Source organism: Sus scrofa, chromosome 10 (genome assembly GCF_054392235.1).
Source record: "Sus scrofa isolate SSC_HxYL_T2T_F1_AM1 chromosome 10, Sscrofa_HxYL_maternal_Yorkshire_Landrace_v2.0, whole genome shotgun sequence".
Classification (NCBI taxonomy): domain Eukaryota; kingdom Metazoa; phylum Chordata; class Mammalia; order Artiodactyla; family Suidae; genus Sus; species Sus scrofa.
In genome coordinates this window covers 46,883,963-46,955,209 of record NC_139392.1, presented here as the reverse complement: position 1 = coordinate 46,955,209, position 71,247 = coordinate 46,883,963, and positions in this window count along the sequence as shown.

Sequence of the window (71,247 nt, the reverse complement as noted above, 5' to 3'; positions counted from 1 at the left end):
TGAATTGTGGTCTCTTGGCCTGGCTTCCCAACAACAGGTATGGGGATACACCCCAGTGGGTTTACTCCTCTCTTTCTTTCTCTTTACGTCTTGGGGAAGGTTTCCTTTGGAGTCTTGGGGATGTTGGGAGCATTTTGACCCCAGGTCATCTGGAGTCGACAGCACGTTCCTGCTAGCTGTTCTCCAAAGGTCAGGCCTTACTGCATGTCCGAACTCGGTGCACGCCTGGCCTTTGTATAACCCAGGGACGTCAAGGAATCTTGATGACAGGACGGAGGGAAACATGGGGAGCTTATATCTCTCTTTCAAGGGTTTCAAGCTCCCTTGGAGTTTCCCCACACATAATCCCTACTCCAATTCTCTCTCCGTCTCTCAGTCCCTCCGTCTCTCTCTCAGTCTCTCTCTTTCTCAGTCTCTCTCTCTCTCAGTCTCTCTCTCTCTCTCTATGTCTATCTCTCTCTCTCCATTTCTCTGCTGGGACCCTGTTGGTCTCACTTTCTATAACTCCTTGGTTCACTCCCAACTCAGCATTACGGTCTCAATTCCTTCTCCGCTTTGGCCACTTACGCCTACGTGGATGGAACCGTAGACTTTGCACACTGGCCTTGACAGTGTAATATGCAGACTTGTGGTTGGTGTTGAAGTCGTCATCACTGCATGTGCTGAGGTCCGTCCTGATGGACACTTGCCCAGTTGCGTTGGATATTCACGTCGATCTGCTGGATGTCACTTTGTGCTGATGTATCATAAATATCCGGGACTTGGAAGCTCACCTGAAGCGAAGTTGGCTTTGCTTGTATCGGAAGCAAATGCTGCGAGACACAGCACCCTGGAACACAGGAAGTGGTCTTCGACGGCCTTTGCTTTGGGGGCTGTGGGGTAAGCGCTTCGGAAGAAGACCCGCGATGGGGCAGTCAGTTGCATGCGAATCACCAAGGACGTATTCCTGGGTGCCGGCCGGACAGAAGGGAGACCGATCCAGGGGGATTCCTCTGCTTCTGTGTGCTTTGACAGGTCTTGACTAGGAGAGCCCACACTGAGGCCATGTGGCTGAGAAGAGGCAACGTGTTGCTAGTGGGCCTTTCGGGAGGAGAGGCTCCTGGTGGCCTAGAGCGTGGCATAACTCAGGAAGCTATGGATTTCGTGGATGCAACGATGTGCTGGAATCCACACGTCCGCTGGCCCTCACAGACGTTTCCCTTGGGGTGGTGTGAACCCGCGGCCCTTTCTTCCATTCTTGTCCACCACCACTAGGGCCTGAACCCAGATCGGCCCGGGGACCTTTGTGTGCAGGCAGGCCCCCCTGGGACTCACTGTGGCCCAGCCACAGCACGAGGCAGCATAATCAGGGTGTCTCGAGCTGGTGAGCCATTTTGGGAGGAGTCCCGGCAGGGCTTCCTTCCAAACGGGTGCTGTGCTGTTCGCACGGCCGACACACTTTCCTTCTCTACCCCCCAGAAGCGCAGTCAGTGCTTGGTGGTGGTTTGCATGGTTCTATTTGTCTTTGGGTTCCTGCCACTCATAGGCCGAGGCTTTGAGCTGATATGCCCTGTACATAGGGAGAGAGGCTGATGTGATTTGCCGAAAGGCCACACTCAGAGACATCCTGCAGAAACCCATTAGTACACTCGGCAGCACTTGTAGGCAGAAGGCGTGTTTGTCCCAAGACTCTGATGTCCCTTCACACTAGGGTCTTCCATCCATTTCCTTTGCCAGCGTGGCCTTGGTATGTGGGGGGATTTGGTCACCAGGAGATGGACTTCATGTGCCCTCTCATAGGCATCCTTGGTGCCCCAACGTTCCCCATGCTGCTGGGCTTCCGATTGTACAGATGTCTTGGCACCCACTTTTGCGCAGAGAGAGCCCTTGCCTCGGGGAACTTCTCCATGGTTGAAGCAGCCCAGGAGGGCCCTGAGGGCACCAGGGATCTACATCCCTGATGACACATCCCTGAGCTCTCCCTCATAGGTCCTTGGGAATCCTGGTGGTCCTTGACCTGGGGTACCATGTCAGGGTGCACCATCGGCTGCAGGCCACTAGGTTCCTCTGCCACGTTGCAATGCTTTTCTCAAAATGCAGATATCCCTGGGTGTCCGGAGTCTCAATGTCGATGTAGCCTCCTGAAAAGTCAGACGTGGTGTGTGAAGAGAGCCATGCTTCAACCCCTTGGTTTGCCTCTCTGCCTTCCTTCCCACCTTCTGTCTTCCATTCGCCTTAACACTTTTCTCCATCCCTAATTTCCTCCCAAGAAATTCCTCCTCCACAATGCGAGCCTTGCTTCTCACCTCCTGCCTTTCTTCCACATCCGTATAGCTTTCTCACTATCTAGCTCTTATCATCAATGTCGTCTTCCTCCTCATCAATTGAGAATTCTCTCTCCAGGGCTTATCTTTGGGAAGATAGTCAAGAAAAGCCGGGACGTATTGGCGACTTCTGGAGACTCAGCAGGAATCATGGACCGTGGTTTTATCCGGCGTGGAAAATGCGATTTGGGGTCCTCTCTCAGGAACTGCGCAGGGTTTTTGGCTATTTTTTTACCGGGTGTCCTCCTAGATCCATGGTCCTATTCCATCGGAAACACGAGCACGTGTGTTTACAATGGGGTAAAGTCTTTGGGCACCCGTTGTCCAGGGGCGCAGGAGAGCCTGAAGAATCGTCGTGCCCCCCATCCTGAAGCTGTCTTGGAACGGTTCAAAGGAATGCAGGGTGATCCGTAGCCACCCAAAGCCACCCAAAGCAATCCAAGCCCAAAGAATGGTTAAAGAAACTTGAGAAAACCACACCCCTGGAAGGAATGTAAAGCAGAGCAGAGGAATGTGTGGAATGCAGACAGGGGTGAAACAATTAGGGTCCCATATGGAAAACGGGGAAAACAACAGGTTGGCATGTGGAAATGAAGGAATCTGACAGAGCCGGGCAGAAAAGTTCTGGAATGCGGCAAGGTCTGAACCAGATGTTCAGTCTTCCATGGCTTGCTGTGAAGACCATATGGCCTGCACTCCAAAGGCCTGGGAGACTCGGGGCTAGGCTGCCATTTGAAAGGGCCTTAGGTTGTCCTCCTTCCTCCCAGGTCCTCAAACTGGAGGGGAATTCTCAATGACTGTTAGATCTCCGACTTTGGGTGAAGTGCGGTCCGTGGTACGGCCCAGCCCTCCAGGTGAAGGGCAACACTATAGGCAGGCTCTACACGTACTTGAGGTGTGCCCTGGAGTTTTGGGGGGTGGGGAATTTCCAGCAGCTCCGCTGATTTCCATACATCAGGGCGTGGCCACCTCAGCCTCTACAAGACCCCTGTCTCCAGGGAGAGCTCAGTGGGCCAGCATTCTCCCGGCCAGCTGCTCGCTTCTTCTCGCTTCTCGGACCTCGAAGCATGGATTCCTCCAGCACGTCCTGCACATCCAGCGGTAGCTTGACCTCTGCTTCTGGGCTGGGGGTTGCAACTCCCAGAGGCTGGGAGCCCTTCCCACCTGTGCATCCTGCATCGATAGGGCCATGCCCTTCATTAGGGCATGTTCCGAGATTGGGCTGGCCTTTGGCCCGCGCTCCGTGGGCCTCAGTGAAGCAGACTCGCCTCAGAATGACCCCCTTGCTCCATACCCATGGTAATTTCGCTCTGGGATGGAAGTGGATGTTGCCTCTTCCTAGAGAGGTGCCCACGCAGATCACGCATCACCGGGCAAAAGGTCCTAACAGGATTTCTCAGGGCCCATCCTCTCCTTTGTTGCTGGCCAACCTTTCCATTCAACCCAATGTATGTTCATGATGTCAGTGGTCACATTTGGGGATTTGGAGTCGGAGTAGCCTTTGAATTGTGGTCTCTTGGCCTGGCTTCCCAACAACAGGTATGGGGATACACCCCAGTGGGTTTACTCCTCTCTTTCTTTCTCTTTACGTCTTGGGGAAGGTTTCCTTTGGAGTCTTGGGGATGTTGGGAGCATTTTGACCCCAGGTCATCTGGAGTCGACAGCACGTTCCTGCTAGCTGTTCTCCAAAGGTCAGGCCTTACTGCATGTCCGAACTCGGTGCACGCCTGGCCTTTGTATAACCCAGGGACGTCAAGGAATCTTGATGACAGGACGGAGGGAAACATGGGGAGCTTATATCTCTCTTTCAAGGGTTTCAAGCTCCCTTGGAGTTTCCCCACACATAATCCCTACTCCAATTCTCTCTCCGTCTCTCAGTCCCTCCGTCTCTCTCTCAGTCTCTCTCTTTCTCAGTCTCTCTCTCTCTCAGTCTCTCTCTCTCTCTCTATGTCTATCTCTCTCTCTCCATTTCTCTGCTGGGACCCTGTGGGTCTCACTTTCTATAACTCCTTGGTTCACTCCCAACTCAGCATTACGGTCTCAATTCCTTCTCCGCTTTGGCCACTTACGCCTACGTGGATGGAACCGTAGACTTTGCACACTGGCCTTGACAGTGTAATATGCAGACTTGTGGTTGGTGTTGAAGTCGTCATCACTGCATGTGCTGAGGTCCGTCCTGATGGACACTTGCCCAGTTGCGTTGGATATTCACGTCGATCTGCTGGATGTCACTTTGTGCTGATGTATCATAAATATCCGGGACTTGGAAGCTCACCTGAAGCGAAGTTGGCTTTGCTTGTATCGGAAGCAAATGCTGCGAGACACAGCACCCTGGAACACAGGAAGTGGTCTTCGACGGCCTTTGCTTTGGGGGCTGTGGGGTAAGCGCTTCGGAAGAAGACCCGCGATGGGGCAGTCAGTTGCATGCGAATCACCAAGGACGTATTCCTGGGTGCCGGCCGGACAGAAGGGAGACCGATCCAGGGGGATTCCTCTGCTTCTGTGTGCTTTGACAGGTCTTGACTAGGAGAGCCCACACTGAGGCCATGTGGCTGAGAAGAGGCAACGTGTTGCTAGTGGGCCTTTCGGGAGGAGAGGCTCCTGGTGGCCTAGAGCGTGGCATAACTCAGGAAGCTCTGGATTTCGTGGATGCAACGATGTGCTGGAATCCACACGTCCGCTGGCCCTCACAGACGTTTCCCTTGGGGTGGTGTGAACCCGCGGCCCTTTCTTCCATTCTTGTCCACCACCACTAGGGCCTGAACCCAGATCGGCCCGGGGACCTTTGTGTGCAGGCAGGCCCCCCTGGGACTCACTGTGGCCCAGCCACAGCACGAGGCAGCATAATCAGGGTGTCTCGAGCTGGTGAGCCATTTTGGGAGGAGTCCCGGCAGGGCTTCCTTCCAAACGGGTGCTGTGCTGTTCGCACGGCCGACACACTTTCCTTCTCTACCCCCCAGAAGCGCAGTCAGTGCTTGGTGGTGGTTTGCATGGTTCTATTTGTCTTTGGGTTCCTGCCACTCATAGGCCGAGGCTTTGAGCTGATATGCCCTGTACATAGGGAGAGAGGCTGATGTGATTTGCCGAAAGGCCACACTCAGAGACATCCTGCAGAAACCCATTAGTACACTCGGCAGCACTTGTAGGCAGAAGGCGTGTTTGTCCCAAGACTCTGATGTCCCTTCACACTAGGGTCTTCCATCCATTTCCTTTGCCAGCGTGGCCTTGGTATGTGGGGGGATTTGGTCACCAGGAGATGGACTTCATGTGCCCTCTCATAGGCATCCTTGGTGCCCCAACGTTCCCCATGCTGCTGGGCTTCCGATTGTACAGATGTCTTGGCACCCACTTTTGCGCAGAGAGAGCCCTTGCCTCGGGGAACTTCTCCATGGTTGAAGCAGCCCAGGAGGGCCCTGAGGGCACCAGGGATCTACATCCCTGATGACACATCCCTGAGCTCTCCCTCATAGGTCCTTGGGAATCCTGGTGGTCCTTGACCTGGGGTACCATGTCAGGGTGCACCATCGGCTGCAGGCCACTAGGTTCCTCTGCCACGTTGCAATGCTTTTCTCAAAATGCAGATATCCCTGGGTGTCCGGAGTCTCAATGTCGATGTAGCCTCCTGAAAAGTCAGACGTGGTGTGTGAAGAGAGCCATGCTTCAACCCCTTGGTTTGCCTCTCTGCCTTCCTTCCCACCTTCTGTCTTCCATTCGCCTTAACACTTTTCTCCATCCCTAATTTCCTCCCAAGAAATTCCTCCTCCACAATGCGAGCCTTGCTTCTCACCTCCTGCCTTTCTTCCACATCCGTATAGCTTTCTCACTATCTAGCTCTTATCATCAATGTCGTCTTCCTCCTCATCAATTGAGAATTCTCTCTCCAGGGCTTATCTTTGGGAAGATAGTCAAGAAAAGCCGGGACGTATTGGCGACTTCTGGAGACTCAGCAGGAATCATGGACCGTGGTTTTATCCGGCGTGGAAAATGCGATTTGGGGTCCTCTCTCAGGAACTGCGCAGGGTTTTTGGCTATTTTTTTACCGGGTGTCCTCCTAGATCCATGGTCCTATTCCATCGGAAACACGAGCACGTGTGTTTACAATGGGGTAAAGTCTTTGGGCACCCGTTGTCCAGGGGCGCAGGAGAGCCTGAAGAATCGTCGTGCCCCCCATCCTGAAGCTGTCTTGGAACGGTTCAAAGGAATGCAGGGTGATCCGTAGCCACCCAAAGCCACCCAAAGCAATCCAAGCCCAAAGAATGGTTAAAGAAACTTGAGAAAACCACACCCCTGGAAGGAATGTAAAGCAGAGCAGAGGAATGTGTGGAATGCAGACAGGGGTGAAACAATTAGGGTCCCATATGGAAAACGGGGAAAACAACAGGTTGGCATGTGGAAATGAAGGAATCTGACAGAGCCGGGCAGAAAAGTTCTGGAATGCGGCAAGGTCTGAACCAGATGTTCAGTCTTCCATGGCTTGCTGTGAAGACCATATGGCCTGCACTCCAAAGGCCTGGGAGACTCGGGGCTAGGCTGCCATTTGAAAGGGCCTTAGGTTGTCCTCCTTCCTCCCAGGTCCTCAAACTGGAGGGGAATTCTCAATGACTGTTAGATCTCCGACTTTGGGTGAAGTGCGGTCCGTGGTACGGCCCAGCCCTCCAGGTGAAGGGCAACACTATAGGCAGGCTCTACACGTACTTGAGGTGTGCCCTGGAGTTTTGGGGGGTGGGGAATTTCCAGCAGCTCCGCTGATTTCCATACATCAGGGCGTGGCCACCTCAGCCTCTACAAGACCCCTGTCTCCAGGGAGAGCTCAGTGGGCCAGCATTCTCCCGGCCAGCTGCTCGCTTCTTCTCGCTTCTCGGACCTCGAAGCATGGATTCCTCCAGCACGTCCTGCACATCCAGCGGTAGCTTGACCTCTGCTTCTGGGCTGGGGGTTGCAACTCCCAGAGGCTGGGAGCCCTTCCCGCCTGTGCATCCTGCATCGATAGGGCCATGCCCTTCATTAGGGCATGTTCCGAGATTGGGCTGGCCTTTGGCCAGCGCTCCGTGGGCCTCAGCGAAGCAGACTCGCCTCAGAATGACCCCCTTGCTCCATACCCATGGTAATTTCGCTCTGGGATGGAAGTGGATGTTGCCTCTTCCTAGAGAGGTGCCCACGCAGATCACGCATCACCGGGCAAAAGGTCCTAACAGGATTTCTCAGGGCCCATCCTCTCCTTTGTTGCTGGCCAACCTTTCCATTCAACCCAATGTATGTTCATGATGTCAGTGGTCACATTTGGGGATTTGGAGTCGGAGTAGCCTTTGAATTGTGGTCTCTTGGCCTGGCTTCCCAACAACAGGTATGGGGATACACCCCAGTGGGTTTACTCCTCTCTTTCTTTCTCTTTACGTCTTGGGGAAGGTTTCCTTTGGAGTCTTGGGGATGTTGGGAGCATTTTGACCCCAGGTCATCTGGAGTCGACAGCACGTTCCTGCTAGCTGTTCTCCAAAGGTCAGGCCTTACTGCATGTCCGAACTCGGTGCACGCCTGGCCTTTGTATAACCCAGGGACGTCAAGGAATCTTGATGACAGGACGGAGGGAAACATGGGGAGCTTATATCTCTCTTTCAAGGGTTTCAAGCTCCCTTGGAGTTTCCCCACACATAATCCCTACTCCAATTCTCTCTCCGTCTCTCAGTCCCTCCGTCTCTCTCTCAGTCTCTCTCTTTCTCAGTCTCTCTCTCTCTCAGTCTCTCTCTCTCTCTCTATGTCTATCTCTCTCTCTCCATTTCTCTGCTGGGACCCTGTTGGTCTCACTTTCTATAACTCCTTGGTTCACTCCCAACTCAGCATTACGGTCTCAATTCCTTCTCCGCTTTGGCCACTTACGCCTACGTGGATGGAACCGTAGACTTTGCACACTGGCCTTGACAGTGTAATATGCAGACTTGTGGTTGGTGTTGAAGTCGTCATCACTGCATGTGCTGAGGTCCGTCCTGATGGACACTTGCCCAGTTGCGTTGGATATTCACGTCGATCTGCTGGATGTCACTTTGTGCTGATGTATCATAAATATCCGGGACTTGGAAGCTCACCTGAAGCGAAGTTGGCTTTGCTTGTATCGGAAGCAAATGCTGCGAGACACAGCACCCTGGAACACAGGAAGTGGTCTTCGACGGCCTTTGCTTTGGGGGCTGTGGGGTAAGCGCTTCGGAAGAAGACCCGCGATGGGGCAGTCAGTTGCATGCGAATCACCAAGGACGTATTCCTGGGTGCCGGCCGGACAGAAGGGAGACCGATCCAGGGGGATTCCTCTGCTTCTGTGTGCTTTGACAGGTCTTGACTAGGAGAGCCCACACTGAGGACATGTGGCTGAGAAGAGGCAACGTGTTGCTAGTGGGCCTTTCGGGAGGAGAGGCTCCTGGTGGCCTAGAGCGTGGCATAACTCAGGAAGCTATGGATTTCGTGGATGCAACGATGTGCTGGAATCCACACGTCCGCTGGCCCTCACAGACGTTTCCCTTGGGGTGGTGTGAACCCGCGGCCCTTTCTTCCATTCTTGTCCACCACCACTAGGGCCTGAACCCAGATCGGCCCGGGGACCTTTGTGTGCAGGCAGGCCCCCCTGGGACTCACTGTGGCCCAGCCACAGCACGAGGCAGCATAATCAGGGTGTCTCGAGCTGGTGAGCCATTTTGGGAGGAGTCCCGGCAGGGCTTCCTTCCAAACGGGTGCTGTGCTGTTCCCACGGCCGACACACTTTCCTTCTCTACCCCCCAGAAGCGCAGTCAGTGTTTGTTGGTGGTTTGCATGGTTCTATTTGTCTTTGGGTTCCTGCCACTCATAGGCCGAGGCTTTGAGCTGATATGCCCTGTACATAGGGAGAGAGGCTGATGTGATTTGCCGAAAGGCCACACTCAGAGACATCCTGCAGAAACCCATTAGTACACTCGGCAGCACTTGTAGGCAGAAGGCGTGTTTGTCCCAAGACTCTGATGTCCCTTCACACTAGGGTCTTCCATCCATTTCCTTTGCCAGCGTGGCCTTGGTATGTGGGGGGATTTGGTCACCAGGAGATGGACTTCATGTGCCCTCTCATAGGCATCCTTGGTGCCCCAACGTTCCCCATGCTGCTGGGCTTCCGATTGTACAGATGTCTTGGCACCCACTTTTGCGCAGAGAGAGCCCTTGCCTCGGGGAACTTCTCCATGGTTGAAGCAGCCCAGGAGGGCCCTGAGGGCACCAGGGATCTACATCCCTGATGACACATCCCTGAGCTCTCCCTCATAGGTCCTTGGGAATCCTGGTGGTCCTTGACCTGGGGTACCATGTCAGGGTGCACCATCGGCTGCAGGCCACTAGGTTCCTCTGCCACGTTGCAATGCTTTTCTCAAAATGCAGATATCCCTGGGTGTCCGGAGTCTCAATGTCGATGTAGCCTCCTGAAAAGTCAGACGTGGTGTGTGAAGAGAGCCATGCTTCAACCCCTTGGTTTGCCTCTCTGCCTTCCTTCCCACCTTCTGTCTTCCATTCGCCTTAACACTTTTCTCCATCCCTAATTTCCTCCCAAGAAATTCCTCCTCCACAATGCGAGCCTTGCTTCTCACCTCCTGCCTTTCTTCCACATCCGTATAGCTTTCTCACTATCTAGCTCTTATCATCAATGTCGTCTTCCTCCTCATCAATTGAGAATTCTCTCTCCAGGGCTTATCTTTGGGAAGATAGTCAAGAAAAGCCGGGACGTATTGGCGACTTCTGGAGACTCAGCAGGAATCATGGACCGTGGTTTTATCCGGCGTGGAAAATGCGATTTGGGGTCCTCTCTCAGGAACTGCGCAGGGTTTTTGGCTATTTTTTTACCGGGTGTCCTCCTAGATCCATGGTCCTATTCCATCGGAAACACGAGCACGTGTGTTTACAATGGGGTAAAGTCTTTGGGCACCCGTTGTCCAGGGGCGCAGGAGAGCCTGAAGAATCGTCGTGCCCCCCATCCTGAAGCTGTCTTGGAACGGTTCAAAGGAATGCAGGGTGATCCGTAGCCACCCAAAGCCACCCAAAGCAATCCAAGCCCAAAGAATGGTTAAAGAAACTTGAGAAAACCACACCCCTGGAAGGAATGTAAAGCAGAGCAGAGGAATGTGTGGAATGCAGACAGGGGTGAAACAATTAGGGTCCCATATGGAAAACGGGGAAAACAACAGGTTGGCATGTGGAAATGAAGGAATCTGACAGAGCCGGGCAGAAAAGTTCTGGAATGCGGCAAGGTCTGAACCAGATGTTCAGTCTTCCATGGCTTGCTGTGAAGACCATATGGCCTGCACTCCAAAGGCCTGGGAGACTCGGGGCTAGGCTGCCATTTGAAAGGGCCTTAGGTTGTCCTCCTTCCTCCCAGGTCCTCAAACTGGAGGGGAATTCTCAATGACTGTTAGATCTCCGACTTTGGGTGAAGTGCGGTCCGTGGTACGGCCCAGCCCTCCAGGTGAAGGGCAATACTACAGGCAGGCTCTACACGTACTTGAGGTGTGCCCTGGTGTTTTGGGGGGTGGGGAATTTCCAGCAGCTCCGCTGATTTCCATACATCAGGGCGTGGCCACCTCAGCCTCTACAAGACCCCTGTCTCCAGGGAGAGCTCAGTGGGCCAGCATTCTCCCGGCCAGCTGCTCGCTTCTTCTCGCTTCTCGGACCTCGAAGCATGGATTCCTCCAGCACGTCCTGCACATCCAGCGGTAGCTTGACCTCTGCTTCTGGGCTGGGGGTTGCAACTCCCAGAGGCTGGGAGCCCTTCCCGCCTGTGCATCCTGCATCGATAGGGCCATGCCCTTCATTAGGGCATGTTCCGAGATTGGGCTGGCCTTTGGCCCGCGCTCCGTGGGCCTCAGCGAAGCAGACTCGCCTCAGAATGACCCCCTTGCTCCATACCCATGGTAATTTCGCTCTGGGATGGAAGTGGATGTTGCCTCTTCCTAGAGAGGTGCCCACGCAGATCACGCATCACCGGGCAAAAGGTCCTAACAGGATTTCTCAGGGCCCATCCTCTCCTTTGTTGCTGGCCAACCTTTCCATTCAACCCAATGTATGTTCATGATGTCAGTGGTCACATTTGGGGATTTGGAGTCGGAGTAGCCTTTGAATTGTGGTCTCTTGGCCTGGCTTCCCAACAACAGGTATGGGGATACACCCCAGTGGGTTTACTCCTCTCTTTCTTTCTCTTTACGTCTTGGGGAAGGTTTCCTTTGGAGTCTTGGGGATGTTGGGAGCATTTTGACCCCAGGTCATCTGGAGTCGACAGCACGTTCCTGCTAGCTGTTCTCCAAAGGTCAGGCCTTACTGCATGTCCGAACTCGGTGCACGCCTGGCCTTTGTATAACCCAGGGACGTCAAGGAATCTTGATGACAGGACGGAGGGAAACATGGGGAGCTTATATCTCTCTTTCAAGGGTTTCAAGCTCCCTTGGAGTTTCCCCACACATAATCCCTACTCCAATTCTCTCTCCGTCTCTCAGTCCCTCCGTCTCTCTCTCAGTCTCTCTCTTTCTCAGTCTCTCTCTCTCTCAGTCTCTCTCTCTCTCTCTATGTCTATCTCTCTCTCTCCATTTCTCTGCTGGGACCCTGTTGGTCTCACTTTCTATAACTCCTTGGTTCACTCCCAACTCAGCATTACGGTCTCAATTCCTTCTCCGCTTTGGCCACTTACGCCTACGTGGATGGAACCGTAGACTTTGCACACTGGCCTTGACAGTGTAATATGCAGACTTGTGGTTGGTGTTGAAGTCGTCATCACTGCATGTGCTGAGGTCCGTCCTGATGGACACTTGCCCAGTTGCGTTGGATATTCACGTCGATCTGCTGGATGTCACTTTGTGCTGATGTATCATAAATATCCGGGACTTGGAAGCTCACCTGAAGCGAAGTTGGCTTTGCTTGTATCGGAAGCAAATGCTGCGAGACACAGCACCCTGGAACACAGGAAGTGGTCTTCGACGGCCTTTGCTTTGGGGGCTGTGGGGTAAGCGCTTCGGAAGAAGACCCGCGATGGGGCAGTCAGTTGCATGCGAATCACCAAGGACGTATTCCTGGGTGCCGGCCGGACAGAAGGGAGACCGATCCAGGGGGATTCCTCTGCTTCTGTGTGCTTTGACAGGTCTTGACTAGGAGAGCCCACACTGAGGCCATGTGGCTGAGAAGAGGCAACGTGTTGCTAGTGGGCCTTTCGGGAGGAGAGGCTCCTGGTGGCCTAGAGCGTGGCATAACTCAGGAAGCTCTGGATTTCGTGGATGCAACGATGTGCTGGAATCCACACGTCCGCTGGCCCTCACAGACGTTTCCCTTGGGGTGGTGTGAACCCGCGGCCCTTTCTTCCATTCTTGTCCACCACCACTAGGGCCTGAACCCAGATCGGCCCGGGGACCTTTGTGTGCAGGCAGGCCCCCCTGGGACTCACTGTGGCCCAGCCACAGCACGAGGCAGCATAATCAGGGTGTCTCGAGCTGGTGAGCCATTTTGGGAGGAGTCCCGGCAGGGCTTCCTTCCAAACGGGTGCTGTGCTGTTCGCACGGCCGACACACTTTCCTTCTCTACCCCCCAGAAGCGCAGTCAGTGCTTGGTGGTGGTTTGCATGGTTCTATTTGTCTTTGGGTTCCTGCCACTCATAGGCCGAGGCTTTGAGCTGATATGCCCTGTACATAGGGAGAGAGGCTGATGTGATTTGCCGAAAGGCCACACTCAGAGACATCCTGCAGAAACCCATTAGTACACTCGGCAGCACTTGTAGGCAGAAGGCGTGTTTGTCCCAAGACTCTGATGTCCCTTCACACTAGGGTCTTCCATCCATTTCCTTTGCCAGCGTGGCCTTGGTATGTGGGGGGATTTGGTCACCAGGAGATGGACTTCATGTGCCCTCTCATAGGCATCCTTGGTGCCCCAACGTTCCCCATGCTGCTGGGCTTCCGATTGTACAGATGTCTTGGCACCCACTTTTGCGCAGAGAGAGCCCTTGCCTCGGGGAACTTCTCCATGGTTGAAGCAGCCCAGGAGGGCCCTGAGGGCACCAGGGATCTACATCCCTGATGACACATCCCTGAGCTCTCCCTCATAGGTCCTTGGGAATCCTGGTGGTCCTTGACCTGGGGTACCATGTCAGGGTGCACCATCGGCTGCAGGCCACTAGGTTCCTCTGCCACGTTGCAATGCTTTTCTCAAAATGCAGATATCCCTGGGTGTCCGGAGTCTCAATGTCGATGTAGCCTCCTGAAAAGTCAGACGTGGTGTGTGAAGAGAGCCATGCTTCAACCCCTTGGTTTGCCTCTCTGCCTTCCTTCCCACCTTCTGTCTTCCATTCGCCTTAACACTTTTCTCCATCCCTAATTTCCTCCCAAGAAATTCCTCCTCCACAATGCGAGCCTTGCTTCTCACCTCCTGCCTTTCTTCCACATCCGTATAGCTTTCTCACTATCTAGCTCTTATCATCAATGTCGTCTTCCTCCTCATCAATTGAGAATTCTCTCTCCAGGGCTTATCTTTGGGAAGATAGTCAAGAAAAGCCGGGACGTATTGGCGACTTCTGGAGACTCAGCAGGAATCATGGACCGTGGTTTTATCCGGCGTGGAAAATGCGATTTGGGGTCCTCTCTCAGGAACTGCGCAGGGTTTTTGGCTATTTTTTTACCGGGTGTCCTCCTAGATCCATGGTCCTATTCCATCGGAAACACGAGCACGTGTGTTTACAATGGGGTAAAGTCTTTGGGCACCCGTTGTCCAGGGGCGCAGGAGAGCCTGAAGAATCGTCGTGCCCCCCATCCTGAAGCTGTCTTGGAACGGTTCAAAGGAATGCAGGGTGATCCGTAGCCACCCAAAGCCACCCAAAGCAATCCAAGCCCAAAGAATGGTTAAAGAAACTTGAGAAAACCACACCCCTGGAAGGAATGTAAAGCAGAGCAGAGGAATGTGTGGAATGCAGACAGGGGTGAAACAATTAGGGTCCCATATGGAAAACGGGGAAAACAACAGGTTGGCATGTGGAAATGAAGGAATCTGACAGAGCCGGGCAGAAAAGTTCTGGAATGCGGCAAGGTCTGAACCAGATGTTCAGTCTTCCATGGCTTGCTGTGAAGACCATATGGCCTGCACTCCAAAGGCCTGGGAGACTCGGGGCTAGGCTGCCATTTGAAAGGGCCTTAGGTTGTCCTCCTTCCTCCCAGGTCCTCAAACTGGAGGGGAATTCTCAATGACTGTTAGATCTCCGACTTTGGGTGAAGTGCGGTCCGTGGTACGGCCCAGCCCTCCAGGTGAAGGGCAATACTACAGGCAGGCTCTACACGTACTTGAGGTGTGCCCTGGTGTTTTGGGGGGTGGGGAATTTCCAGCAGCTCCGCTGATTTCCATACATCAGGGCGTGGCCACCTCAGCCTCTACAAGACCCCTGTCTCCAGGGAGAGCTCAGTGGGCCAGCATTCTGCCGGCCAGCTGCTCGCTTCTTCTCGCTTCTCGGACCTCGAAGCATGGATTCCTCCAGCACGTCCTGCACATCCAGCGGTAGCTTGACCTCTGCTTCTGGGCTGGGGGTTGCAACTCCCAGAGGCTGGGAGCCCTTCCCGCCTGTGCATCCTGCATCGATAGGGCCATGCCCTTCATTAGGGCATGTTCCGAGATTGGGCTGGCCTTTGGCCCGCGCTCCGTGGGCCTCAGCGAAGCAGACTCGCCTCAGAATGACCCCCTTGCTCCATACCCATGGTAATTTCGCTCTGGGATGGAAGTGGATGTTGCCTCTTCCTAGAGAGGTGCCCACGCAGATCACGCATCACCGGGCAAAAGGTCCTAACAGGATTTCTCAGGGCCCATCCTCTCCTTTGTTGCTGGCCAACCTTTCCATTCAACCCAATGTATGTTCATGATGTCAGTGGTCACATTTGGGGATTTGGAGTCGGAGTAGCCTTTGAATTGTGGTCTCTTGGCCTGGCTTCCCAACAACAGGTATGGGGATACACCCCAGTGGGTTTACTCCTCTCTTTCTTTCTCTTTACGTCTTGGGGAAGGTTTCCTTTGGAGTCTTGGGGATGTTGGGAGCATTTTGACCCCAGGTCATCTGGAGTCGACAGCACGTTCCTGCTAGCTGTTCTCCAAAGGTCAGGCCTTACTGCATGTCCGAACTCGGTGCACGCCTGGCCTTTGTATAGCCCAGGGACGTCAAGGAATCTTGATGACAGGACGGAGGGAAACATGGGGAGCTTATATCTCTCTTTCAAGGGTTTCAAGCTCCCTTGGAGTTTCCCCACACATAATCCCTACTCCAATTCTCTCTCCGTCTCTCAGTCCCTCCGTCTCTCTCTCAGTCTCTCTCTTTCTCAGTCTCTCTCTCTCTCAGTCTCTCTCTCTCTCTCTATGTCTATCTCTCTCTCTCCATTTCTCTGCTGGGACCCTGTTGGTCTCACTTTCTATAACTCCTTGGTTCACTCCCAACTCAGCATTACGGTCTCAATTCCTTCTCCGCTTTGGCCACTTACGCCTACGTGGATGGAACCGTAGACTTTGCACACTGGCCTTGACAGTGTAATATGCAGACTTGTGGTTGGTGTTGAAGTCGTCATCACTGCATGTGCTGAGGTCCGTCCTGATGGACACTTGCCCAGTTGCGTTGGATATTCACGTCGATCTGCTGGATGTCACTTTGTGCTGATGTATCATAAATATCCGGGACTTGGAAGCTCACCTGAAGCGAAGTTGGCTTTGCTTGTATCGGAAGCAAATGCTGCGAGACACAGCACCCTGGAACACAGGAAGTGGTCTTCGACGGCCTTTGCTTTGGGGGCTGTGGGGTAAGCGCTTCGGAAGAAGACCCGCGATGGGGCAGTCAGTTGCATGCGAATCACCAAGGACGTATTCCTGGGTGCCGGCCGGACAGAAGGGAGACCGATCCAGGGGGATTCCTCTGCTTCTGTGTGCTTTGACAGGTCTTGACTAGGAGAGCCCACACTGAGGCCATGTGGCTGAGAAGAGGCAACGTGTTGCTAGTGGGCCTTTCGGGAGGAGAGGCTCCTGGTGGCCTAGAGCGTGGCATAACTCAGGAAGCTATGGATTTCGTGGATGCAACGATGTGCTGGAATCCACACGTCCGCTGGCCCTCACAGACGTTTCCCTTGGGGTGGTGTGAACCCGCGGCCCTTTCTTCCATTCTTGTCCACCACCACTAGGGCCTGAACCCAGATCGGCCCGGGGACCTTTGTGTGCAGGCAGGCCCCCCTGGGACTCACTGTGGCCCAGCCACAGCACGAGGCAGCATAATCAGGGTGTCTCGAGCTGGTGAGCCATTTTGGGAGGAGTCCCGGCAGGGCTTCCTTCCAAACGGGTGCTGTGCTGTTCGCACGGCCGACACACTTTCCTTCTCTACCCCCCAGAAGCGCAGTCAGTGCTTGGTGGTGGTTTGCATGGTTCTATTTGTCTTTGGGTTCCTGCCACTCATAGGCCGAGGCTTTGAGCTGATATGCCCTGTACATAGGGAGAGAGGCTGATGTGATTTGCCGAAAGGCCACACTCAGAGACATCCTGCAGAAACCCATTAGTACACTCGGCAGCACTTGTAGGCAGAAGGCGTGTTTGTCCCAAGACTCTGATGTCCCTTCACACTAGGGTCTTCCATCCATTTCCTTTGCCAGCGTGGCCTTGGTATGTGGGGGGATTTGGTCACCAGGAGATGGACTTCATGTGCCCTCTCATAGGCATCCTTGGTGCCCCAACGTTCCCCATGCTGCTGGGCTTCCGATTGTACAGATGTCTTGGCACCCACTTTTGCGCAGAGAGAGCCCTTGCCTCGGGGAACTTCTCCATGGTTGAAGCAGCCCAGGAGGGCCCTGAGGGCACCAGGGATCTACATCCCTGATGACACATCCCTGAGCTCTCCCTCATAGGTCCTTGGGAATCCTGGTGGTCCTTGACCTGGGGTACCATGTCAGGGTGCACCATCGGCTGCAGGCCACTAGGTTCCTCTGCCACGTTGCAATGCTTTTCTCAAAATGCAGATATCCCTGGGTGTCCGGAGTCTCAATGTCGATGTAGCCTCCTGAAAAGTCAGACGTGGTGTGTGAAGAGAGCCATGCTTCAACCCCTTGGTTTGCCTCTCTGCCTTCCTTCCCACCTTCTGTCTTCCATTCGCCTTAACACTTTTCTCCATCCCTAATTTCCTCCCAAGAAATTCCTCCTCCACAATGCGAGCCTTGCTTCTCACCTCCTGCCTTTCTTCCACATCCGTATAGCTTTCTCACTATCTAGCTCTTATCATCAATGTCGTCTTCCTCCTCATCAATTGAGAATTCTCTCTCCAGGGCTTATCTTTGGGAAGATAGTCAAGAAAAGCCGGGACGTATTGGCGACTTCTGGAGACTCAGCAGGAATCATGGACCGTGGTTTTATCCGGCGTGGAAAATGCGATTTGGGGTCCTCTCTCAGGAACTGCGCAGGGTTTTTGGCTATTTTTTTACCGGGTGTCCTCCTAGATCCATGGTCCTATTCCATCGGAAACACGAGCACGTGTGTTTACAATGGGGTAAAGTCTTTGGGCACCCGTTGTCCAGGGGCGCAGGAGAGCCTGAAGAATCGTCGTGCCCCCCATCCTGAAGCTGTCTTGGAACGGTTCAAAGGAATGCAGGGTGATCCGTAGCCACCCAAAGCCACCCAAAGCAATCCAAGCCCAAAGAATGGTTAAAGAAACTTGAGAAAACCACACCCCTGGAAGGAATGTAAAGCAGAGCAGAGGAATGTGTGGAATGCAGACAGGGGTGAAACAATTAGGGTCCCATATGGAAAACGGGGAAAACAACAGGTTGGCATGTGGAAATGAAGGAATCTGACAGAGCCGGGCAGAAAAGTTCTGGAATGCGGCAAGGTCTGAACCAGATGTTCAGTCTTCCATGGCTTGCTGTGAAGACCATATGGCCTGCACTCCAAAGGCCTGGGAGACTCGGGGCTAGGCTGCCATTTGAAAGGGCCTTAGGTTGTCCTCCTTCCTCCCAGGTCCTCAAACTGGAGGGGAATTCTCAATGACTGTTAGATCTCCGACTTTGGGTGAAGTGCGGTCCGTGGTACGGCCCAGCCCTCCAGGTGAAGGGCAACACTATAGGCAGGCTCTACACGTACTTGAGGTGTGCCCTGGAGTTTTGGGACGTGGGGAATTTCCAGCAGCTCCGCTGATTTCCATACATCAGGGCGTGGCCACCTCAGCCTCTACAAGACCCCTGTCTCCAGGGAGAGCTCAGTGGGCCAGCATTCTCCCGGCCAGCTGCTCGCTTCTTCTCGCTTCTCGGACCTCGAAGCATGGATTCCTCCAGCACGTCCTGCACATCCAGCGGTAGCTTGACCTCTGCTTCTGGGCTGGGGGTTGCAACTCCCAGAGGCTGGGAGCCCTTCCCGCCTGTGCATCCTGCATCGATAGGGCCATGCCCTTCATTAGGGCATGTTCCGAGATTGGGCTGGCCTTTGGCCCGCGCTCCGTGGGCCTCAGCGAAGCAGACTCGCCTCAGAATGACCCCCTTGCTCCATACCCATGGTAATTTCGCTCTGGGATGGAAGTGGATGTTGCCTCTTCCTAGAGAGGTGCCCACGCAGATCACGCATCACCGGGCAAAAGGTCCTAACAGGATTTCTCAGGGCCCATCCTCTCCTTTGTTGCTGGCCAACCTTTCCATTCAACCCAATGTATGTTCATGATGTCAGTGGTCACATTTGGGGATTTGGAGTCGGAGTAGCCTTTGAATTGTGGTCTCTTGGCCTGGCTTCCCAACAACAGGTATGGGGATACACCCCAGTGGGTTTACTCCTCTCTTTCTTTCTCTTTACGTCTTGGGGAAGGTTTCCTTTGGAGTCTTGGGGATGTTGGGAGCATTTTGACCCCAGGTCATCTGGAGTCGACAGCACGTTCCTGCTAGCTGTTCTCCAAAGGTCAGGCCTTACTGCATGTCCGAACTCGGTGCACGCCTGGCCTTTGTATAGCCCAGGGACGTCAAGGAATCTTGATGACAGGACGGAGGGAAACATGGGGAGCTTATATCTCTCTTTCAAGGGTTTCAAGCTCCCTTGGAGTTTCCCCACACATAATCCCTACTCCAATTCTCTCTCCGTCTCTCAGTCCCTCCGTCTCTCTCTCAGTCTCTCTCTTTCTCAGTCTCTCTCTCTCTCAGTCTCTCTCTCTCTCTCTATGTCTATCTCTCTCTCTCCATTTCTCTGCTGGGACCCTGTTGGTCTCACTTTCTATAACTCCTTGGTTCACTCCCAACTCAGCATTACGGTCTCAATTCCTTCTCCGCTTTGGCCACTTACGCCTACGTGGATGGAACCGTAGACTTTGCACACTGGCCTTGACAGTGTAATATGCAGACTTGTGGTTGGTGTTGAAGTCGTCATCACTGCATGTGCTGAGGTCCGTCCTGATGGACACTTGCCCAGTTGCGTTGGATATTCACGTCGATCTGCTGGATGTCACTTTGTGCTGATGTATCATAAATATCCGGGACTTGGAAGCTCACCTGAAGCGAAGTTGGCTTTGCTTGTATCGGAAGCAAATGCTGCGAGACACAGCACCCTGGAACACAGGAAGTGGTCTTCGACGGCCTTTGCTTTGGGGGCTGTGGGGTAAGCGCTTCGGAAGAAGACCCGCGATGGGGCAGTCAGTTGCATGCGAATCACCAAGGACGTATTCCTGGGTGCCGGCCGGACAGAAGGGAGACCGATCCAGGGGGATTCCTCTGCTTCTGTGTGCTTTGACAGGTCTTGACTAGGAGAGCCCACACTGAGGCCATGTGGCTGAGAAGAGGCAACGTGTTGCTAGTGGGCCTTTCGGGAGGAGAGGCTCCTGGTGGCCTAGAGCGTGGCATAACTCAGGAAGCTCTGGATTTCGTGGATGCAACGATGTGCTGGAATCCACACGTCCGCTGGCCCTCACAGACGTTTCCCTTGGGGTGGTGTGAACCCGCGGCCCTTTCTTCCATTCTTGTCCACCACCACTAGGGCCTGAACCCAGATCGGCCCGGGGACCTTTGTGTGCAGGCAGGCCCCCCTGGGACTCACTGTGGCCCAGCCACAGCACGAGGCAGCATAATCAGGGTGTCTCGAGCTGGTGAGCCATTTTGGGAGGAGTCCCGGCAGGGCTTCCTTCCAAACGGGTGCTGTGCTGTTCGCACGGCCGACACACTTTCCTTCTCTACCCCCCAGAAGCGCAGTCAGTGCTTGGTGGTGGTTTGCATGGTTCTATTTGTCTTTGGGTTCCTGCCACTCATAGGCCGAGGCTTTGAGCTGATATGCCCTGTACATAGGGAGAGAGGCTGATGTGATTTGCCGAAAGGCCACACTCAGAGACATCCTGCAGAAACCCATTAGTACACTCGGCAGCACTTGTAGGCAGAAGGCGTGTTTGTCCCAAGACTCTGATGTCCCTTCACACTAGGGTCTTCCATCCATTTCCTTTGCCAGCGTGGCCTTGGTATGTGGGGGGATTTGGTCACCAGGAGATGGACTTCATGTGCCCTCTCATAGGCATCCTTGGTGCCCCAACGTTCCCCATGCTGCTGGGCTTCCGATTGTACAGATGTCTTGGCACCCACTTTTGCGCAGAGAGAGCCCTTGCCTCGGGGAACTTCTCCATGGTTGAAGCAGCCCAGGAGGGCCCTGAGGGCACCAGGGATCTACATCCCTGATGACACATCCCTGAGCTCTCCCTCATAGGTCCTTGGGAATCCTGGTGGTCCTTGACCTGGGGTACCATGTCAGGGTGCACCATCGGCTGCAGGCCACTAGGTTCCTCTGCCACGTTGCAATGCTTTTCTCAAAATGCAGATATCCCTGGGTGTCCGGAGTCTCAATGTCGATGTAGCCTCCTGAAAAGTCAGACGTGGTGTGTGAAGAGAGCCATGCTTCAACCCCTTGGTTTGCCTCTCTGCCTTCCTTCCCACCTTCTGTCTTCCATTCGCCTTAACACTTTTCTCCATCCCTAATTTCCTCCCAAGAAATTCCTCCTCCACAATGCGAGCCTTGCTTCTCACCTCCTGCCTTTCTTCCACATCCGTATAGCTTTCTCACTATCTAGCTCTTATCATCAATGTCGTCTTCCTCCTCATCAATTGAGAATTCTCTCTCCAGGGCTTATCTTTGGGAAGATAGTCAAGAAAAGCCGGGACGTATTGGCGACTTCTGGAGACTCAGCAGGAATCATGGACCGTGGTTTTATCCGGCGTGGAAAATGCGATTTGGGGTCCTCTCTCAGGAACTGCGCAGGGTTTTTGGCTATTTTTTTACCGGGTGTCCTCCTAGATCCATGGTCCTATTCCATCGGAAACACGAGCACGTGTGTTTACAATGGGGTAAAGTCTTTGGGCACCCGTTGTCCAGGGGCGCAGGAGAGCCTGAAGAATCGTCGTGCCCCCCATCCTGAAGCTGTCTTGGAACGGTTCAAAGGAATGCAGGGTGATCCGTAGCCACCCAAAGCCACCCAAAGCAATCCAAGCCCAAAGAATGGTTAAAGAAACTTGAGAAAACCACACCCCTGGAAGGAATGTAAAGCAGAGCAGAGGAATGTGTGGAATGCAGACAGGGGTGAAACAATTAGGGTCCCATATGGAAAACGGGGAAAACAACAGGTTGGCATGTGGAAATGAAGGAATCTGACAGAGCCGGGCAGAAAAGTTCTGGAATGCGGCAAGGTCTGAACCAGATGTTCAGTCTTCCATGGCTTGCTGTGAAGACCATATGGCCTGCACTCCAAAGGCCTGGGAGACTCGGGGCTAGGCTGCCATTTGAAAGGGCCTTAGGTTGTCCTCCTTCCTCCCAGGTCCTCAAACTGGAGGGGAATTCTCAATGACTGTTAGATCTCCGACTTTGGGTGAAGTGCGGTCCGTGGTACGGCCCAGCCCTCCAGGTGAAGGGCAACACTATAGGCAGGCTCTACACGTACTTGAGGTGTGCCCTGGAGTTTTGGGGGGTGGGGAATTTCCAGCAGCTCCGCTGATTTCCATACATCAGGGCGTGGCCACCTCAGCCTCTACAAGACCCCTGTCTCCAGGGAGAGCTCAGTGGGCCAGCATTCTCCCGGCCAGCTGCTCGCTTCTTCTCGCTTCTCGGACCTCGAAGCATGGATTCCTCCAGCACGTCCTGCACATCCAGCGGTAGCTTGACCTCTGCTTCTGGGCTGGGGGTTGCAACTCCCAGAGGCTGGGAGCCCTTCCCGCCTGTGCATCCTGCATCGATAGGGCCATGCCCTTCATTAGGGCATGTTCCGAGATTGGGCTGGCCTTTGGCCCGCGCTCCGTGGGCCTCAGCGAAGCAGACTCGCCTCAGAATGACCCCCTTGCTCCATACCCATGGTAATTTCGCTCTGGGATGGAAGTGGATGTTGCCTCTTCCTAGAGAGGTGCCCACGCAGATCACGCATCACCGGGCAAAAGGTCCTAACAGGATTTCTCAGGGCCCATCCTCTCCTTTGTTGCTGGCCAACCTTTCCATTCAACCCAATGTATGTTCATGATGTCAGTGGTCACATTTGGGGATTTGGAGTCGGAGTAGCCTTTGAATTGTGGTCTCTTGGCCTGGCTTCCCAACAACAGGTATGGGGATACACCCCAGTGGGTTTACTCCTCTCTTTCTTTCTCTTTACGTCTTGGGGAAGGTTTCCTTTGGAGTCTTGGGGATGTTGGGAGCATTTTGACCCCAGGTCATCTGGAGTCGACAGCACGTTCCTGCTAGCTGTTCTCCAAAGGTCAGGCCTTACTGCATGTCCGAACTCGGTGCACGCCTGGCCTTTGTATAGCCCAGGGACGTCAAGGAATCTTGATGACAGGACGGAGGGAAACATGGGGAGCTTATATCTCTCTTTCAAGGGTTTCAAGCTCCCTTGGAGTTTCCCCACACATAATCCCTACTCCAATTCTCTCTCCGTCTCTCAGTCCCTCCGTCTCTCTCTCAGTCTCTCTCTTTCTCAGTCTCTCTCTCTCTCAGTCTCTCTCTCTCTCTCTATGTCTATCTCTCTCTCTCCATTTCTCTGCTGGGACCCTGTGGGTCTCACTTTCTATAACTCCTTGGTTCACTCCCAACTCAGCATTACGGTCTCAATTCCTTCTCCGCTTTGGCCACTTACGCCTACGTGGATGGAACCGTAGACTTTGCACACTGGCCTTGACAGTGTAATATGCAGACTTGTGGTTGGTGTTGAAGTCGTCATCACTGCATGTGCTGAGGTCCGTCCTGATGGACACTTGCCCAGTTGCGTTGGATATTCACGTCGATCTGCTGGATGTCACTTTGTGCTGATGTATCATAAATATCCGGGACTTGGAAGCTCACCTGAAGCGAAGTTGGCTTTGCTTGTATCGGAAGCAAATGCTGCGAGACACAGCACCCTGGAACACAGGAAGTGGTCTTCGACGGCCTTTGCTTTGGGGGCTGTGGGGTAAGCGCTTCGGAAGAAGACCCGCGATGGGGCAGTCAGTTGCATGCGAATCACCAAGGACGTATTCCTGGGTGCCGGCCGGACAGAAGGGAGACCGATCCAGGGGGATTCCTCTGCTTCTGTGTGCTTTGACAGGTCTTGACTAGGAGAGCCCACACTGAGGCCATGTGGCTGAGAAGAGGCAACGTGTTGCTAGTGGGCCTTTCGGGAGGAGAGGCTCCTGGTGGCCTAGAGCGTGGCATAACTCAGGAAGCTCTGGATTTCGTGGATGCAACGATGTGCTGGAATCCACACGTCCGCTGGCCCTCACAGACGTTTCCCTTGGGGTGGTGTGAACCCGCGGCCCTTTCTTCCATTCTTGTCCACCACCACTAGGGCCTGAACCCAGATCGGCCCGGGGACCTTTGTGTGCAGGCAGGCCCCCCTGGGACTCACTGTGGCCCAGCCACAGCACGAGGCAGCATAATCAGGGTGTCTCGAGCTGGTGAGCCATTTTGGGAGGAGTCCCGGCAGGGCTTCCTTCCAAACGGGTGCTGTGCTGTTCGCACGGCCGACACACTTTCCTTCTCTACCCCCCAGAAGCGCAGTCAGTGCTTGGTGGTGGTTTGCATGGTTCTATTTGTCTTTGGGTTCCTGCCACTCATAGGCCGAGGCTTTGAGCTGATATGCCCTGTACATAGGGAGAGAGGCTGATGTGATTTGCCGAAAGGCCACACTCAGAGACATCCTGCAGAAACCCATTAGTACACTCGACAGCACTTGTAGGCAGAAGGCGTGTTTGTCCCAAGACTCTGATGTCCCTTCACACTAGGGTCTTCCATCCATTTCCTTTGCCAGCGTGGCCTTGGTATGTGGGGGGATTTGGTCACCAGGAGATGGACTTCATGTGCCCTCTCATAGGCATCCTTGGTGCCCCAACGTTCCCCATGCTGCTGGGCTTCCGATTGTACAGATGTCTTGGCACCCACTTTTGCGCAGAGAGAGCCCTTGCCTCGGGGAACTTCTCCATGGTTGAAGCAGCCCAGGAGGGCCCTGAGGGCACCAGGGATCTACATCCCTGATGACACATCCCTGAGCTCTCCCTCATAGGTCCTTGGGAATCCTGGTGGTCCTTGACCTGGGGTACCATGTCAGGGTGCACCATCGGCTGCAGGCCACTAGGTTCCTCTGCCACGTTGCAATGCTTTTCTCAAAATGCAGATATCCCTGGGTGTCCGGAGTCTCAATGTCGATGTAGCCTCCTGAAAAGTCAGACGTGGTGTGTGAAGAGAGCCATGCTTCAACCCCTTGGTTTGCCTCTCTGCCTTCCTTCCCACCTTCTGTCTTCCATTCGCCTTAACACTTTTCTCCATCCCTAATTTCCTCCCAAGAAATTCCTCCTCCACAATGCGAGCCTTGCTTCTCACCTCCTGCCTTTCTTCCACATCCGTATAGCTTTCTCACTATCTAGCTCTTATCATCAATGTCGTCTTCCTCCTCATCAATTGAGAATTCTCTCTCCAGGGCTTATCTTTGGGAAGATAGTCAAGAAAAGCCGGGACGTATTGGCGACTTCTGGAGACTCAGCAGGAATCATGGACCGTGGTTTTATCCGGCGTGGAAAATGCGATTTGGGGTCCTCTCTCAGGAACTGCGCAGGGTTTTTGGCTATTTTTTTACCGGGTGTCCTCCTAGATCCATGGTCCTATTCCATCGGAAACACGAGCACGTGTGTTTACAATGGGGTAAAGTCTTTGGGCACCCGTTGTCCAGGGGCGCAGGAGAGCCTGAAGAATCGTCGTGCCCCCCATCCTGAAGCTGTCTTGGAACGGTTCAAAGGAATGCAGGGTGATCCGTAGCCACCCAAAGCCACCCAAAGCAATCCAAGCCCAAAGAATGGTTAAAGAAACTTGAGAAAACCACACCCCTGGAAGGAATGTAAAGCAGAGCAGAGGAATGTGTGGAATGCAGACAGGGGTGGAACAATTAGGGTCCCATATGGAAAACGGGGAAAACAACAGGTTGGCATGTGGAAATGAAGGAATCTGACAGAGCCGGGCAGAAAAGTTCTGGAATGCGGCAAGGTCTGAACCAGATGTTCAGTCTTCCATGGCTTGCTGTGAAGACCATATGGCCTGCACTCCAAAGGCCTGGGAGACTCGGGGCTAGGCTGCCATTTGAAAGGGCCTTAGGTTGTCCTCCTTCCTCCCAGGTCCTCAAACTGGAGGGGAATTCTCAATGACTGTTAGATCTCCGACTTTGGGTGAAGTGCGGTCCGTGGTACGGCCCAGCCCTCCAGGTGAAGGGCAACACTATAGGCAGGCTCTACACGTACTTGAGGTGTGCCCTGGAGTTTTGGGACGTGGGGAATTTCCAGCAGCTCCGCTGATTTCCATACATCAGGGCGTGGCCACCTCAGCCTCTACAAGACCCCTGTCTCCAGGGAGAGCTCAGTGGGCCAGCATTCTCCCGGCCAGCTGCTCGCTTCTTCTCGCTTCTCGGACCTCGAAGCATGGATTCCTCCAGCACGTCCTGCACATCCAGCGGTAGCTTGACCTCTGCTTCTGGGCTGGGGGTTGCAACTCCCAGAGGCTGGGAGCCCTTCCCGCCTGTGCATCCTGCATCGATAGGGCCATGCCCTTCATTAGGGCATGTTCCGAGATTGGGCTGGCCTTTGGCCCGCGCTCCGTGGGCCTCAGTGAAGCAGACTCGCCTCAGAATGACCCCCTTGCTCCATACCCATGGTAATTTCGCTCTGGGATGGAAGTGGATGTTGCCTCTTCCTAGAGAGGTGCCCACGCAGATCACGCATCACCGGGCAAAAGGTCCTAACAGGATTTCTCAGGGCCCATCCTCTCCTTTGTTGCTGGCCAACCTTTCCATTCAACCCAATGTATGTTCATGATGTCAGTGGTCACATTTGGGGATTTGGAGTCGGAGTAGCCTTTGAATTGTGGTCTCTTGGCCTGGCTTCCCAACAACAGGTATGGGGATACACCCCAGTGGGTTTACTCCTCTCTTTCTTTCTCTTTACGTCTTGGGGAAGGTTTCCTTTGGAGTCTTGGGGATGTTGGGAGCATTTTGACCCCAGGTCATCTGGAGTCGACAGCACGTTCCTGCTAGCTGTTCTCCAAAGGTCAGGCCTTACTGCATGTCCGAACTCGGTGCACGCCTGGCCTTTGTATAACCCAGGGACGTCAAGGAATCTTGATGACAGGACGGAGGGAAACATGGGGAGCTTATATCTCTCTTTCAAGGGTTTCAAGCTCCCTTGGAGTTTCCCCACACATAATCCCTACTCCAATTCTCTCTCCGTCTCTCAGTCCCTCCGTCTCTCTCTCAGTCTCTCTCTTTCTCAGTCTCTCTCTCTCTCAGTCTCTCTCTCTCTCTCTATGTCTATCTCTCTCTCTCCATTTCTCTGCTGGGACCCTGTGGGTCTCACTTTCTATAACTCCTTGGTTCACTCCCAACTCAGCATTACGGTCTCAATTCCTTCTCCGCTTTGGCCACTTACGCCTACGTGGATGGAACCGTAGACTTTGCACACTGGCCTTGACAGTGTAATATGCAGACTTGTGGTTGGTGTTGAAGTCGTCATCACTGCATGTGCTGAGGTCCGTCCTGATGGACACTTGCCCAGTTGCGTTGGATATTCACGTCGATCTGCTGGATGTCACTTTGTGCTGATGTATCATAAATATCCGGGACTTGGAAGCTCACCTGAAGCGAAGTTGGCTTTGCTTGTATCGGAAGCAAATGCTGCGAGACACAGCACCCTGGAACACAGGAAGTGGTCTTCGACGGCCTTTGCTTTGGGGGCTGTGGGGTAAGCGCTTCGGAAGAAGACCCGCGATGGGGCAGTCAGTTGCATGCGAATCACCAAGGACGTATTCCTGGGTGCCGGCCGGACAGAAGGGAGACCGATCCAGGGGGATTCCTCTGCTTCTGTGTGCTTTGACAGGTCTTGACTAGGAGAGCCCACACTGAGGCCATGTGGCTGAGAAGAGGCAACGTGTTGCTAGTGGGCCTTTCGGGAGGAGAGGCTCCTGGTGGCCTAGAGCGTGGCATAACTCAGGAAGCTCTGGATTTCGTGGATGCAACGATGTGCTGGAATCCACACGTCCGCTGGCCCTCACAGACGTTTCCCTTGGGGTGGTGTGAACCCGCGGCCCTTTCTTCCATTCTTGTCCACCACCACTAGGGCCTGAACCCAGATCGGCCCGGGGACCTTTGTGTGCAGGCAGGCCCCCCTGGGACTCACTGTGGCCCGGCCACAGCACGAGGCAGCATAATCAGGGTGTCTCGAGCTGGTGAGCCATTTTGGGAGGAGTCCCGGCAGGGCTTCCTTCCAAACGGGTGCTGTGCTGTTCGCACGGCCGACACACTTTCCTTCTCTACCCCCCAGAAGCGCAGTCAGTGCTTGGTGGTGGTTTGCATGGTTCTATTTGTCTTTGGGTTCCTGCCACTCATAGGCCGAGGCTTTGAGCTGATATGCCCTGTACATAGGGAGAGAGGCTGATGTGATTTGCCGAAAGGCCACACTCAGAGACATCCTGCAGAAACCCATTAGTACACTCGGCAGCACTTGTAGGCAGAAGGCGTGTTTGTCCCAAGACTCTGATGTCCCTTCACACTAGGGTCTTCCATCCATTTCCTTTGCCAGCGTGGCCTTGGTATGTGGGGGGATTTGGTCACCAGGAGATGGACTTCATGTGCCCTCTCATAGGCATCCTTGGTGCCCCAACGTTCCCCATGCTGCTGGGCTTCCGATTGTACAGATGTCTTGGCACCCACTTTTGCGCAGAGAGAGCCCTTGCCTCGGGGAACTTCTCCATGGTTGAAGCAGCCCAGGAGGGCCCTGAGGGCACCAGGGATCTACATCCCTGATGACACATCCCTGAGCTCTCCCTCATAGGTCCTTGGGAATCCTGGTGGTCCTTGACCTGGGGTACCATGTCAGGGTGCACCATCGGCTGCAGGCCACTAGGTTCCTCTGCCACGTTGCAATGCTTTTCTCAAAATGCAGATATCCCTGGGTGTCCGGAGTCTCAATGTCGATGTAGCCTCCTGAAAAGTCAGACGTGGTGTGTGAAGAGAGCCATGCTTCAACCCCTTGGTTTGCCTCTCTGCCTTCCTTCCCACCTTCTGTCTTCCATTCGCCTTAACACTTTTCTCCATCCCTAATTTCCTCCCAAGAAATTCCTCCTCCACAATGCGAGCCTTGCTTCTCACCTCCTGCCTTTCTTCCACATCCGTATAGCTTTCTCACTATCTAGCTCTTATCATCAATGTCGTCTTCCTCCTCATCAATTGAGAATTCTCTCTCCAGGGCTTATCTTTGGGAAGATAGTCAAGAAAAGCCGGGACGTATTGGCGACTTCTGGAGACTCAGCAGGAATCATGGACCGTGGTTTTATCCGGCGTGGAAAATGCGATTTGGGGTCCTCTCTCAGGAACTGCGCAGGGTTTTTGGCTATTTTTTTACCGGGTGTCCTCCTAGATCCATGGTCCTATTCCATCGGAAACACGAGCACGTGTGTTTACAATGGGGTAAAGTCTTTGGGCACCCGTTGTCCAGGGGCGCAGGAGAGCCTGAAGAATCGTCGTGCCCCCCATCCTGAAGCTGTCTTGGAACGGTTCAAAGGAATGCAGGGTGATCCGTAGCCACCCAAAGCCACCCAAAGCAATCCAAGCCCAAAGAATGGTTAAAGAAACTTGAGAAAACCACACCCCTGGAAGGAATGTAAAGCAGAGCAGAGGAATGTGTGGAATGCAGACAGGGGTGAAACAATTAGGGTCCCATATGGAAAACGGGGAAAACAACAGGTTGGCATGTGGAAATGAAGGAATCTGACAGAGCCGGGCAGAAAAGTTCTGGAATGCGGCAAGGTCTGAACCAGATGTTCAGTCTTCCATGGCTTGCTGTGAAGACCATATGGCCTGCACTCCAAAGGCCTGGGAGACTCGGGGCTAGGCTGCCATTTGAAAGGGCCTTAGGTTGTCCTCCTTCCTCCCAGGTCCTCAAACTGGAGGGGAATTCTCAATGACTGTTAGATCTCCGACTTTGGGTGAAGTGCGGTCCGTGGTACGGCCCAGCCCTCCAGGTGAAGGGCAACACTATAGGCAGGCTCTACACGTACTTGAGGTGTGCCCTGGAGTTTTGGGACGTGGGGAATTTCCAGCAGCTCCGCTGATTTCCATACATCAGGGCGTGGCCACCTCAGCCTCTACAAGACCCCTGTCTCCAGGGAGAGCTCAGTGGGCCAGCATTCTCCCGGCCAGCTGCTCGCTTCTTCTCGCTTCTCGGACCTCGAAGCATGGATTCCTCCAGCACGTCCTGCACATCCAGCGGTAGCTTGACCTCTGCTTCTGGGCTGGGGGTTGCAACTCCCAGAGGCTGGGAGCCCTTCCCGCCTGTGCATCCTGCATCGATAGGGCCATGCCCTTCATTAGGGCATGTTCCGAGATTGGGCTGGCCTTTGGCCCGCGCTCCGTGGGCCTCAGCGAAGCAGACTCGCCTCAGAATGACCCCCTTGCTCCATACCCATGGTAATTTCGCTCTGGGATGGAAGTGGATGTTGCCTCTTCCTAGAGAGGTGCCCACGCAGATCACGCATCACCGGGCAAAAGGTCCTAACAGGATTTCTCAGGGCCCATCCTCTCCTTTGTTGCTGGCCAACCTTTCCATTCAACCCAATGTATGTTCATGATGTCAGTGGTCACATTTGGGGATTTGGAGTCGGAGTAGCCTTTGAATTGTGGTCTCTTGGCCTGGCTTCCCAACAACAGGTATGGGGATACACCCCAGTGGGTTTACTCCTCTCTTTCTTTCTCTTTACGTCTTGGGGAAGGTTTCCTTTGGAGTCTTGGGGATGTTGGGAGCATTTTGACCCCAGGTCATCTGGAGTCGACAGCACGTTCCTGCTAGCTGTTCTCCAAAGGTCAGGCCTTACTGCATGTCCGAACTCGGTGCACGCCTGGCCTTTGTATAACCCAGGGACGTCAAGGAATCTTGATGACAGGACGGAGGGAAACATGGGGAGCTTATATCTCTCTTTCAAGGGTTTCAAGCTCCCTTGGAGTTTCCCCACACATAATCCCTACTCCAATTCTCTCTCCGTCTCTCAGTCCCTCCGTCTCTCTCTCAGTCTCTCTCTTTCTCAGTCTCTCTCTCTCTCAGTCTCTCTCTCTCTCTCTATGTCTATCTCTCTCTCTCCATTTCTCTGCTGGGACCCTGTTGGTCTCACTTTCTATAACTCCTTGGTTCACTCCCAACTCAGCATTACGGTCTCAATTCCTTCTCCGCTTTGGCCACTTACGCCTACGTGGATGGAACCGTAGACTTTGCACACTGGCCTTGACAGTGTAATATGCAGACTTGTGGTTGGTGTTGAAGTCGTCATCACTGCATGTGCTGAGGTCCGTCCTGATGGACACTTGCCCAGTTGCGTTGGATATTCACGTCGATCTGCTGGATGTCACTTTGTGCTGATGTATCATAAATATCCGGGACTTGGAAGCTCACCTGAAGCGAAGTTGGCTTTGCTTGTATCGGAAGCAAATGCTGCGAGACACAGCACCCTGGAACACAGGAAGTGGTCTTCGACGGCCTTTGCTTTGGGGGCTGTGGGGTAAGCGCTTCGGAAGAAGACCCGCGATGGGGCAGTCACTTGCATGCGAATCACCAAGGACGTATTCCTGGGTGCCGGCCGGACAGAAGGGAGACCGATCCAGGGGGATTCCTCTGCTTCTGTGTGCTTTGACAGGTCTTGACTAGGAGAGCCCACACTGAGGCCATGTGGCTGAGAAGAGGCAACGTGTTGCTAGTGGGCCTTTCGGGAGGAGAGGCTCCTGGTGGCCTAGAGCGTGGCATAACTCAGGAAGCTATGGATTTCGTGGATGCAACGATGTGCTGGAATCCACACGTCCGCTGGCCCTCACAGACGTTTCCCTTGGGGTGGTGTGAACCCGCGGCCCTTTCTTCCATTCTTGTCCACCACCACTAGGGCCTGAACCCAGATCGGCCCGGGGACCTTTGTGTGCAGGCAGGCCCCCCTGGGACTCACTGTGGCCCAGCCACAGCACGAGGCAGCATAATCAGGGTGTCTCGAGCTGGTGAGCCATTTTGGGAGGAGTCCCGGCAGGGCTTCCTTCCAAACGGGTGCTGTGCTGTTCGCACGGCCGACACACTTTCCTTCTCTACCCCCCAGAAGCGCAGTCAGTGCTTGGTGGTGGTTTGCATGGTTCTATTTGTCTTTGGGTTCCTGCCACTCATAGGCCGAGGCTTTGAGCTGATATGCCCTGTACATAGGGAGAGAGGCTGATGTGATTTGCCGAAAGGCCACACTCAGAGACATCCTGCAGAAACCCATTAGTACACTCGACAGCACTTGTAGGCAGAAGGCGTGTTTGTCCCAAGACTCTGATGTCCCTTCACACTAGGGTCTTCCATCCATTTCCTTTGCCAGCGTGGCCTTGGTATGTGGGGGGATTTGGTCACCAGGAGATGGACTTCATGTGCCCTCTCATAGGCATCCTTGGTGCCCCAACGTTCCCCATGCTGCTGGGCTTCCGATTGTACAGATGTCTTGGCACCCACTTTTGCGCAGAGAGAGCCCTTGCCTCGGGGAACTTCTCCATGGTTGAAGCAGCCCAGGAGGGCCCTGAGGGCACCAGGGATCTACATCCCTGATGACACATCCCTGAGCTCTCCCTCATAGGTCCTTGGGAATCCTGGTGGTCCTTGACCTGGGGTACCATGTCAGGGTGCACCATCGGCTGCAGGCCACTAGGTTCCTCTGCCACGTTGCAATGCTTTTCTCAAAATGCAGATATCCCTGGGTGTCCGGAGTCTCAATGTCGATGTAGCCTCCTGAAAAGTCAGACGTGGTGTGTGAAGAGAGCCATGCTTCAACCCCTTGGTTTGCCTCTCTGCCTTCCTTCCCACCTTCTGTCTTCCATTCGCCTTAACACTTTTCTCCATCCCTAATTTCCTCCCAAGAAATTCCTCCTCCACAATGCGAGCCTTGCTTCTCACCTCCTGCCTTTCTTCCACATCCGTATAGCTTTCTCACTATCTAGCTCTTATCATCAATGTCGTCTTCCTCCTCATCAATTGAGAATTCTCTCTCCAGGGCTTATCTTTGGGAAGATAGTCAAGAAAAGCCGGGACGTATTGGCGACTTCTGGAGACTCAGCAGGAATCATGGACCGTGGTTTTATCCGGCGTGGAAAATGCGATTTGGGGTCCTCTCTCAGGAACTGCGCAGGGTTTTTGGCTATTTTTTTACCGGGTGTCCTCCTAGATCCATGGTCCTATTCCATCGGAAACACGAGCACGTGTGTTTACAATGGGGTAAAGTCTTTGGGCACCCGTTGTCCAGGGGCGCAGGAGAGCCTGAAGAATCGTCGTGCCCCCCATCCTGAAGCTGTCTTGGAACGGTTCAAAGGAATGCAGGGTGATCCTTAGCCACCCAAAGCCACCCAAAGCAATCCAAGCCCAAAGAATGGTTAAAGAAACTTGAGAAAACCACACCCCTGGAAGGAATGTAAAGCAGAGCAGAGGAATGTGTGGAATGCAGACAGGGGTGAAACAATTAGGGTCCCATATGGAAAACGGGGAAAACAACAGGTTGGCATGTGGAAATGAAGGAATCTGACAGAGCCGGGCAGAAAAGTTCTGGAATGCGGCAAGGTCTGAACCAGATGTTCAGTCTTCCATGGCTTGCTGTGAAGACCATATGGCCTGCACTCCAAAGGCCTGGGAGACTCGGGGCTAGGCTGCCATTTGAAAGGGCCTTAGGTTGTCCTCCTTCCTCCCAGGTCCTCAAACTGGAGGGGAATTCTCAATGACTGTTAGATCTCCGACTTTGGGTGAAGTGCGGTCCGTGGTACGGCCCAGCCCTCCAGGTGAAGGGCAACACTATAGGCAGGCTCTACACGTACTTGAGGTGTGCCCTGGAGTTTTGGGGGGTGGGGAATTTCCAGCAGCTCCGCTGATTTCCATACATCAGGGCGTGGCCACCTCAGCCTCTACAAGACCCCTGTCTCCAGGGAGAGCTCAGTGGGCCAGCATTCTCCCGGCCAGCTGCTCGCTTCTTCTCGCTTCTCGGACCTCGAAGCATGGATTCCTCCAGCACGTCCTGCACATCCAGCGGTAGCTTGACCTCTGCTTCTGGGCTGGGGGTTGCAACTCCCAGAGGCTGGGAGCCCTTCCCGCCTGTGCATCCTGCATCGATAGGGCCATGCCCTTCATTAGGGCATGTTCCGAGATTGGGCTGGCCTTTGGCCCGCGCTCCGTGGGCCTCAGCGAAGCAGACTCGCCTCAGAATGACCCCCTTGCTCCATACCCATGGTAATTTCGCTCTGGGATGGAAGTGGATGTTGCCTCTTCCTAGAGAGGTGCCCACGCAGATCACGCATCACCGGGCAAAAGGTCCTAACAGGATTTCTCAGGGCCCATCCTCTCCTTTGTTGCTGGCCAACCTTTCCATTCAACCCAATGTATGTTCATGATGTCAGTGGTCACATTTGGGGATTTGGAGTCGGAGTAGCCTTTGAATTGTGGTCTCTTGGCCTGGCTTCCCAACAACAGGTATGGGGATACACCCCAGTGGGTTTACTCCTCTCTTTCTTTCTCTTTACGTCTTGGGGAAGGTTTCCTTTGGAGTCTTGGGGATGTTGGGAGCATTTTGACCCCAGGTCATCTGGAGTCGACAGCACGTTCCTGCTAGCTGTTCTCCAAAGGTCAGGCCTTACTGCATGTCCGAACTCGGTGCACGCCTGGCCTTTGTATAACCCAGGGACGTCAAGGAATCTTGATGACAGGACGGAGGGAAACATGGGGAGCTTATATCTCTCTTTCAAGGGTTTCAAGCTCCCTTGGAGTTTCCCCACACATAATCCCTACTCCAATTCTCTCTCCGTCTCTCAGTCCCTCCGTCTCTCTCTCAGTCTCTCTCTTTCTCAGTCTCTCTCTCTCTCAGTCTCTCTCTCTCTCTCTATGTCTATCTCTCTCTCTCCATTTCTCTGCTGGGACCCTGTTGGTCTCACTTTCTATAACTCCTTGGTTCACTCCCAACTCAGCATTACGGTCTCAATTCCTTCTCCGCTTTGGCCACTTACGCCTACGTGGATGGAACCGTAGACTTTGCACACTGGCCTTGACAGTGTAATATGCAGACTTGTGGTTGGTGTTGAAGTCGTCATCACTGCATGTGCTGAGGTCCGTCCTGATGGACACTTGCCCAGTTGCGTTGGATATTCACGTCGATCTGCTGGATGTCACTTTGTGCTGATGTATCATAAATATCCGGGACTTGGAAGCTCACCTGAAGCGAAGTTGGCTTTGCTTGTATCGGAAGCAAATGCTGCGAGACACAGCACCCTGGAACACAGGAAGTGGTCTTCGACGGCCTTTGCTTTGGGGGCTGTGGGGTAAGCGCTTCGGAAGAAGACCCGCGATGGGGCAGTCAGTTGCATGCGAATCACCAAGGACGTATTCCTGGGTGCCGGCCGGACAGAAGGGAGACCGATCCAGGGGGATTCCTCTGCTTCTGTGTGCTTTGACAGGTCTTGACTAGGAGAGCCCACACTGAGGACATGTGGCTGAGAAGAGGCAACGTGTTGCTAGTGGGCCTTTCGGGAGGAGAGGCTCCTGGTGGCCTAGAGCGTGGCATAACTCAGGAAGCTATGGATTTCGTGGATGCAACGATGTGCTGGAATCCACACGTCCGCTGGCCCTCACAGACGTTTCCCTTGGGGTGGTGTGAACCCGCGGCCCTTTCTTCCATTCTTGTCCACCACCACTAGGGCCTGAACCCAGATCGGCCCGGGGACCTTTGTGTGCAGGCAGGCCCCCCTGGGACTCACTGTGGCCCAGCCACAGCACGAGGCAGCATAATCAGGGTGTCTCGAGCTGGTGAGCCATTTTGGGAGGAGTCCCGGCAGGGCTTCCTTCCAAACGGGTGCTGTGCTGTTCCCACGGCCGACACACTTTCCTTCTCTACCCCCCAGAAGCGCAGTCAGTGCTTGGTGGTGGTTTGCATGGTTCTATTTGTCTTTGGGTTCCTGCCACTCATAGGCCGAGGCTTTGAGCTGATATGCCCTGTACATAGGGAGAGAGGCTGATGTGATTTGCCGAAAGGCCACACTCAGAGACATCCTGCAGAAACCCATTAGTACACTCGACAGCACTTGTAGGCAGAAGGCGTGTTTGTCCCAAGACTCTGATGTCCCTTCACACTAGGGTCTTCCATCCATTTCCTTTGCCAGCGTGGCCTTGGTATGTGGGGGGATTTGGTCACCAGGAGATGGACTTCATGTGCCCTCTCATAGGCATCCTTGGTGCCCCAACGTTCCCCATGCTGCTGGGCTTCCGATTGTACAGATGTCTTGGCACCCACTTTTGCGCAGAGAGAGCCCTTGCCTCGGGGAACTTCTCCATGGTTGAAGCAGCCCAGGAGGGCCCTGAGGGCACCAGGGATCTACATCCCTGATGACACATCCCTGAGCTCTCCCTCATAGGTCCTTGGGAATCCTGGTGGTCCTTGACCTGGGGTACCATGTCAGGGTGCACCATCGGCTGCAGGCCACTAGGTTCCTCTGCCACGTTGCAATGCTTTTCTCAAAATGCAGATATCCCTGGGTGTCCGGAGTCTCAATGTCGATGTAGCCTCCTGAAAAGTCAGACGTGGTGTGTGAAGAGAGCCATGCTTCAACCCCTTGGTTTGCCTCTCTGCCTTCCTTCCCACCTTCTGTCTTCCATTCGCCTTAACACTTTTCTCCATCCCTAATTTCCTCCCAAGAAATTCCTCCTCCACAATGCGAGCCTTGCTTCTCACCTCCTGCCTTTCTTCCACATCCGTATAGCTTTCTCACTATCTAGCTCTTATCATCAATGTCGTCTTCCTCCTCATCAATTGAGAATTCTCTCTCCAGGGCTTATCTTTGGGAAGATAGTCAAGAAAAGCCGGGACGTATTGGCGACTTCTGGAGACTCAGCAGGAATCATGGACCGTGGTTTTATCCGGCGTGGAAAATGCGATTTGGGGTCCTCTCTCAGGAACTGCGCAGGGTTTTTGGCTATTTTTTTACCGGGTGTCCTCCTAGATCCATGGTCCTATTCCATCGGAAACACGAGCACGTGTGTTTACAATGGGGTAAAGTCTTTGGGCACCCGTTGTCCAGGGGCGCAGGAGAGCCTGAAGAATCGTCGTGCCCCCCATCCTGAAGCTGTCTTGGAACGGTTCAAAGGAATGCAGGGTGATCCGTAGCCACCCAAAGCCACCCAAAGCAATCCAAGCCCAAAGAATGGTTAAAGAAACTTGAGAAAACCACACCCCTGGAAGGAATGTAAAGCAGAGCAGAGGAATGTGTGGAATGCAGACAGGGGTGAAACAATTAGGGTCCCATATGGAAAACGGGGAAAACAACAGGTTGGCATGTGGAAATGAAGGAATCTGACAGAGCCGGGCAGAAAAGTTCTGGAATGCGGCAAGGTCTGAACCAGATGTTCAGTCTTCCATGGCTTGCTGTGAAGACCATATGGCCTGCACTCCAAAGGCCTGGGAGACTCGGGGCTAGGCTGCCATTTGAAAGGGCCTTAGGTTGTCCTCCTTCCTCCCAGGTCCTCAAACTGGAGGGGAATTCTCAATGACTGTTAGATCTCCGACTTTGGGTGAAGTGCGGTCCGTGGTACGGCCCAGCCCTCCAGGTGAAGGGCAACACTATAGGCAGGCTCTACACGTACTTGAGGTGTGCCCTGGAGTTTTGGGGGGTGGGGAATTTCCAGCAGCTCCGCTGATTTCCATACATCAGGGCGTGGCCACCTCAGCCTCTACAAGACCCCTGTCTCCAGGGAGAGCTCAGTGGGCCAGCATTCTCCCGGCCAGCTGCTCGCTTCTTCTCGCTTCTCGGACCTCGAAGCATGGATTCCTCCAGCACGTCCTGCACATCCAGCGGTAGCTTGACCTCTGCTTCTGGGCTGGGGGTTGCAACTCCCAGAGGCTGGGAGCCCTTCCCGCCTGTGCATCCTGCATCGATAGGGCCATGCCCTTCATTAGGGCATGTTCCGAGATTGGGCTGGCCTTTGGCCCGCGCTCCGTGGGCCTCAGCGAAGCAGACTCGCCTCAGAATGACCCCCTTGCTCCATACCCATGGTAATTTCGCTCTGGGATGGAAGTGGATGTTGCCTCTTCCTAGAGAGGTGCCCACGCAGATCACGCATCACCGGGCAAAAGGTCCTAACAGGATTTCTCAGGGCCCATCCTCTCCTTTGTTGCTGGCCAACCTTTCCATTCAACCCAATGTATGTTCATGATGTCAGTGGTCACATTTGGGGATTTGGAGTCGGAGTAGCCTTTGAATTGTGGTCTCTTGGCCTGGCTTCCCAACAACAGGTATGGGGATACACCCCAGTGGGTTTACTCCTCTCTTTCTTTCTCTTTACGTCTTGGGGAAGGTTTCCTTTGGAGTCTTGGGGATGTTGGGAGCATTTTGACCCCAGGTCATCTGGAGTCGACAGCACGTTCCTGCTAGCTGTTCTCCAAAGGTCAGGCCTTACTGCATGTCCGAACTCGGTGCACGCCTGGCCTTTGTATAACCCAGGGACGTCAAGGAATCTTGATGACAGGACGGAGGGAAACATGGGGAGCTTATATCTCTCTTTCAAGGGTTTCAAGCTCCCTTGGAGTTTCCCCACACATAATCCCTACTCCAATTCTCTCTCCGTCTCTCAGTCCCTCCGTCTCTCTCTCAGTCTCTCTCTTTCTCAGTCTCTCTCTCTCTCAGTCTCTCTCTCTCTCTCTATGTCTATCTCTCTCTCTCCATTTCTCTGCTGGGACCCTGTTGGTCTCACTTTCTATAACTCCTTGGTTCACTCCCAACTCAGCATTACGGTCTCAATTCCTTCTCCGCTTTGGCCACTTACGCCTACGTGGATGGAACCGTAGACTTTGCACACTGGCCTTGACAGTGTAATATGCAGACTTGTGGTTGGTGTTGAAGTCGTCATCACTGCATGTGCTGAGGTCCGTCCTGATGGACACTTGCCCAGTTGCGTTGGATATTCACGTCGATCTGCTGGATGTCACTTTGTGCTGATGTATCATAAATATCCGGGACTTGGAAGCTCACCTGAAGCGAAGTTGGCTTTGCTTGTATCGGAAGCAAATGCTGCGAGACACAGCACCCTGGAACACAGGAAGTGGTCTTCGACGGCCTTTGCTTTGGGGGCTGTGGGGTAAGCGCTTCGGAAGAAGACCCGCGATGGGGCAGTCACTTGCATGCGAATCACCAAGGACGTATTCCTGGGTGCCGGCCGGACAGAAGGGAGACCGATCCAGGGGGATTCCTCTGCTTCTGTGTGCTTTGACAGGTCTTGACTAGGAGAGCCCACACTGAGGCCATGTGGCTGAGAACAGGCAACGTGTTGCTAGTGGGCCTTTCGGGAGGAGAGGCTCCTGGTGGCCTAGAGCATGGCATAACTCAGGAAGCTATGGATTTCGTGGATGCAACGATGTGCTGGAATCCACACGTCCGCTGGCCCTCACAGACGTTTCCCTTGGGGTGGTGTGAACCCGCGGCTCTTTCTTCCATTCTTGTCCACCACCACTAGGGCCTGAACCCAGATCGGCCCGGGGACCTTTGTGTGCAGGCAGGCCCCCCTGGGACTCACTGTGGCCCAGCCACAGCACGAGGCAGCATAATCAGGGTGTCTCGAGCTGGTGAGCCATTTTGGGAGGAGTCCCGGCAGGGCTTCCTTCCAAACGGGTGCTGTGCTGTTCGCACGGCCGACACACTTTCCTTCTCTACCCCCCAGAAGCGCAGTCAGTGCTTGGTGGTGGTTTGCATGGTTCTATTTGTCTTTGGGTTCCTGCCACTCATAGGCCGAGGCTTTGAGCTGATATGCCCTGTACATAGGGAGAGAGGCTGATGTGATTTGCCGAAAGGCCACACTCAGAGACATCCTGCAGAAACCCATTAGTACACTCGACAGCACTTGTAGGCAGAAGGCGTGTTTGTCCCAAGACTCTGATGTCCCTTCACACTAGGGTCTTCCATCCATTTCCTTTGCCAGCGTGGCCTTGGTATGTGGGGGGATTTGGTCACCAGGAGATGGACTTCATGTGCCCTCTCATAGGCATCCTTGGTGCCCCAACGTTCCCCATGCTGCTGGGCTTCCGATTGTACAGATGTCTTGGCACCCACTTTTGCGCAGAGAGAGCCCTTGCCTCGGGGAACTTCTCCATGGTTGAAGCAGCCCAGGAGGGCCCTGAGGGCACCAGGGATCTACATCCCTGATGACACATCCCTGAGCTCTCCCTCATAGGTCCTTGGGAATCCTGGTGGTCCTTGACCTGGGGTACCATGTCAGGGTGCACCATCGGCTGCAGGCCACTAGGTTCCTCTGCCACGTTGCAATGCTTTTCTCAAAATGCAGATATCCCTGGGTGTCCGGAGTCTCAATGTCGATGTAGCCTCCTGAAAAGTCAGACGTGGTGTGTGAAGAGAGCCATGCTTCAACCCCTTGGTTTGCCTCTCTGCCTTCCTTCCCACCTTCTGTCTTCCATTCGCCTTAACACTTTTCTCCATCCCTAATTTCCTCCCAAGAAATTCCTCCTCCACAATGCGAGCCTTGCTTCTCACCTCCTGCCTTTCTTCCACATCCGTATAGCTTTCTCACTATCTAGCTCTTATCATCAATGTCGTCTTCCTCCTCATCAATTGAGAATTCTCTCTCCAGGGCTTATCTTTGGGAAGATAGTCAAGAAAAGCCGGGACGTATTGGCGACTTCTGGAGACTCAGCAGGAATCATGGACCGTGGTTTTATCCGGCGTGGAAAATGCGATTTGGGGTCCTCTCTCAGGAACTGCGCAGGGTTTTTGGCTATTTTTTTACCGGGTGTCCTCCTAGATCCATGGTCCTATTCCATCGGAAACACGAGCACGTGTGTTTACAATGGGGTAAAGTCTTTGGGCACCCGTTGTCCAGGGGCGCAGGAGAGCCTGAAGAATCGTCGTGCCCCCCATCCTGAAGCTGTCTTGGAACGGTTCAAAGGAATGCAGGGTGATCCTTAGCCACCCAAAGCCACCCAAAGCAATCCAAGCCCAAAGAATGGTTAAAGAAACTTGAGAAAACCACACCCCTGGAAGGAATGTAAAGCAGAGCAGAGGAATGTGTGGAATGCAGACAGGGGTGGAACAATTAGGGTCCCATATGGAAAACGGGGAAAACAACAGGTTGGCATGTGGAAATGAAGGAATCTGACAGAGCCGGGCAGAAAAGTTCTGGAATGCGGCAAGGTCTGAACCAGATGTTCAGTCTTCCATGGCTTGCTGTGAAGACCATATGGCCTGCACTCCAAAGGCCTGGGAGACTCGGGGCTAGGCTGCCATTTGAAAGGGCCTTAGGTTGTCCTCCTTCCTCCCAGGTCCTCAAACTGGAGGGGAATTCTCAATGACTGTTAGATCTCCGACTTTGGGTGAAGTGCGGTCCGTGGTACGGCCCAGCCCTCCAGGTGAAGGGCAACACTATAGGCAGGCTCTACACGTACTTGAGGTGTGCCCTGGAGTTTTGGGGGGTGGGGAATTTCCAGCAGCTCCGCTGATTTCCATACATCAGGGCGTGGCCACCTCAGCCTCTACAAGACCCCTGTCTCCAGGGAGAGCTCAGTGGGCCAGCATTCTCCCGGCCAGCTGCTCGCTTCTTCTCGCTTCTCGGACCTCGAAGCATGGATTCCTCCAGCACGTCCTGCACATCCAGCGGTAGCTTGACCTCTGCTTCTGGGCTGGGGGTTGCAACTCCCAGAGGCTGGGAGCCCTTCCCGCCTGTGCATCCTGCATCGATAGGGCCATGCCCTTCATTAGGGCATGTTCCGAGATTGGGCTGGCCTTTGGCCCGCGCTCCGTGGGCCTCAGCGAAGCAGACTCGCCTCAGAATGACCCCCTTGCTCCATACCCATGGTAATTTCGCTCTGGGATGGAAGTGGATGTTGCCTCTTCCTAGAGAGGTGCCCACGCAGATCACGCATCACCGGGCAAAAGGTCCTAACAGGATTTCTCAGGGCCCATCCTCTCCTTTGTTGCTGGCCAACCTTTCCATTCAACCCAATGTATGTTCATGATGTCAGTGGTCACATTTGGGGATTTGGAGTCGGAGTAGCCTTTGAATTGTGGTCTCTTGGCCTGGCTTCCCAACAACAGGTATGGGGATACACCCCAGTGGGTTTACTCCTCTCTTTCTTTCTCTTTACGTCTTGGGGAAGGTTTCCTTTGGAGTCTTGGGGATGTTGGGAGCATTTTGACCCCAGGTCATCTGGAGTCGACAGCACGTTCCTGCTAGCTGTTCTCCAAAGGTCAGGCCTTACTGCATGTCCGAACTCGGTGCACGCCTGGCCTTTGTATAACCCAGGGACGTCAAGGAATCTTGATGACAGGACGGAGGGAAACATGGGGAGCTTATATCTCTCTTTCAAGGGTTTCAAGCTCCCTTGGAGTTTCCCCACACATAATCCCTACTCCAATTCTCTCTCCGTCTCTCAGTCCCTCCGTCTCTCTCTCAGTCTCTCTCTTTCTCAGTCTCTCTCTCTCTCAGTCTCTCTCTCTCTCTCTATGTCTATCTCTCTCTCTCCATTTCTCTGCTGGGACCCTGTGGGTCTCACTTTCTATAACTCCTTGGTTCACTCCCAACTCAGCATTACGGTCTCAATTCCTTCTCCGCTTTGGCCACTTACGCCTACGTGGATGGAACCGTAGACTTTGCACACTGGCCTTGACAGTGTAATATGCAGACTTGTGGTTGGTGTTGAAGTCGTCATCACTGCATGTGCTGAGGTCCGTCCTGATGGACACTTGCCCAGTTGCGTTGGATATTCACGTCGATCTGCTGGATGTCACTTTGTGCTGATGTATCATAAATATCCGGGACTTGGAAGCTCACCTGAAGCGAAGTTGGCTTTGCTTGTATCGGAAGCAAATGCTGCGAGACACAGCACCCTGGAACACAGGAAGTGGTCTTCGACGGCCTTTGCTTTGGGGGCTGTGGGGTAAGCGCTTCGGAAGAAGACCCGCGATGGGGCAGTCACTTGCATGCGAATCACCAAGGACGTATTCCTGGGTGCCGGCCGGACAGAAGGGAGACCGATCCAGGGGGATTCCTCTGCTTCTGTGTGCTTTGACAGGTCTTGACTAGGAGAGCCCACACTGAGGCCATGTGGCTGAGAACAGGCAACGTGTTGCTAGTGGGCCTTTCGGGAGGAGAGGCTCCTGGTGGCCTAGAGCGTGGCATAACTCAGGAAGCTATGGATTTCGTGGATGCAACGATGTGCTGGAATCCACACGTCCGCTGGCCCTCACAGACGTTTCCCTTGGGGTGGTGTGAACCCGCGGCCCTTTCTTCCATTCTTGTCCACCACCACTAGGGCCTGAACCCAGATCGGCCCGGGGACCTTTGTGTGCAGGCAGGCCCCCCTGGGACTCACTGTGGCCCGGCCACAGCACGAGGCAGCATAATCAGGGTGTCTCGAGCTGGTGAGCCATTTTGGGAGGAGTCCCGGCAGGGCTTCCTTCCAAACGGGTGCTGTGCTGTTCGCACGGCCGACACACTTTCCTTCTCTACCCCCCAGAAGCGCAGTCAGTGCTTGGTGGTGGTTTGCATGGTTCTATTTGTCTTTGGGTTCCTGCCACTCATAGGCCGAGGCTTTGAGCTGATATGCCCTGTACATAGGGAGAGAGGCTGATGTGATTTGCCGAAAGGCCACACTCAGAGACATCCTGCAGAAACCCATTAGTACACTCGACAGCACTTGTAGGCAGAAGGCGTGTTTGTCCCAAGACTCTGATGTCCCTTCACACTAGGGTCTTCCATCCATTTCCTTTGCCAGCGTGGCCTTGGTATGTGGGGGGATTTGGTCACCAGGAGATGGACTTCATGTGCCCTCTCATAGGCATCCTTGGTGCCCCAACGTTCCCCATGCTGCTGGGCTTCCGATTGTACAGATGTCTTGGCACCCACTTTTGCGCAGAGAGAGCCCTTGCCTCGGGGAACTTCTCCATGGTTGAAGCAGCCCAGGAGGGCCCTGAGGGCACCAGGGATCTACATCCCTGATGACACATCCCTGAGCTCTCCCTCATAGGTCCTTGGGAATCCTGGTGGTCCTTGACCTGGGGTACCATGTCAGGGTGCACCATCGGCTGCAGGCCACTAGGTTCCTCTGCCACGTTGCAATGCTTTTCTCAAAATGCAGATATCCCTGGGTGTCCGGAGTCTCAATGTCGATGTAGCCTCCTGAAAAGTCAGACGTGGTGTGTGAAGAGAGCCATGCTTCAACCCCTTGGTTTGCCTCTCTGCCTTCCTTCCCACCTTCTGTCTTCCATTCGCCTTAACACTTTTCTCCATCCCTAATTTCCTCCCAAGAAATTCCTCCTCCACAATGCGAGCCTTGCTTCTCACCTCCTGCCTTTCTTCCACATCCGTATAGCTTTCTCACTATCTAGCTCTTATCATCAATGTCGTCTTCCTCCTCATCAATTGAGAATTCTCTCTCCAGGGCTTATCTTTGGGAAGATAGTCAAGAAAAGCCGGGACGTATTGGCGACTTCTGGAGACTCAGCAGGAATCATGGACCGTGGTTTTATCCGGCGTGGAAAATGCGATTTGGGGTCCTCTCTCAGGAACTGCGCAGGGTTTTTGGCTATTTTTTTACCGGGTGTCCTCCTAGATCCATGGTCCTATTCCATCGGAAACACGAGCACGTGTGTTTACAATGGGGTAAAGTCTTTGGGCACCCGTTGTCCAGGGGCGCAGGAGAGCCTGAAGAATCGTCGTGCCCCCCATCCTGAAGCTGTCTTGGAACGGTTCAAAGGAATGCAGGGTGATCCGTAGCCACCCAAAGCCACCCAAAGCAATCCAAGCCCAAAGAATGGTTAAAGAAACTTGAGAAAACCACACCCCTGGAAGGAATGTAAAGCAGAGCAGAGGAATGTGTGGAATGCAGACAGGGGTGAAACAATTAGGGTCCCATATGGAAAACGGGGAAAACAACAGGTTGGCATGTGGAAATGAAGGAATCTGACAGAGCCGGGCAGAAAAGTTCTGGAATGCGGCAAGGTCTGAACCAGATGTTCAGTCTTCCATGGCTTGCTGTGAAGACCATATGGCCTGCACTCCAAAGGCCTGGGAGACTCGGGGCTAGGCTGCCATTTGAAAGGGCCTTAGGTTGTCCTCCTTCCTCCCAGGTCCTCAAACTGGAGGGGAATTCTCAATGACTGTTAGATCTCCGACTTTGGGTGAAGTGCGGTCCGTGGTACGGCCCAGCCCTCCAGGTGAAGGGCAACACTATAGGCAGGCTCTACACGTACTTGAGGTGTGCCCTGGAGTTTTGGGGGGTGGGGAATTTCCAGCAGCTCCGCTGATTTCCATACATCAGGGCGTGGCCACCTCAGCCTCTACAAGACCCCTGTCTCCAGGGAGAGCTCAGTGGGCCAGCATTCTCCCGGCCAGCTGCTCGCTTCTTCTCGCTTCTCGGACCTCGAAGCATGGATTCCTCCAGCACGTCCTGCACATCCAGCGGTAGCTTGACCTCTGCTTCTGGGCTGGGGGTTGCAACTCCCAGAGGCTGGGAGCCCTTCCCGCCTGTGCATCCTGCATCGATAGGGCCATGCCCTTCATTAGGGCATGTTCCGAGATTGGGCTGGCCTTTGGCCCGCGCTCCGTGGGCCTCAGCGAAGCAGACTCGCCTCAGAATGACCCCCTTGCTCCATACCCATGGTAATTTCGCTCTGGGATGGAAGTGGATGTTGCCTCTTCCTAGAGAGGTGCCCACGCAGATCACGCATCACCGGGCAAAAGGTCCTAACAGGATTTCTCAGGGCCCATCCTCTCCTTTGTTGCTGGCCAACCTTTCCATTCAACCCAATGTATGTTCATGATGTCAGTGGTCACATTTGGGGATTTGGAGTCGGAGTAGCCTTTGAATTGTGGTCTCTTGGCCTGGCTTCCCAACAACAGGTATGGGGATACACCCCAGTGGGTTTACTCCTCTCTTTCTTTCTCTTTACGTCTTGGGGAAGGTTTCCTTTGGAGTCTTGGGGATGTTGGGAGCATTTTGACCCCAGGTCATCTGGAGTCGACAGCACGTTCCTGCTAGCTGTTCTCCAAAGGTCAGGCCTTACTGCATGTCCGAACTCGGTGCACGCCTGGCCTTTGTATAACCCAGGGACGTCAAGGAATCTTGATGACAGGACGGAGGGAAACATGGGGAGCTTATATCTCTCTTTCAAGGGTTTCAAGCTCCCTTGGAGTTTCCCCACACATAATCCCTACTCCAATTCTCTCTCCGTCTCTCAGTCCCTCCGTCTCTCTCTCAGTCTCTCTCTTTCTCAGTCTCTCTCTCTCTCAGTCTCTCTCTCTCTCTCTATGTCTATCTCTCTCTCTCCATTTCTCTGCTGGGACCCTGTGGGTCTCACTTTCTATAACTCCTTGGTTCACTCCCAACTCAGCATTACGGTCTCAATTCCTTCTCCGCTTTGGCCACTTACGCCTACGTGGATGGAACCGTAGACTTTGCACACTGGCCTTGACAGTGTAATATGCAGACTTGTGGTTGGTGTTGAAGTCGTCATCACTGCATGTGCTGAGGTCCGTCCTGATGGACACTTGCCCAGTTGCGTTGGATATTCACGTCGATCTGCTGGATGTCACTTTGTGCTGATGTATCATAAATATCCGGGACTTGGAAGCTCACCTGAAGCGAAGTTGGCTTTGCTTGTATCGGAAGCAAATGCTGCGAGACACAGCACCCTGGAACACAGGAAGTGGTCTTCGACGGCCTTTGCTTTGGGGGCTGTGGGGTAAGCGCTTCGGAAGAAGACCCGCGATGGGGCAGTCACTTGCATGCGAATCACCAAGGACGTATTCCTGGGTGCCGGCCGGACAGAAGGGAGACCGATCCAGGGGGATTCCTCTGCTTCTGTGTGCTTTGACAGGTCTTGACTAGGAGAGCCCACACTGAGGCCATGTGGCTGAGAACAGGCAACGTGTTGCTAGTGGGCCTTTCGGGAGGAGAGGCTCCTGGTGGCCTAGAGCGTGGCATAACTCAGGAAGCTATGGATTTCGTGGATGCAACGATGTGCTGGAATCCACACGTCCGCTGGCCCTCACAGACGTTTCCCTTGGGGTGGTGTGAACCCGCGGCCCTTTCTTCCATTCTTGTCCACCACCACTAGGGCCTGAACCCAGATCGGCCCGGGGACCTTTGTGTGCAGGCAGGCCCCCCTGGGACTCACTGTGGCCCGGCCACAGCACGAGGCAGCATAATCAGGGTGTCTCGAGCTGGTGAGCCATTTTGGGAGGAGTCCCGGCAGGGCTTCCTTCCAAACGGGTGCTGTGCTGTTCGCACGGCCGACACACTTTCCTTCTCTACCCCCCAGAAGCGCAGTCAGTGCTTGGTGGTGGTTTGCATGGTTCTATTTGTCTTTGGGTTCCTGCCACTCATAGGCCGAGGCTTTGAGCTGATATGCCCTGTACATAGGGAGAGAGGCTGATGTGATTTGCCGAAAGGCCACACTCAGAGACATCCTGCAGAAACCCATTAGTACACTCGACAGCACTTGTAGGCAGAAGGCGTGTTTGTCCCAAGACTCTGATGTCCCTTCACACTAGGGTCTTCCATCCATTTCCTTTGCCAGCGTGGCCTTGGTATGTGGGGGGATTTGGTCACCAGGAGATGGACTTCATGTGCCCTCTCATAGGCATCCTTGGTGCCCCAACGTTCCCCATGCTGCTGGGCTTCCGATTGTACAGATGTCTTGGCACCCACTTTTGCGCAGAGAGAGCCCTTGCCTCGGGGAACTTCTCCATGGTTGAAGCAGCCCAGGAGGGCCCTGAGGGCACCAGGGATCTACATCCCTGATGACACATCCCTGAGCTCTCCCTCATAGGTCCTTGGGAATCCTGGTGGTCCTTGACCTGGGGTACCATGTCAGGGTGCACCATCGGCTGCAGGCCACTAGGTTCCTCTGCCACGTTGCAATGCTTTTCTCAAAATGCAGATATCCCTGGGTGTCCGGAGTCTCAATGTCGATGTAGCCTCCTGAAAAGTCAGACGTGGTGTGTGAAGAGAGCCATGCTTCAACCCCTTGGTTTGCCTCTCTGCCTTCCTTCCCACCTTCTGTCTTCCATTCGCCTTAACACTTTTCTCCATCCCTAATTTCCTCCCAAGAAATTCCTCCTCCACAATGCGAGCCTTGCTTCTCACCTCCTGCCTTTCTTCCACATCCGTATAGCTTTCTCACTATCTAGCTCTTATCATCAATGTCGTCTTCCTCCTCATCAATTGAGAATTCTCTCTCCAGGGCTTATCTTTGGGAAGATAGTCAAGAAAAGCCGGGACGTATTGGCGACTTCTGGAGACTCAGCAGGAATCATGGACCGTGGTTTTATCCGGCGTGGAAAATGCGATTTGGGGTCCTCTCTCAGGAACTGCGCAGGGTTTTTGGCTATTTTTTTACCGGGTGTCCTCCTAGATCCATGGTCCTATTCCATCGGAAACACGAGCACGTGTGTTTACAATGGGGTAAAGTCTTTGGGCACCCGTTGTCCAGGGGCGCAGGAGAGCCTGAAGAATCGTCGTGCCCCCCATCCTGAAGCTGTCTTGGAACGGTTCAAAGGAATGCAGGGTGATCCGTAGCCACCCAAAGCCACCCAAAGCAATCCAAGCCCAAAGAATGGTTAAAGAAACTTGAGAAAACCACACCCCTGGAAGGAATGTAAAGCAGAGCAGAGGAATGTGTGGAATGCAGACAGGGGTGAAACAATTAGGGTCCCATATGGAAAACGGGGAAAACAACAGGTTGGCATGTGGAAATGAAGGAATCTGACAGAGCCGGGCAGAAAAGTTCTGGAATGCGGCAAGGTCTGAACCAGATGTTCAGTCTTCCATGGCTTGCTGTGAAGACCATATGGCCTGCACTCCAAAGGCCTGGGAGACTCGGGGCTAGGCTGCCATTTGAAAGGGCCTTAGGTTGTCCTCCTTCCTCCCAGGTCCTCAAACTGGAGGGGAATTCTCAATGACTGTTAGATCTCCGACTTTGGGTGAAGTGCGGTCCGTGGTACGGCGCAGCCCTCCAGGTGAAGGGCAACACTATAGGCAGGCTCTACACGTACTTGAGGTGTGCCCTGGAGTTTTGGGGGGTGGGGAATTTCCAGCAGCTCCGCTGATTTCCATACATCAGGGCGTGGCCACCTCAGCCTCTACAAGACCCCTGTCTCCAGGGAGAGCTCAGTGGGCCAGCATTCTCCCGGCCAGCTGCTCGCTTCTTCTCGCTTCTCGGACCTCGAAGCATGGATTCCTCCAGCACGTCCTGCACATCCAGCGGTAGCTTGACCTCTGCTTCTGGGCTGGGGGTTGCAACTCCCAGAGGCTGGGAGCCCTTCCCGCCTGTGCATCCTGCATCGATAGGGCCATGCCCTTCATTAGGGCATGTTCCGAGATTGGGCTGGCCTTTGGCCCGCGCTCCGTGGGCCTCAGCGAAGCAGACTCGCCTCAGAATGACCCCCTTGCTCCATACCCATGGTAATTTCGCTCTGGGATGGAAGTGGATGTTGCCTCTTCCTAGAGAGGTGCCCACGCAGATCACGCATCACCGGGCAAAAGGTCCTAACAGGATTTCTCAGGGCCCATCCTCTCCTTTGTTGCTGGCCAACCTTTCCATTCAACCCAATGTATGTTCATGATGTCAGTGGTCACATTTGGGGATTTGGAGTCGGAGTAGCCTTTGAATTGTGGTCTCTTGGCCTGGCTTCCCAACAACAGGTATGGGGATACACCCCAGTGGGTTTACTCCTCTCTTTCTTTCTCTTTACGTCTTGGGGAAGGTTTCCTTTGGAGTCTTGGGGATGTTGGGAGCATTTTGACCCCAGGTCATCTGGAGTCGACAGCACGTTCCTGCTAGCTGTTCTCCAAAGGTCAGGCCTTACTGCATGTCCGAACTCGGTGCACGCCTGGCCTTTGTATAACCCAGGGACGTCAAGGAATCTTGATGACAGGACGGAGGGAAACATGGGGAGCTTATATCTCTCTTTCAAGGGTTTCAAGCTCCCTTGGAGTTTCCCCACACATAATCCCTACTCCAATTCTCTCTCCGTCTCTCAGTCCCTCCGTCTCTCTCTCAGTCTCTCTCTTTCTCAGTCTCTCTCTCTCTCAGTCTCTCTCTCTCTCTCTATGTCTATCTCTCTCTCTCCATTTCTCTGCTGGGACCCTGTTGGTCTCACTTTCTATAACTCCTTGGTTCACTCCCAACTCAGCATTACGGTCTCAATTCCTTCTCCGCTTTGGCCACTTACGCCTACGTGGATGGAACCGTAGACTTTGCACACTGGCCTTGACAGTGTAATATGCAGACTTGTGGTTGGTGTTGAAGTCGTCATCACTGCATGTGCTGAGGTCCGTCCTGATGGACACTTGCCCAGTTGCGTTGGATATTCACGTCGATCTGCTGGATGTCACTTTGTGCTGATGTATCATAAATATCCGGGACTTGGAAGCTCACCTGAAGCGAAGTTGGCTTTGCTTGTATCGGAAGCAAATGCTGCGAGACACAGCACCCTGGAACACAGGAAGTGGTCTTCGACGGCCTTTGCTTTGGGGGCTGTGGGGTAAGCGCTTCGGAAGAAGACCCGCGATGGGGCAGTCACTTGCATGCGAATCACCAAGGACGTATTCCTGGGTGCCGGCCGGACAGAAGGGAGACCGATCCAGGGGGATTCCTCTGCTTCTGTGTGCTTTGACAGGTCTTGACTCGGAGAGCCCACACTGAGGCCATGTGGCTGAGAACAGGCAACGTGTTGCTAGTGGGCCTTTCGGGAGGAGAGGCTCCTGGTGGCCTAGAGCGTGGCATAACTCAGGAAGCTATGGATTTCGTGGATGCAACGATGTGCTGGAATCCACACGTCCGCTGGCCCTCACAGACGTTTCCCTTGGGGTGGTGTGAACCCGCGGCCCTTTCTTCCATTCTTGTCCACCACCACTAGGGCCTGAACCCAGATCGGCCCGGGGACCTTTGTGTGCAGGCAGGCCCCCCTGGGACTCACTGTGGCCCAGCCACAGCACGAGGCAGCATAATCAGGGTGTCTCGAGCTGGTGAGCCATTTTGGGAGGAGTCCCGGCAGGGCTTCCTTCCAAACGGGTGCTGTGCTGTTCGCACGGCCGACACACTTTCCTTCTCTACCCCCCAGAAGCGCAGTCAGTGCTTGGTGGTGGTTTGCATGGTTCTATTTGTCTTTGGGTTCCTGCCACTCATAGGCCGAGGCTTTGAGCTGATATGCCCTGTACATAGGGAGAGAGGCTGATGTGATTTGCCGAAAGGCCACACTCAGAGACATCCTGCAGAAACCCATTAGTACACTCGACAGCACTTGTAGGCAGAAGGCGTGTTTGTCCCAAGACTCTGATGTCCCTTCACACTAGGGTCTTCCATCCATTTCCTTTGCCAGCGTGGCCTTGGTATGTGGGGGGATTTGGTCACCAGGAGATGGACTTCATGTGCCCTCTCATAGGCATCCTTGGTGCCCCAACGTTCCCCATGCTGCTGGGCTTCCGATTGTACAGATGTCTTGGCACCCACTTTTGCGCAGAGAGAGCCCTTGCCTCGGGGAACTTCTCCATGGTTGAAGCAGCCCAGGAGGGCCCTGAGGGCACCAGGGATCTACATCCCTGATGACACATCCCTGAGCTCTCCCTCATAGGTCCTTGGGAATCCTGGTGGTCCTTGACCTGGGGTACCATGTCAGGGTGCACCATCGGCTGCAGGCCACTAGGTTCCTCTGCCACGTTGCAATGCTTTTCTCAAAATGCAGATATCCCTGGGTGTCCGGAGTCTCAATGTCGATGTAGCCTCCTGAAAAGTCAGACGTGGTGTGTGAAGAGAGCCATGCTTCAACCCCTTGGTTTGCCTCTCTGCCTTCCTTCCCACCTTCTGTCTTCCATTCGCCTTAACACTTTTCTCCATCCCTAATTTCCTCCCAAGAAATTCCTCCTCCACAATGCGAGCCTTGCTTCTCACCTCCTGCCTTTCTTCCACATCCGTATAGCTTTCTCACTATCTAGCTCTTATCATCAATGTCGTCTTCCTCCTCATCAATTGAGAATTCTCTCTCCAGGGCTTATCTTTGGGAAGATAGTCAAGAAAAGCCGGGACGTATTGGCGACTTCTGGAGACTCAGCAGGAATCATGGACCGTGGTTTTATCCGGCGTGGAAAATGCGATTTGGGGTCCTCTCTCAGGAACTGCGCAGGGTTTTTGGCTATTTTTTTACCGGGTGTCCTCCTAGATCCATGGTCCTATTCCATCGGAAACACGAGCACGTGTGTTTACAATGGGGTAAAGTCTTTGGGCACCCGTTGTCCAGGGGCGCAGGAGAGCCTGAAGAATCGTCGTGCCCCCCATCCTGAAGCTGTCTTGGAACGGTTCAAAGGAATGCAGGGTGATCCGTAGCCACCCAAAGCCACCCAAAGCAATCCAAGCCCAAAGAATGGTTAAAGAAACTTGAGAAAACCACACCCCTGGAAGGAATGTAAAGCAGAGCAGAGGAATGTGTGGAATGCAGACAGGGGTGAAACAATTAGGGTCCCATATGGAAAACGGGGAAAACAACAGGTTGGCATGTGGAAATGAAGGAATCTGACAGAGCCGGGCAGAAAAGTTCTGGAATGCGGCAAGGTCTGAACCAGATGTTCAGTCTTCCATGGCTTGCTGTGAAGACCATATGGCCTGCACTCCAAAGGCCTGGGAGACTCGGGGCTAGGCTGCCATTTGAAAGGGCCTTAGGTTGTCCTCCTTCCTCCCAGGTCCTCAAACTGGAGGGGAATTCTCAATGACTGTTAGATCTCCGACTTTGGGTGAAGTGCGGTCCGTGGTACGGCCCAGCCCTCCAGGTGAAGGGCAACACTATAGGCAGGCTCTACACGTACTTGAGGTGTGCCCTGGAGTTTTGGGGGGTGGGGAATTTCCAGCAGCTCCGCTGATTTCCATACATCAGGGCGTGGCCACCTCAGCCTCTACAAGACCCCTGTCTCCAGGGAGAGCTCAGTGGGCCAGCATTCTCCCGGCCAGCTGCTCGCTTCTTCTCGCTTCTCGGACCTCGAAGCATGGATTCCTCCAGCACGTCCTGCACATCCAGCGGTAGCTTGACCTCTGCTTCTGGGCTGGGGGTTGCAACTCCCAGAGGCTGGGAGCCCTTCCCGCCTGTGCATCCTGCATCGATAGGGCCATGCCCTTCATTAGGGCATGTTCCGAGATTGGGCTGGCCTTTGGCCCGCGCTCCGTGGGCCTCAGCGAAGCAGACTCGCCTCAGAATGACCCCCTTGCTCCATACCCATGGTAATTTCGCTCTGGGATGGAAGTGGATGTTGCCTCTTCCTAGAGAGGTGCCCACGCAGATCACGCATCACCGGGCAAAAGGTCCTAACAGGATTTCTCAGGGCCCATCCTCTCCTTTGTTGCTGGCCAACCTTTCCATTCAACCCAATGTATGTTCATGATGTCAGTGGTCACATTTGGGGATTTGGAGTCGGAGTAGCCTTTGAATTGTGGTCTCTTGGCCTGGCTTCCCAACAACAGGTATGGGGATACACCCCAGTGGGTTTACTCCTCTCTTTCTTTCTCTTTACGTCTTGGGGAAGGTTTCCTTTCGAGTCTTGGGGATGTTGGGAGCATTTTGACCCCAGGTCATCTGGAGTCGACAGCACGTTCCTGCTAGCTGTTCTCCAAAGGTCAGGCCTTACTGCATGTCCGAACTCGGTGCACGCCTGGCCTTTGTATAGCCCAGGGACGTCAAGGAATCTTGATGACAGGACGGAGGGAAACATGGGGAGCTTATATCTCTCTTTCAAGGGTTTCAAGCTCCCTTGGAGTTTCCCCACACATAATCCCTACTCCAATTCTCTCTCCGTCTCTCAGTCCCTCCGTCTCTCTCTCAGTCTCTCTCTTTCTCAGTCTCTCTCTCTCTCAGTCTCTCTCTCTCTCTCTATGTCTATCTCTCTCTCTCCATTTCTCTGCTGGGACCCTGTTGGTCTCACTTTCTATAACTCCTTGGTTCACTCCCAACTCAGCATTACGGTCTCAATTCCTTCTCCGCTTTGGCCACTTACGCCTACGTGGATGGAACCGTAGACTTTGCACACTGGCCTTGACAGTGTAATATGCAGACTTGTGGTTGGTGTTGAAGTCGTCATCACTGCATGTGCTGAGGTCCGTCCTGATGGACACTTGCCCAGTTGCGTTGGATATTCACGTCGATCTGCTGGATGTCACTTTGTGCTGATGTATCATAAATATCCGGGACTTGGAAGCTCACCTGAAGCGAAGTTGGCTTTGCTTGTATCGGAAGCAAATGCTGCGAGACACAGCACCCTGGAACACAGGAAGTGGTCTTCGACGGCCTTTGCTTTGGGGGCTGTGGGGTAAGCGCTTCGGAAGAAGACCCGCGATGGGGCAGTCACTTGCATGCGAATCACCAAGGACGTATTCCTGGGTGCCGGCCGGACAGAAGGGAGACCGATCCAGGGGGATTCCTCTGCTTCTGTGTGCTTTGACAGGTCTTGACTAGGAGAGCCCACACTGAGGCCATGTGGCTGAGAAGAGGCAACGTGTTGCTAGTGGGCCTTTCGGGAGGAGAGGCTCCTGGTGGCCTAGAGCGTGGCATAACTCAGGAAGCTATGGATTTCGTGGATGCAACGATGTGCTGGAATCCACACGTCCGCTGGCCCTCACAGACGTTTCCCTTGGGGTGGTGTGAACCCGCGGCCCTTTCTTCCATTCTTGTCCACCACCACTAGGGCCTGAACCCAGATCGGCCCGGGGACCTTTGTGTGCAGGCAGGCCCCCCTGGGACTCACTGTGGCCCAGCCACAGCACGAGGCAGCATAATCAGGGTGTCTCGAGCTGGTGAGCCATTTTGGGAGGAGTCCCGGCAGGGCTTCCTTCCAAACGGGTGCTGTGCTGTTCGCACGGCCGACACACTTTCCTTCTCTACCCCCCAGAAGCGCAGTCAGTGCTTGGTGGTGGTTTGCATGGTTCTATTTGTCTTTGGGTTCCTGCCACTCATAGGCCGAGGCTTTGAGCTGATATGCCCTGTACATAGGGAGAGAGGCTGATGTGATTTGCCGAAAGGCCACACTCAGAGACATCCTGCAGAAACCCATTAGTACACTCGGCAGCACTTGTAGGCAGAAGGCGTGTTTGTCCCAAGACTCTGATGTCCCTTCACACTAGGGTCTTCCATCCATTTCCTTTGCCAGCGTGGCCTTGGTATGTGGGGGGATTTGGTCACCAGGAGATGGACTTCATGTGCCCTCTCATAGGCATCCTTGGTGCCCCAACGTTCCCCATGCTGCTGGGCTTCCGATTGTACAGATGTCTTGGCACCCACTTTTGCGCAGAGAGAGCCCTTGCCTCGGGGAACTTCTCCATGGTTGAAGCAGCCCAGGAGGGCCCTGAGGGCACCAGGGATCTACATCCCTGATGACACATCCCTGAGCTCTCCCTCATAGGTCCTTGGGAATCCTGGTGGTCCTTGACCTGGGGTACCATGTCAGGGTGCACCATCGGCTGCAGGCCACTAGGTTCCTCTGCCACGTTGCAATGCTTTTCTCAAAATGCAGATATCCCTGGGTGTCCGGAGTCTCAATGTCGATGTAGCCTCCTGAAAAGTCAGACGTGGTGTGTGAAGAGAGCCATGCTTCAACCCCTTGGTTTGCCTCTCTGCCTTCCTTCCCACCTTCTGTCTTCCATTCGCCTTAACACTTTTCTCCATCCCTAATTTCCTCCCAAGAAATTCCTCCTCCACAATGCGAGCCTTGCTTCTCACCTCCTGCCTTTCTTCCACATCCGTATAGCTTTCTCACTATCTAGCTCTTATCATCAATGTCGTCTTCCTCCTCATCAATTGAGAATTCTCTCTCCAGGGCTTATCTTTGGGAAGATAGTCAAGAAAAGCCGGGACGTATTGGCGACTTCTGGAGACTCAGCAGGAATCATGGACCGTGGTTTTATCCGGCGTGGAAAATGCGATTTGGGGTCCTCTCTCAGGAACTGCGCAGGGTTTTTGGCTATTTTTTTACCGGGTGTCCTCCTAGATCCATGGTCCTATTCCATCGGAAACACGAGCACGTGTGTTTACAATGGGGTAAAGTCTTTGGGCACCCGTTGTCCAGGGGCGCAGGAGAGCCTGAAGAATCGTCGTGCCCCCCATCCTGAAGCTGTCTTGGAACGGTTCAAAGGAATGCAGGGTGATCCGTAGCCACCCAAAGCCACCCAAAGCAATCCAAGCCCAAAGAATGGTTAAAGAAACTTGAGAAAACCACACCCCTGGAAGGAATGTAAAGCAGAGCAGAGGAATGTGTGGAATGCAGACAGGGGTGAAACAATTAGGGTCCCATATGGAAAACGGGGAAAACAACAGGTTGGCATGTGGAAATGAAGGAATCTGACAGAGCCGGGCAGAAAAGTTCTGGAATGCGGCAAGGTCTGAACCAGATGTTCAGTCTTCCATGGCTTGCTGTGAAGACCATATGGCCTGCACTCCAAAGGCCTGGGAGACTCGGGGCTAGGCTGCCATTTGAAAGGGCCTTAGGTTGTCCTCCTTCCTCCCAGGTCCTCAAACTGGAGGGGAATTCTCAATGACTGTTAGATCTCCGACTTTGGGTGAAGTGCGGTCCGTGGTACGGCCCAGCCCTCCAGGTGAAGGGCAACACTATAGGCAGGCTCTACACGTACTTGAGGTGTGCCCTGGAGTTTTGGGGGGTGGGGAATTTCCAGCAGCTCCGCTGATTTCCATACATCAGGGCGTGGCCACCTCAGCCTCTATAAGACCCCTGTCTCCAGGGAGAGCTCAGGGGGCCAGCATTCTCCCGGCCAGCTGCTCGCTTCTTCTCGCTTCTCGGACCTCGAAGCATGGATTCCTCCAGCACGTCCTGCACATCCAGCGGTAGCTTGACCTCTGCTTCTGGGCTGGGGGTTGCAACTCCCAGAGGCTGGGAGCCCTTCCCGCCTGTGCATCCTGCATCGATAGGGCCATGCCCTTCATTAGGGCATGTTCCGAGATTGGGCTGGCCTTTGGCCCGCGCTCCGTGGGCCTCAGCGAAGCAGACTCGCCTCAGAATGACCCCCTTGCTCCATACCCATGGTAATTTCGCTCTGGGATGGAAGTGGATGTTGCCTCTTCCTAGAGAGGTGCCCACGCAGATCACGCATCACCGGGCAAAAGGTCCTAACAGGATTTCTCAGGGCCCATCCTCTCCTTTGTTGCTGGCCAACCTTTCCATTCAACCCAATGTATGTTCATGATGTCAGTGGTCACATTTGGGGATTTGGAGTCGGAGTAGCCTTTGAATTGTGGTCTCTTGGCCTGGCTTCCCAACAACAGGTATGGGGATACACCCCAGTGGGTTTACTCCTCTCTTTCTTTCTCTTTACGTCTTGGGGAAGGTTTCCTTTCGAGTCTTGGGGATGTTGGGAGCATTTTGACCCCAGGTCATCTGGAGTCGACAGCACGTTCCTGCTAGCTGTTCTCCAAAGGTCAGGCCTTACTGCATGTCCGAACTCGGTGCACGCCTGGCCTTTGTATAGCCCAGGGACGTCAAGGAATCTTGATGACAGGACGGAGGGAAACATGGGGAGCTTATATCTCTCTTTCAAGGGTTTCAAGCTCCCTTGGAGTTTCCCCACACATAATCCCTACTCCAATTCTCTCTCCGTCTCTCAGTCCCTCCGTCTCTCTCTCAGTCTCTCTCTTTCTCAGTCTCTCTCTCTCTCAGTCTCTCTCTCTCTCTCTATGTCTATCTCTCTCTCTCCATTTCTCTGCTGGGACCCTGTGGGTCTCACTTTCTATAACTCCTTGGTTCACTCCCAACTCAGCATTACGGTCTCAATTCCTTCTCCGCTTTGGCCACTTACGCCTACGTGGATGGAACCGTAGACTTTGCACACTGGCCTTGACAGTGTAATATGCAGACTTGTGGTTGGTGTTGAAGTCGTCATCACTGCATGTGCTGAGGTCCGTCCTGATGGACACTTGCCCAGTTGCGTTGGATATTCACGTCGATCTGCTGGATGTCACTTTGTGCTGATGTATCATAAATATCCGGGACTTGGAAGCTCACCTGAAGTGAAGTTGGCTTTGCTTGTATCGGAAGCAAATGCTGCGAGACACAGCACCCTGGAACACAGGAAGTGGTCTTCGACGGCCTTTGCTTTGGGGGCTGTGGGGTAAGCGCTTCGGAAGAAGACCCGCGATGGGGCAGTCACTTGCATGCGAATCACCAAGGACGTATTCCTGGGTGCCGGCCGGACAGAAGGGAGACCGATCCAGGGGGATTCCTCTGCTTCTGTGTGCTTTGACAGGTCTTGACTAGGAGAGCCCACACTGAGGCCATGTGGCTGAGAACAGGCAACGTGTTGCTAGTGGGCCTTTCGGGAGGAGAGGCTCCTGGTGGCCTAGAGCGTGGCATAACTCAGGAAGCTATGGATTTCGTGGATGCAACGATGTGCTGGAATCCACACGTCCGCTGGCCCTCACAGACTTTTCCCTTGGGGTGGTGTGAACCCGCGGCCCTTTCTTCCATTCTTGTCCACCACCACTAGGGCCTGAACCCAGATCGGCCCGGGGACCTTTGTGGGCAGGCAGGCCCCACTGGGTCTCACTGTGGCCCAGCCACAGCACGAGGCAGCATAATCTGGGTGTCTCGAGCTGGTGAGTCATTTTGCGAGGAGTCCCGGGAGGGCTTCCTTCCAAACGGGTGCTGTGGTGTTGGCACCGCCGAGAAGCTTTCCTTTTCTACCCCCCAGAAATGCAGTCAGTGTTTGTTGGTGGTTTGCATGGTTCTATTTGTCTTTGGGTTCCTGCCACTCATAGGCCGAGGCTTTGAGCTGATATGCCCTGGACGTAGGCGAGAGAAGCTTGTGTGATTTGCCGAAGGGCCACACTACCAGAGACATCTTGCACAAACCCATCAGTACACTCGACAGCACTGGTAGGCGGGGAAGGCGGGTTAGTCCCAAGACTCCTATGTTCCTTTACACTAGGATCTTCCATCCATTCCTTTGCCAGCGTTGCCTTGTGATGTGGGGGGATTTGGGCCCCAGGAGATGGACTTCTTATCCCCTCTCGAAGGCATCCTTGGTGCCCCCACGTTCCCCATGCCACTGGGCTTCGGATTCTACAGATGTCTTGGCACCCCCTTTGCGCAGAGACAGCCCTTGCGTCGGGGACCTTCTCCATGGTTGAAGCAGCCCAGCAGGGCCCCGAGGGCACCAGGGATCTGCATCCCTGCTGACGCATCCCTGAGCTCTCCCCCATAGGTCCTTGGGAATCCTGGTGGTCCTTGACTTGGGGTGCCCTGTCAGGGTGCACCATCGGCGTCAGGCCACGAGGTTCCTCTGCCAAGTTGCAATGCTTTTCTCAAAATGCAGACTTCCCTGGGTGTCCGGAGTCTCGATGTTGATGTAGCCTCCTGTAAAGTCAGACGTGGTTCGTGATGAGAGCCATGCTTCAACCCCTTGGTTGGCCTCTCTGCCTTCCTTCCCACTTTCTGTATTCCATTCGCCTTAGCACATTTTTCCATCCCTAATTTCCTCCCAAGAAATCCCTCCTCCACAAGGCGAGCCTTGCTGCTCACCTCCTGCATCTCCCCCACATCAGTATAGCTTTCTCACTCTCTCGCTCTTATCATCAATGTCCTCTACCTCCTCATCAATTGATAATTCTCTCTCCAGGGTTGTTCTTTCGGAGGATGGTCATGAAAATCGGGAACGTTTTTGCGACTTCTGGAAACTCAGCAGGAATCCTGGACTGTGGTTATATCGGGCATGGAAAATGCGATTTGGAGTCCTCTCTCAGGAAATGCTCAGGGGTTTTGGCTATTTTATTTACCGGGCGTCCTCCTAGATCCATACTCCTATTCCCATCGGAAACACGAGCACGTGTGTTTACAATGGGGAAAAGTCTTTAGGCACCCATTGCCCAGGGAGAAGGAAAGCCTGAGGAATCGTCTTGCCCCCCAAAATGAAGCTGTCTTCGAACGGTTCCAAAGAAAGCAGGCTAATCCAAAGCCACCCAAAGCCCCCCAAAGCAACCCAAGCCCAAAGACGTGTTAAAGAACCTTGAGTATACCACACACCTGGTAGGAATGTACAGCAGAGCAGAGGAATGTGTGGAATGCAGACAGGTGTGAAACAATTAGCGCCCCATCTGGAAAACGGGGAATAGAACAAGTTGGCCTGTGGAAATGCATGAATCCGACCGAGCCGGGCAGAGACGGTCTGGAATGCGGCAAGGTCTGAACCAGAGGCTCAGTCTTACGTGGTTTGCCGTGAAGACCATATGGCCTGCACTCCAAAGCCTGGGAGACTCGGAGCTGGGCTGCCATTTGAAAGGGCCTTAGGTGGTCCTGCTTCCTCCCAGTTCTTCAAACTGGAGGGGAATTCTAAATGACTGTTAGATCTCCGCCTTTGCGTGAAGTGCGGTGCGTGAGGTCCTTGGCCTAGATGACCCCTTGGGTGCCAGGGACGGCCCAGCCGTCCAGGTGATGGACAAACCTATAGGCAGGCACTCCACGTACTTGAGGTGTGCCCTTGAGTTTTAGGGCGTGGGGAATTTCCAGCAGCTCCGCTGATTTCCATACATCAGGGCGTGGCCACCTCAGCCTCTACAGGACCCCTGTCTCCATGGAGAGCACAGTGGGCCAGCATTCTCCCGGCCAGCTGCTCGCTTCTTCTCGCTTCTCGGACCTCGAAGCATGGATTCCTCCAGCACGTCCTGCACATCCAGCGGTAGGTTGACCTCTGCCTCTGGGCTGAGGGTTGCAACTCCCAGTGGCCAGGAGCCCTTCATGCCTGTGCATCCTGCATCAATAGAGCCAAATGCCGTTCTTTAGGGCATGTTCCGAGATTGGGCTGGCCTTTTGCCAGCGCTCCGTGGGCCTCATCGAAACAGACTCGCCTCAGAATGACACCCTTTCTCCATACCCATGGGATTTTCGCTCTGGGGTGGAAGTGGATGTTGTCTCTTCCAAGAGAGGTGCCCACGCAGATCACGCATCACTGGGCAAAAGGTGCTAACATTAATTATCAGGTCCCATCCTCTCCGTTGTTGCTGGCCAATCTTTCCATCCAACCGAATGTAGGTTCATGATTGCAGTGGACACATTTGGCGATGTAGAGTCGGAGTAGCCTTGGAATTGTGGTCTCTTGGCCTGGCTTCCCAACAGCCGGTATGGATATACACCCAGTAGGGTTTATTCCACACGTTCTATCTCTTTTGTTCTTGGGGATGTTTTCCGTTGTATTCTTGGTGATGGTGGGATCAATTTGACACCAGGTCATCTTGAGGCGACAGCCCGTTCCTAGGAGCTCTTGTCCCAACTCAGGCCTTTCTGCATGACCGAACTCTGTGCATGCCTGGCCTTTGTATAACCCAGGGATGTCAAGGAATCTTGATGCCAGGACGGAGGGAAGCATGTGCAGCTTATATCTCTCTTTCAAAGGTTTCAAGCTCCCTTGGAGTTTCCCCACACATAATCCATACTCCATTTCTCTCTCTCCGTCTCTCTCTCTCTCTCTCTCTCTCTCTCTCTCTCTCTATCTCTCTCTCTCTCACTCTTCAATTCTCTGATGGGACCCTGCTGTTCTCACTTTCTTTTTTTTTTTTTTTCTTAGCAAAATCCTGAGTGTTTATTTTTCAATCGGTAAAATAAAAGCCAAGATATAGAAAGTACTTTCATTTTTAAGTAATACTAAATTGTATTGATTTTTAAAATAACAAAAATATAGAACTTACAGAAATGAGATATCTTTTTTTTTAATTTTATTTTCCCACTGTACAGCAAGGGGTTCAGGTTATCCTTACATGTATACATTACAATTACAGTTTTTCCCCCACCATTTCTTCTGTTGCAACATGAGTATCTAGACATAGTTCTCAATGCTATTCAGCGGGATCTCCTTGTAAATCTATTCTAGGTTGTGACTGATAAGCCCAAGCTCCCGATCCCTCCCACTCCCTCCCCCTCCCATCAGGCAACCACAAGTCTCTTCTCCAAGTCCATGATTTTCTTTTCTGAGGAGATGTTCATTTGTGCTGGATATTAGATTCCAGTTATAAGTGATATCATATGGTATTTGTCTTTGTCTTTCTGGCTCATTTCACTCAGTATGAGATTCTCTAGTTCCATCCATGTTGCTGCAAATGGCATGATGTCATCCTTTTTTATGGCTGAGTAGTATTCCATCGTGTATATATACCACATCTTCCGAATCCAATCATCTGTCGATGGACATTTGGATTGTTTCCATGTCCTGGCTATTGTGAATAGTGCTGCAATGAACATGCGGGTGCATGTGTCTCTTTTAAGTAGAGCTTTGTCCGGATAGATGCCCAAGAGTGGGATTGTGGGGTCACATGGAACTTCTATGTATAGATTTCTAAGGTATCTCCAAACTGTTCTCCATAGTGGCTGTACCAGTTTACATTCCCACCAACAGTGCAGGAGGGTTCCCTTTTCTCCACAGCCCCTCCAGCACTTGTTATTTGTGGATTTATTAATGATGGCCATTCTGACTGGTGTGAGGTGGTATCTCATGGTAGTTTTGATTTGCATTTCTCTTATAATCAGCGATGTTGAGCATTTTCTCAAGTGTTTGTTGGCCATCTTTATATCTTCTTTGGAGAAATGTCTATTCAGGTCTTTTGCCCATTTTTCCATTGATTGATTGGTTTTTTTGCTGTTGAGTTGTATAAGTTGCTTATATATTCTAGAGATTAAGCCCTTGTCAGTTGCATCATTTGAAACTATTTTCTCCCATTCTGTAAGTTGTCTTTTTGTTTTCTTTTGGGTTTCCTTTGCTGTGCAAAAGCTTTTCAGTTTGATGAGGTCCCATGGGTTTATTTTTGCTCTAATTTCTATTGCTTTGGGAGACTGACCTGAGAAAATATTCATGATGTTGATGTCAGAGAGTGTTTTGCCTATGTTTTCTTCTAGGAGTTTGATGGTGTCCTGTCGTATATTTAAGTCTTTCAGCCATTTGGAGTTTATTTTTGTGCATGGTGTGAGGGTGTGTTCTCGTTTCACTGCTTTGCATGCAGCTGTAGAGGTTTCCCAGCAATGCTTGCTGAATAGACTTTCTTTTTCCCATTTTATGTTCTTGCCTCCCTTGTCAAAGATTAATTGACCATAGGTGTCAGGGTTAATTTCCGGATTCTCTATTCTGTTCCATTGGTCTGTCTGTCTGTTTTGATACCAGTACCACACTGTTTTGATGACTGTGGCTTTGTAGTATTTCTTGAAGTCTGGGAGAGTTATGCCTCCTGCTTGGTTTTTGTTTCTCAGGATTGCTTTGGCGATTCTGGGTCTTTTGTTGTTCCATATAAATGTTTGGATTGTTTGTTCTAGTTCTGTGAACAATGTCATTGGTAATTTGATAGGGATTGCATTGAATCTGTAGATTGCTTTGGGTAGGATGGCCATTTTCACAATATTGATTTTTCCAATCCAGGAACATGGAATATCTTTCCATTTCTTTACATCTTCTTTGATTTCTTTGATTAAGGTTTTATAGTTCTCGGCATATAGGTCCTTTACCTCTTTGGTCAGGTGTATTCCGAGGTATTTGATTTTGTGTGGTACAATTTTAAAAGGTATCGTATTTTTGTATTCCTTTTCTAATGTTTCATTGCTGGTATACAGAAATGCAACTGACTTCTGAATGTTAATCTTATATCCTGCCACTTTGCTGAATTTATTAATCAGTTCAAGGAGTTTTGGGGTTGAGTCCCTAGGGTTTTCTAGGTATAGAATCATGTCATCTGCATACAGTGACAGTTTGATCTCTTCTCTTCCTATATGGATGCCTTTGATTTCTTTTGTTTGTCTAATTGCTGTGGCTAAGACTTCCAAAACGATGTTGAAGAGCAGTGGTGAGAGTGGGCATCCCTGTCTTGTTCCAGATTTGAGTGAGAAGGCTTTCAGTTTTTCCCCATTGAGGATTATATTTGCTGTGGGTTTATCATAAATGGCTTTGATTATATTCAGGAATGTTCCCTCTATACCCACTTTGGCGAGGGTCTTGATCATGAATGGATGTTGAACTTTGTCAAATGCTTTTTCTGCGTCTATTGAGATGATCATATGATTTTTGACTTTTTTTTTGTTAATGTGGTGGATGATGTTGATTGATTTGCGTATGTTGAACCATCCTTGTGAACCTGGGATGAACCCAACCTGGTCATGGTGTATAATTTTTTTGATATGTTGTTGGATTCGGTTGGCTAAGATTTTGTTGAGAATTTTTGCATCTATATTCATCAATGATATTGGGCGATAGTTTTCTTTTTTGGTGGTATCTCTGCCTGGTTTTGGAATGAGGGTGATGGTGGCCTCATAGAATGTCTTTGGGAGTATTCCTTCTTCTTCAACCTTTTGAAAGAGTTTAAGGAGGATGGGCACCAATTCCTCTTTATATGTTTGATAGAATTCACCTGTGAAGCCATCTGGTCCTGGACTTTTATTTGTAGGGAGTGATTTTATGACCTCTTCAATTTCATTTCTAGTGATCGGTCTCTTCAGTTGGTCTGTTTCTGCTTGATTCAGTTTTGGCAGGCTGTAAGATTCTAGAAAACTGTCCATTTCTTCCAGATTGTCAAACTTGTTGCCATATAGTTGTTCATGGTATTCTCTTATGTTTTTTTGTATTTCTGCTGTATCCGTTGTGATTTCTCCTTTTTCATTTATAATTTTGGTGATTTGGGTTCTTTCTCTCCTCTTTTTAGTGAGTCTGGCCAGGGGTTTATCAATTTTGTTCACCTTTTCAAAGAACCAGCTCTTGGTTTTATTAATTTTCTCTATTGTTTTTTGAGTCTCTATTTTATTGATTTCTTCTTTGATCTTTATAATTTCCTTCCTTCTGCTGACTTTAGGACTTTTTTGTTCTTCTTTTTCTAATTCATTTAGGTGGAGGGTTAAGTTGTCCATTTGGGATCTTTCTTCTTTTTTGAGAAAGGCCTGGATTGCTATAAATTTCCCTCTGAGCACTGTTTTCGCAGCATCCCATAGATTTGGAGAGGTTGTGTCTTCATTATCATTTGTTTCAAGGTAGTTTTTAATTTCCTTCTTGATTTCCTCATTGACCCATTGGTTTTTTAGTAGCATGTTGTTTAGTCTCCATGGAGTAGGTTTTTTCTCTTTGCTTTTCCCATGGTTGGTTTCTAATTTCATGGCATTGTGGTCAGAGAAGATACGTGAGATAATTTCTATGCTCCTAAATTTATTGAGATTCGCTTTGTGTCCCAATATGTGGTCGATTCTTGAGAATGTTCCATGAGCATTTGAGAAGAATGTGTATTCTGCTTTTTTTGGATGTAGTGTCCTGAAGATATCAATGAAGTCTAATTTTCTATTGTTTCCTTTAGGATCTCTGTTGCTTTATTGGTTTTCCGTCTGGAGGATCTGTCCATTGATGTGAGGGGGGTATTTAGGTCTCCTACTATGATTGTATTCTCATCAATATCTCCCTTTATGTCTGTTAATATTTGTTTTATGTATCTGGGTGCTCCTATGTTTGGGGCATATATGGTGACGATAGTAACATCCTCTCCTTGGATGGATCCCTTAATCATTAAATAGTGTCCTTCTTTGTCTTTCTTTATGTCTTTTGTTTTAAAGTCTATTTTGTCTGATATGAGCGTTGCAACTCCTGCTTTTCTGTCATGTCTATTGGCATGAAATACTTTTCCCCAGCCTTTCACTTTCAATTTATATGTATCTTTTGTCCTAAGGTGAGTTTCTTGTAGGCAGCATATTGAAGGTTTTTGCCTTTTTATCCACTCAGCCAGTCTGTGTCTTTTGATTGGGGCATTCAGTCCATTGACATTTAAGGTGATAATTGATAGATGATTATTTATTGCCATTTGATCCTCGTGTTCCAGTTGATTCTATGGTTCTCCATTCTTCTTTTTTTTTTTTTTTTTTTTGGTTGGATGGTCTCCTGTTATTATCTGCTTGAGTGTATTTTTTTTTTCATTTTTTGCAAATGCAATATTTTGTTTTGGCTTGTGGTTGCCCTGTTTTTTAAGTATGCTAACCCCTTCCCATAATTGTGTGTTTTAGCCTGATGGTCCTGTAAGTTCAAACACTTCATTATTATATTAAAATTAAGAAGAGAGACATAACATACAAACAAAAAGGCTTATTTACCTCCTAACATCCCTTGCCCACATTTTATGGTTTTGATGACTCTTTTATTTTTTTCTTTTTAATTTTATTTTGTTTGAAGCATGTTCATGATTAAATCTGTATGCTGGCTTATTTGAGTGACTGCTCTCTGATTACGGTTTCCTCAGTCCTAGTTCTTCCTCTTCTTCTTCTTCTTTTTTTTTTTTCTTTTCTTTTTTCTTCCCTTTCCTTCCTTTCTTTTTGGTTTAGAGAAGCCCTTTCAATATTTCCTTTAACCTGGGTTTTGTGTTGCTGTATTCTTTAAGTTTTTGTTTGTTGGAAAAAATTTTTATTTCCCCTTCGATTTTAAATGATATTCTTGCTGGATAAAGTATTCTAGGTTGCATATTTTTTCCTTTGAGCACTTTAAATATCTCTTGCCATTCCCTCCTGGCCTGTAGTGTTTCTGTAGAGAAATCAGCTGATATTCTTATGGGGGTTCCCTTGTAGGTAACATTCTGTTTTTCTCTTGCTGCCTTTAGGATCCTCTCTTTATCACTAACTTTTGCCATTTTTATTATGATGTGTCTTGGTGTGGGTCTGTTTGGGTTCAGTTTGTTTGGGGCCCTCTGTGCTTCTTGTATCTTGAATCCAGTATCCTTTAGATTGGGGAAGTTTCCAGCGATAATTGCTTCAAATATATTTTCCATTCCCTTATCTTTTTCTACTCCATCTGGAATTCCTATTATGCGTAGATTGGCCCGCTTTATATTATCCCATAGGTCCCTTATATTGCTTTCCAGTTTTTTGATTCGGTTTTCTGTCTGTTGACCAGATTGAGTGATTTCCATTATTCTATCTTCCACATCACTGATTCGTTCTTCTGCATTATTCATTCTGGTTTTTACTGCCCCTAGTTCAGTTTGCATCTCTGCAAATGAATGTTCTAGTTTTTCTTGGCTCCTCCTTATATTTTCTAGCTCCTTTCTGAGGGTATCTGTATTACTGTTCATATTTTGTCTCTCTGCCTTCCTTCCCACCTTCTGGCTTCCATTCGCCTTAACACCTTTCTCCATTCGGACGTTCCTCCAAAGAAATCCCTCCTCCACAAGGCGAGCCTTGATGCTCACCTCCTGCATTTCCTCCACATCAGTATAGCTTTCTCACTCTCTAGCTCTTATCATCAATGTCCTCTACCTGCTCATCATTGATAATACTCTCTCCAGGTTTTATCTTTGGGAGGATAGACAAGAAATTGCGGAACGTTTTTGCAACTTCTGGAATGTCAGCAGGAATTCCGGAGCGTGGTTTTATCCGTGGTGGAAAATGGGATTTGGGGTCCTCTCTCAGGAAATGCGCAGGTTTTTTGGCTATTTTTTTAACCGGGTGTCCTCCTAGATCCATAGTCCTATTCCCATCGGAAACACTAGCACGTGTGTTTACAATGGGGAAAATCTTTAGGCACCCATTTTCCAGTGGAGCAGGAGAGGCTGAGAAATTGTCGCGACCCCAAAACTGAAGCTGTCTTTGAACGTTTCAAAAGAAAGCAGGCTAATCCATAGCCTCCCAAAGTCACGCAAGCACAACGATGGTTAAAGAACCCTGAGAAAACCACACCCCTGGAAGTAATGTAAAGCAGAGCAGAAGAAGGTGTCAAATGAAGACAGGGGTGAAACAAATAGTGCCACATATGGAAAACGGGGAAAACAACAGGTTGACATGTGGAAATGCACGAATCCGACAGAGGCGGGCAGAGAAGGTCTGGAATGCGGCCAGGTCTGAACCAGAGGGTGAGTCTTACGTGGCTTGCCGTGAATACCCTGTGGCCTGCATCCCAAAGGCCTGGGAGACTTGGAGTTGGGCTGCCACTTGAAAGGGCCTTAGGTTGTCATACTTCCTCCCAGGTCCTCAAACTGGAGGGGAATTCTCAATGACTGTTATATCTCCGCCCTTGCGTGAAGTGTGGTGCGTGGGGTCCTTCCCCTATATGACCCCTTGGGTGCCAGGGACGGCCCAGCCGTCCAGGTGATGGACAAACATATGGGCAGGCTCTACACGTACCTGAGGGGTGCCCTGGAGGTTTTGGCGGTAGGGAATTAACAGAACCTCCACTGATTTCCATACATCAGGACATGGACGCCTCAGCCTCTGCAAGACTCCTGTCTCCAGGGAGAGCACATTGGACCAGCATTCTCCCGGCAAGCTGGTCGCTTCTTCTCGCTTCTCAGACCTCGAAGCATGGATTCCTCCAGCACGTCCTGCACATGCAGCGGTAGCTTGACCTCTGCCTCTGAGCTGGGGGTTGCAAATCCCAGAGGCCTGGAGTCCTTCACGCCTGTGCATCCTGCATTGATAGAGCCATGCCGTTCATTAGGGCATGTTCCGAGATTGTGCTGGCCTTTGGCCAGCCCTCACTGGGCCTCAGCAAAGCAGACTCGCCTCAGAATGACCCTCTTGCTCCATACCCATGGGATTTTCGCTCTGGGATGGAAGGGGATATTGCCTCTTCCTAGAGAGGTGCCCACGCAGATCACACATCACTGGGCGAAAGGTCCTAACAGGATTTCTCAGGGCCAATACTCTCCTTTGTGGCTGGCCAAACTTTCCATCCAACCCAATATATGTTCATGATTGCAGTGGACACATTTGGGGATTTAGAGTCAGAGTAGCCTTTGAATGGTGGTCTCTTGGCCTGGCTTCTCAACAACAGGTATGGAGATACAACCTGGCAGGTTTATTCCCCTCTTTCGTTCTTGGGGATGGTTTCCTTTTGGATTATTGGGGATGTTGGGAGCATTTTGACCCCAGGTCATCTGGAGTTGACAGCACGTTCATGGGAGCTCTTCTCCAAAGGTCATGCCTTTATGCATGACCGCAGTCTGTGCACGCCTGGCCTTTGTATAAGCCAGGGACGTCAAGGATTCTTGATCCCAGGACCGAGGGAAACATGTGGAGCTTATAACTCTCTTTCAAGGGTTTCAAGCTCCCTTGGAGTTTCCCCACACATAATCCCGACTCCATTTCTCTCTCTCTTACTCTCTCTCTGTCTCACTCTCTTTCTCTCTCTTTCTCTCTCTCTCTATTTCTCTGCTGAAACCCTGTGGGTCTCACTTTCTATTACTCCTTGGTTCCCTCCCAACTCAGCCTTATGGCATACATTTCTTCTCCTCTTTGGCCACTTACGTCTACAAGAATGGTACCCTTGACTTTGTACACTCTGGCCTTGACAGTGTAATATGCAGACTTGTGGTTGCAGTTTAAGTTGTCATCACTGCATGTGCTGAGGTGCGTCCTGATGGACACTTGCCTTGTTGAGTTGGATATTCAAGTCGATCTGCTGGATGTCTCTTTGTCCTGATGTATCATAAATATCCGGGACTTGGAAGCTCACCTGAAGAGATGTTGGCTTTGCGTGTATTCGGAAGCAAATGCTGGGTGACACAGCATCCAGGAACAGAGGAAGTGGTCTTTGACGGCCTTTGCTTTGGGGGCTGTGGGGTAAGAACTTCGCAAGGGGACCCGCCATGGGGCAGTCAGTTGCATGCGAATCACCACGAACATATTCCTGGGTGCCGGCCGGACAGAAGGGAGATGGAACAAGGGGGGATTTCTCTGCTTCTGTTTGCTTTGACAGGTCTCTACTAGGAGACCTCACAGACTTTTCCCGTGGGGTTGTGTGAACCCCTGGCCCTTTCTTCCATTCTTGTCCACCACCACTAGGGCCTGAACCCAGATCGGCCCGGGGTCCTTTGTGTGCAGTCATGTCCCCCTGGGACTCACTGTGGCCCAGCCACTGCACGAGGCAGCATAATCAGGGTGTCTCGAGCTGGTGAGGCATTTTGGGAGGAGTCCCGGCAGGGCGTCCTTCCAAACGGGTGCTGTGGTGTTTGCACGGCCGAGACACTTTCCTTCTCTACGCTCCAGACACGCAGTCAGTGTTTGGTGGTGGTTTGCATGGTTCTATTTGTCTTTGGGTTCTTGCCACTCATAGGCCGAGGCTTTGAGCTGAAATGCCCTGGACGAAGGCGAGAGAAGCTGGTGTGATTTGCCAAAGGGCCACACTACCAGAGATATCGTGCACAAACCCATAAGTACACTCGACAGCACTGGTAGGCGGAAGGCGGTTTTGTCCCAAGACTCCGATGTCCCTTCGCACTAGGGTCTTCCATCCATTTCCTTTGCCAGCGTGGCCTTGGGAAGTGGGGGGGATTTGGTCCCCAGGAGAGGGATTCACGTCCCCTCTCATAGGCATCCTTGCTGCCCCACGTTCCCCATGCCGCTGGGCTTCTGATAGTACAGATGTCTTCGCATCCCCTTTGCGCAGAGACAGCCCTTGACCCGGGCAGCTTCTCCATGGTTGAAGAAGCCCAGCAGGGCCCTGAGGGCACCAGAGATCTGCATCCCTGCGGACACATCCCTGAGCTCTCCCCCATAGGTCCTTGGGAATCCTGGTGGTCCTTGACCTGGGGTGCCCTGTCAGGGTGCACCATCGGCTGCAGGCCACGAGGTTCCTCTGCCAAGTTGCAATGCTTTTCTCAAAATGCAGACATCACTGGGTGTCTGGAGTCTCGATGTCGATGAAGCCTCCTGAAAAGTCAGACGTGGTGTGTGAAGAGAGCCATGCTTCATCCCCTTGGTTGGCCTCTCTGCCTTCCTTCCCACCTTCTGTCTTCCATTCGCCTTAACCCCTTTCTCCATCCGGACCTTCCTCCCAAGAAATCCCTCCTCCACAATGCAAGCTTTGCCGCTCACCTCCTACATCTCGTCCACATCAGTATAGCTTTCTCACTCTCTAGCTCTTATCATCAATGTCCTCTACCTCCTCATCAATGGATAATTCTCTCTCCAGGCTTTATCGTTGGGATGAGAGCCAAGAAAATCGGGGACGTTTGTGTGACTTCTGAAGACTCAGCAGGAATCCTGGACCGTGTTCTTATCCGGGGTGGAAAATGCGATTTGGGGTCCTCTCTCAGGAAATGCGCAGGGGTTTTGGCTCTTTTTTTAACCGGGTGTCTTCCTAGATTCATAGTCCTCTTCCCATCGGAAACACTAGCACGTGTGTTTACAATGGGGAAAAGTCTTTAGGCACCCGTGGTCCAGTGGCGCAGGAGAGCCTGAGGAATCGTCGTGCCCCCCATCCTGAAGCTGTCTTGGAGCGGTTCAAAGGAAAGCAGGCTAATCCATAGCCACCCAAAGCCACCCAAAGCAACCCAAGCCAAAAGGAGCGTTAAAGAACCTTAAGAACACCACACCACTGGAAGGTATGTGAAACAGAGCAGAGGAACGTGTGGAATGCAGACAGGGGTGAAACAATTACGGAGCCATATGGAAAACGGGGAAAACCACAGGTTGGCCT